Source organism: Rhinoraja longicauda, chromosome 23, assembly GCF_053455715.1.
Source record: "Rhinoraja longicauda isolate Sanriku21f chromosome 23, sRhiLon1.1, whole genome shotgun sequence".
Taxonomy (NCBI): Eukaryota; Metazoa; Chordata; class Chondrichthyes; order Rajiformes; family Arhynchobatidae; genus Rhinoraja; species Rhinoraja longicauda.
The window spans coordinates 9,123,367-9,189,368 of NC_135975.1; the positions used below are offsets into that span (position 1 = coordinate 9,123,367).

The 66,002-nt window shown below is 43.3% G+C and overlaps 2 protein-coding genes across 4 annotated transcripts; both read right to left on the minus strand.

Moving 5' to 3' along the window:
- Positions 1-1,072: 1,072 nt before the first annotated feature.
- LOC144604840 (legumain-like) lies at positions 1,073-8,669 on the minus strand. Its single transcript, XM_078419580.1, has 5 exons — positions 8,587-8,669; positions 6,709-6,854; positions 5,163-5,333; positions 3,347-3,414; positions 1,073-2,044 (listed from the first exon to the last, which is right to left on the minus strand). The coding sequence occupies exons 2-5, from the start codon at positions 6,832-6,834 to the stop codon at positions 1,999-2,001; spliced, it is 411 nt and encodes a 136-aa protein (XP_078275706.1). The 5' UTR covers positions 6,835-6,854; positions 8,587-8,669; the 3' UTR covers positions 1,073-1,998.
- A 3,428-nt stretch (positions 8,670-12,097) lies between these two features.
- Positions 12,098-35,100, minus strand: LOC144604839 (NACHT, LRR and PYD domains-containing protein 1 homolog). Of its 3 annotated transcripts, none has more exons than XM_078419578.1 (11): positions 34,961-35,100; positions 32,006-32,556; positions 30,669-30,793; positions 27,095-27,146; positions 26,047-26,394; positions 23,786-23,935; positions 23,584-23,613; positions 20,634-22,338; positions 17,918-18,004; positions 17,654-17,821; positions 12,098-16,022 (listed from the first exon to the last, which is right to left on the minus strand). In XM_078419578.1, exons 4-11 carry the CDS (start codon positions 27,141-27,143, stop codon positions 15,638-15,640), a joined length of 2,922 nt encoding a protein of 973 aa, XP_078275704.1. In that variant the 5' UTR covers positions 27,144-27,146; positions 30,669-30,793; positions 32,006-32,556; positions 34,961-35,100; the 3' UTR covers positions 12,098-15,637. The 3 variants fall into 3 exon arrangements, with proteins under 3 accessions (XP_078275704.1, XP_078275705.1, XP_078275703.1); XM_078419579.1 differs by having other exon boundaries at positions 30,669-30,788; positions 34,866-35,100; XM_078419577.1 differs by having other exon boundaries at positions 34,866-35,100.
- Between the last annotated feature and the right edge of the window lie 30,902 nt (positions 35,101-66,002).

A 66,002-nucleotide genomic window follows, 5' to 3' on the forward strand; every position in this document is an offset into this window, starting at 1 on the left:
CTGACCAGCTGATTTACTTGACCTTTTGCGTCTATCTTTAGCCATGAACATTGTTAGCTTTCCCTGATTACATGCAGCACCTTCAATACGAACTTCTTGTACATCATGCACCTGGTCACTCAGCTCTCTCTGCAATCTCTCACCAAGTAGAGAACATGATTTTTCTCCAAATCGGACGATCCCACATCTTCTCACGGTACACTACATTTGCCTGGTCTTTGCCCACGCAGAGCATTTTCGCCTGTTGGTGGTCCTCCTTATGTCATCCACATAACTCACTTTCCTACCCATCATCAGCCAATTTAAAAACCGTACCTTTGGGATCATCATTCAAATGACGTACAAATAGTAAAAAGATCAGGCACTTCACTCTTCACGTCAGAAGATGCCTACACTCCATTTCCTATTAGTCAGCTAATCTTCCATCCATATCTGGGAGTAGAGTTATTGAATGCAAGAATCAGTCAACAGCACAGCAACGGGCCCTAATGCCACTTTATCCATGTTTAGGCAGCACTCCACGTAGCTCCATAATCGGTGGCTTGTGGTTACAAGACCAGTTTCCAGATTAAGTTGAGGCCACGCCTTTTTGAATAGTTGGAGGGCACTGGTAGATCTGGACTATTCTACTGAGTAAGGGTGGAGATAAATTTAACAGCTGGCATACCAGGTTGCCTCCAACAATCTGGGAGATTCAAGCTTGTGTGCTCAGGTTCCTGAAGTTAGACTTAAATCCCCAATCCCTTGATTTAGAAGCAAATATGCCAACAAATGATTCTACAAATAAATAAGCAACTTCCAATCCTACTTCTTATGCACCTCTCAATTTAAGCATTAGTTGCTACAAGTCCTAGTCCTCACATGTAGGTTCAATTAGAAAGTGTTGCTGCTTTGTTGGTATTGCTGCTTTAAAGTATTGGAAAACTTTAATTTTTGAAAACATAATGTGATCAGAAGAGCAATAATTAGAAATGTTATCACGGAGAACAAATAATCAGAACAATGACTTAATCATTTCATTTACTTAAAATAAATGCAATAATTTTTTTTTAAATTAGAATTTATTTGACACCATTCATTTCTTAAGCACTGTTCTTGAGGCCTTCAATTACCTTTGAAACGTAATTGGGAATGTTTGTACACAGAATGAAATTAAACAAAGGACAGGCCAAAAGATCTGGTTTAGCAGTAAATGCTGGCCAGGAATCCACATGCATCTTCACATATATTTGGACAGGGTCTTTTACATTACATCCTGCAAAAGATTGGATGGCTTTGGTATATATCTCACCCAGAGGTCGGCATGCATGTGAATATTGCACCCTCTCAGAAATGCCCTTGTGTATCAGTCTGGATCTTGTTCTCAAGACTCAGCCACCTTAGAACTAACCGCCTGGCCTGCTGGTAAAAAGTACTAAAATCACTGCAAAATTAAGCCTCGCCATTGCCTAAAGGAGATTTAATGAAGCTCGATTGTCAACTTCTGATTAAATTGGCTCACAGTGCAGATGTAAAATGGTGAGAGAAATTAAGGTAGGCCACTCAGAAGCTGTTTAAATCTTTAAAATAAAGATTTGGAAAGAAAAAAATAATAGTAAATTGATTAGTGATAATCAAGTATATTTAACTAATCTGACTCCATACCTATTGAGAAGGAATTCTCAATATTACATATATTAATGGCATGGAAGGATTTCGACCATCTGAGGTAACATTTAACTAATGGTATCATTATGTAATGCACTTTTAAAAAAATGGTGTGATTATTTAATAAAGGCTGTCTATGATTTGCTTTTGTCGTACTTGATTTACTTTTCAGCAGAAACCTCCTCCCAGTTATTTCAAGCAAGCTTGTCTGACCAGCAGAGAGAGAGAGAGAGAGAAAAAGAGCTCTAAAAAGTTACAATTCCAGTTGGAAAGCACACGGGCCGAGGAAGGGACAGGTCCCTTCTGAGGGTCCCTCCCTCTGCGGTGCTGAAGATGAGGAGTGCCAGCTCTTCATTTCTTCAGCTTCTCACTGACTTGGTCAATCGCTTCCTTAATCCTGTTTAAAAACAAAGGAGTGATTACAATACAGCCCGTGGACAGAAGGATAGCACAGGAAAAAAGTTTTTGAAAAATGGAACACAATCTACACTTGTCAGGAAAAGTTAGAGGCAAAGATCTATTACAATTGTGATGGCTCCTTTCCAAGGCAAAGTAGCTCAAGAGACCAAGACGAACTCCAATTTCAAACAATGTTTGATTCAAGACGACAAAGCGGAGACGCTTATTTAGGACAATAAGTCAGTACATTTAATGCTTTTCAATACTTTCAGATTGAATGACAATACTTTCATGATTATATTACCAGTACTTTCCTTAATTTTCTGACTTGAATGGTCCTGAACCGATAACTAAAAGGAGGCTTTGATTGTGCTGGGTCAATGGCTGCAAACTATCACTGCCCGGGATTCCCTGCTTCAAAAAGACAAGACTGTACAAAGTTAGCTTGCTGCTAATTCAGACTCGAATGCTGATTTTGATGATTATTTCAAGTTTGACAAAGGCTATTGCTGTTTTTACTCGGGGTAACCTGACCTAACCTATGACATCCCTGCTGAATATTTGTATTGTGAAGTTTAGCCCCATTACTCTGAGTAAATAGATCTGATCAGGTTAATTACATAAAATTGCATCCATTACACTAAGTGGCACAGAAACATACTATTTGTCCCAACTAGTCCACACTGTTTAGTTTAGTTTAAAGATACTGTCACGCTGTGAAAACGGAGAGGATAAGACGGAGTTTCTTCCCACAGGCCATCAGGACTGTCAACTTTTATAACTCCAGAGACTAAATTTTGTCTACACTATAGTAACTTTATTAACTTTATTTATATGCTGTAACTGTAATTCTTTTTTGTGCACAATCCGCAGGCATTGCCACTTTCATTTCACTGCACATCGTGTATGTGTATGTGACAAATAAATTTGACTTGACTTGAGATACAGCATGGAAACAAGCCCTTCGCCCCACCGAGTCCAAACCAACAATCAATCACCCATTCACACTAATTCCATGCCACCCCACCTTCTCACCCATCCCTACACACTAGGGGCAATTTACAGAGGTAAATTAACCTACAAACCTGCATGAGTTTGGGATGTGGGAGGAAACTAGAGCACTTGGAGGAAGTCCAAGCGACCATGGGGAGAACATACAGAATATACACGTTGCACTGCCCAGCTGACTATTTTTCCATCAGGCTTTCTGTTAAAGGGATCAATGACGCGTTAGAGTTAATTCGAGATGTTATTTGCTTTGATTGCTTCAGCACAGAGGGAGAGTTGGGTATTACTGTACCTTGCCAGTGGGATCTGCTCCACACACAAATTGACGAAGGGACTCAACTGGTGACGAGCATATTCATACTGTAACAACAAAGCACAACATTGGACTATCCCACATTTTCTCACATTACACCCAATCTTTGGCCATTCACACCATTTTCTTGCCTCTTTGTGTCGCCCTTATGTCATCCTCACAACTCACTTTCCTCTCCATCAATATGTAACATACTGTGACAATGTACATCGGAACAATTATTTACAGTGCCCAGACCGGTACAGAGGGATTCCTCTTTTCCACACCATTCACAAGCAAGAGATATTCCAAAATTCTCAACTAAAACATCTCTCACTATACCTCCTACTCCTCACCTCAACCACTTTCTTATGTTCTCCATGCTGGGAATGGGCACTGGAACAACACAAAGCAACACCCAGGTGCCTACTCTTCCCCTGTGCTTTTTGCAACATTTCAGACTGTTAGAGTTGTACAGCACAAAACAGGTCCTTGGGCCCACCCACCCCATTCCGATTGTCAATCCCACACTGATCCCATTTTATTTTCCCCACAGAGTAGAGTTGCTGTCTTACAGCGCCAAGATCCTGACTATGGGCGCTGTCTGTATAGAGCTTGTATGTTCTCCCTGTGACCACGTGGGTTTCTCTGGGTGCTCCAGTTTCCTCCGACATTCCAAAGATATGCAGGTTTGTTGGTTAATTGGCGTCTGTAAATTGTCCCTACTGTGTAGGATGGAACTAGTGTACAGGGGATTGTTGGCTGGCACGAACTCGGTGGGCCGTAGGGCCTGTTTCCCGACTCTATCTCTAAGCGAAACTAAATTTGCCCTCCCAGTTTCTATCACTCACCTGCACACGAGGAGCAATTTTTACAGTGACTACCAACCAGCATGTCTTTGGGAGGGAAGAGAAATCCTGAATATTCAGGGAGAGGAAACCCAGGCAGTGACAGGGAGAAAGTGCAAGCTCCAAACGCACAGCCCCAGAGATCAGGATTGAAACCAAATCGCTGGAACTGTGAGGCAGCAACCCAGCTAACTGCACCAATGCACTGCCCCTGTTAAATCTGGCTATTCCTGTGGTCGGTGGTTTCAGTTAAGAAGCTGCTCGATGCTGCTTTATCAGCTGTTTTATCAGTGCTGTGTAAAAGCAGCAGTGTTCTCACCCAGTAGAAACAAGGAAATGCAGACATGCTGATTTACACAAAGTGCTGGAGTAACTCAGCGGGTCAGGAGGCAGCATCTGTGAAGAACATGGATAGGTGACGTTTTGGGGTTGAGACCCTTCGTCACACCCTAGTCTCCATTCCTGCTCACCCAGGATATTACCCCCTCTACTCTTGATTTAACGATTGATCTCCTGGTTGCAGCCAAGTCTCTCAGCAGTTGTACCTCAAGCTCATCCAAACCTCTGCCATCCACGTCATGACCTACCATCACAACACCCGCCGTGCCCAATGACCGACCCTTGTTTGCAATGGTGTAAACCCCTCCTTGGCCATGTCTCCCCAACTCGACAACTCCGTGGCCCTGCCACCCCCCCAGTGCTCCCACACCCCCTCAGCTGCCCGTGACAGTATGTGCTTTGGTGTCTTCATCCACACCATGATCGGTGGCCACACGTTCTGCTTTCTCGCCCACATGCTCCAGAATTCACTCCCGAACCACCCTGCCTCTTCCTCTCCTTAAAGTTAATACTTTGACCCAGCTTTTGATCGCCTGCCCGGTATATTTTCTCTTGGCCTCTTGATAATATTGATTTGGCAATGGTCGCTTGAACTCACCCTGGCAGCTATCTCTGTCCTACAGACGTACCTCTGGATTATGCCAGTCAAAACATCGCTTTTGAAAGTACTCCACCGCAGCGCGGTAGTTTTCCCGCTCCGTCAGGTGCTTCTTGGCGGTGAGCACTCGCTCGGCCTGTTCCTCGGAGTCCGTGGCCAGAGTAACAATCTCTCGCACTGTCTGTTGGATTAGCTCCCTCACCTGCAGCACAACAGAGCTGTTTGGTTACACCCCGACCACATGGGAAGGACCCGTATCGTGAGTCTGTACACTGTAAATGGCACGATTGTAATCATGTATTGTCTTATAGACAATAGACAATAGGTGCAGGAGTAGGCCATTTGGCCCTTCGAGCCAGCACCACCAGTCAATGTGATCATGGCTGATCATTCTCAATCAGTACCCCGTTCCTGCCTTCTCCCCATACCCCCTGACTCCGCTATCCTTAAGAGCTCTATCTAGTTCTCTCTTGAATGCATTCAGAGACTTGGCCTCCACTGCCTTCTGAGGTAGTGAATTCCACAGATTTAAAACTCTGACTGAAAATGTTTTTTCTCATCTCCGTTCTAAATGGCCTACCCCTTATTCTTAAACAGTGGCCCCTGGTTCTGGACTCTCCCAACATTGGGAACATGTTTCCTGCCTCTAACGTGTCCAACCCCTTAATAATCTTATATGTTTCGATAAGATCCCCTCTCATCCTTCTAAATTCCAGTGGACAAGCCTAGCCGCTCCAGTCTTTCAACATATGACAGTCCCGACATTCCGGGAATTAACCTAGTAAACCTATGCTGCACGCCCTCAATAGCAAGAATATCCTTCCTCAAATTTGGAGACCAAAACTGCACACAGTGCATCCGCCCACTCACACAACCTGTCCAAGTCACCCTGCAACCTCATAGCATCTTCCTCACAGGTCACACTACCACCCAGCTTTGTATCATCTGCAAATTTGCTAATGTTACTTTAATCCCTTCATCCAAGTCATTAATGTATATTGTAAATAGCTGCGGTCCCAGCACCGAGCCTTGCGGTGCCCCACTAGTCACTGCCTGCCATTCTGAAAGGGATCCATTTATCCCCACTCTTTGCTTTCTGTCTGTCAACCAATTTTCTATCCATGTCAATACCCTACCCCAATACCATGTGCTCTAATTTTGCCCACTAATCTCCTGTGTGGGACCTTGTCGAAGGCTTTCTGAAAGTCGAGGTACACCAGATCCCCTGTCAATTTTCCTAGTTACATCCTCAAAAAGTCCGCTGACTAGATGGCATGCCACAAATGCTTTTCACTGTACCTCGGTTCACGTGACAATAAACTAAGCTGTAAACTGTAAACAAAGACTGGGAATCCATCATTTTACTGCCCGTCCTGGGAACAATGAGGAATTCCCTGGAGCAGGAGCCCCGTTTGACAGCAGCAATACCAGTGTGTGTCTCCCTGCACTGTTGGCAGGTTAGCGAGGCTGTCTGCCCCACACTGACTAGAACCATCCAACAGACTCCTTGCTGGTTCCCGATGAGCGAGGATGCCTCGTATGGGGCCCAGGGTAGAGGAACAAGTTTGCACCATTACCTCAAGGAGATGATCCAGGTCTTTCTGCAGCTTTTCCTTCTCTTCTGGATCCTTGGCAGCTTTGATCCTATTCTCAAGAAGAGTAACAGGCACGTCGCACTGTGCCACAGTCTCCATTGCCGCCATCACCGTGGGGTCACCCGTGCCTGTAGCAGGAAACAACAAGGGAACACTGTACTTCTCACGACGAAACAACGCTCTCCAATCCTAAGGGAGTAGCTCAGAGAGTCTGAACATCTCAAGGAATCAACATAAACATCAGGATTCTCCTAATCAGCGACTTAAACATAAAAACATTCAGGATAGTAAATCAGGGGCTTTTACAGTTCATTCTCATGCTTATCATTTCATGAGCTCAGGAAGACCCCGAGAACTGAAGAAGGGTCTCGACCCGAAACGTCACCAATTCCTTCTCTCCAGAGATGCTGCCGGTCCCGCTGAGTTACTCCAGCATTTCGTGTCTTGATCTACACGGCTGTTGAAACACTTGTACGATGCAGAATGGTTGTTGTATTGTAGGGACTGTGGCAGTCGGTGTATTTGCTTCCTGGTAACCACCAGATAACTGAGCCGCGAATCAAATAAACAAAAAGGTTTAGAGCTTGCAGATTGGCACCGTCTCGGCAAAAGGCACGTTGGGCATTTTGCATCGCCACCGCATGGATCTTGTGACCTGACAGATCTCGCAAGGCGGGGAGGAGGGAGCGGAGCCGCATTTCTGCCAGATAGACACAAAATGCTGGAGTAACTCAGCGGGTCAGGCAGCATCTCAGGAGAGAAGGAATGGGTGGCGTTTCGGGTCAAGACCATTCTTCAGACTGAGAGTCAGGGGGAGAGGGAGATACTTAGATAAGGAAGTGCACGATGTGAAAAGGGGGATGTAGTTCAAGGCATTGTGTCAGAGTTCCCGCTGCCGGCAGGCTTTCCCCAAACTGAACACGAGGGGGCAAAGCCTGACCAGAGGCTGAAGGAAGGTCTCGACTGGGAACATCGTGTGTCTGTGCCCTCCACTGGGGGGAGGCTGCCTGACCCACTGAGTCCTCCAGCACTTTGTGATTTCCTCCTGGACTCCACGCCCCCCTCGCCCTACACTGTACGATCCCCTAATCCCACCAACCCTCCCAGATGATAACATCCCAGCTATTTATTCACAAAATGCTGGAGTAACTCAGCAGGTCAGGCAGCATCTCAGGAGAGAAGGAATGGGTGACGTTTCGGGACCCGAAACGTCAACCAGTCCTTCTCTCCTGAGATGCTGCCCGACCTGCTGAGTTACTCCAGCATTTTGTGAATAAATACATTCGATTTGTACCAGCGTCTGCAGTTATTTTCTAACATCCCAGCTATTATATTTTACCAATTTAATCATTTCCTACACAGGAGAAAACATCTATTTGATGTAGGAACTGCAGATGCTGGTTTATACCGAAAATAGACACAAAATGCTGGAGTAACTCAGCGGGACAGGCAGCGTCTCTGGAGAGAAGGAACGGGTGACGTTTCGGGACGAAACCCTTCTTCAAACATCTTTTAATTGGTTATTAAAGACGTCACTCCAAAGACGTACAGGTATGCAGGTTGACTGACTGGGTAAATGTTTAAAAAATTGCCCCTTGTGTGTGTAGGGTAGTGTTAATGTGCGGGGATCGCTGGGCGGCCGGACTCGGTGGGCCGAAGGGCCTGTTTCCGCGCTGTATCTCTAAAAAAAAAGATGTATATAACTTTAAAATTGTTGCATTGGTGGTATTTCTTTCCACTTTCAACTTTAAAAAGTGATTTAAAGACTAATGAACGGTCAATTTAAAAATAAATAAATCTTACCTATTCAGATACAGAGGATGGGGGAAGGATACTCCCCTAAATGTGAACTGAACTCACCGGGTGCAAGCCTTTCCTGCAAGCTTCCACTGGGCCCTTCCTTGTTCGCGTTAGTGGAAGCTCCGCCCGGTTCACGCAGCGCCTCGTCTATAGGACAGGCTGGTGATTCACACCAGGAAGTGACCAGGAGGGGAGGCTGGAGTCTCCAGGATGAGAGGAGATCTTATCGAAAAAGGATGAGAGGAGATCTTATCGAAACGTATAAGATTATTAAAGGGTTGGACATGTTAGAGGCAGGAAACATGTTCCCAATGTTGGGGGAGTCCAGAACAAGGGGCCACAGTTTAAGAATAAGGGGTAGGCCATTTAGAACTGAGATGAGGAAAAACTTTTTCAGTCAGAGAGTTGTGAATCTGTGGAATTCTCTGCCTCAGAGGGCAGTGGAGGCCAATTCTCTGAATGCATTCAAGAGAGAGCTGGATAGAGCTCTTAAGGATAGCGGAGTCAGAGGGTATGGGGAGAAGGCAGGAACGGGGTACTGATTGAGAATGATCAGCCACGATCACATTGAATGGCGGTGCTGGCTCGAAGGACCGAATGGCCTCCTCCTGCACCTATTGTCTATTGAGTCTTCTCACCAGCCTCCCCTCGGTCAACTGACCGGCAATGGAGACGCTCCACGTCCAACACGGTTGGTGCATTCTAAGCGTGTAGGAAGGAACTGCAGATGCTGTTTTAAACCGAAGAACGACACAAAAAGCCGGAGTAACTCAGAGGGGGACAGGCAGCTTCTCTGGAGATAGACACAAAATGCTGGAGTAACTCAGCGGGGCAGACAGCATCGTCCGAAGAAGGGTTTCGATCCGAAACATCACCCATCCCTTCCCTCCACAGATGCTGCCTGTCCCGCTGAGTTACTCCAGCTTTTTGTGTCTGTCTTTGGTGCATTCCAAGCAACAGGTTCAAGATTAGTGACAGCCCAATTGACCACAGACTTTAATTCACCTTCTGTGATCAACATAACGTCCGAAAGAAGGATCCCAAACCAAAACGTTGCCTGTCGGTTGCCTCCACAGATGCTGGCTGGCTCGCTGACTTATTCCAGTACTTTCGTTTTGCTCCATATTCCAGCATTTGCAGTCTTTTGACTCTCCCTCTGATAGATTTTATAGCTGAGACTCCACATTAAATGAAAACAGAAAATGCTGTAAACACTCACCAGACCGGGGCAGTATCTGCGGTTCTAAGGGTCATAGCACGGTGACAGGCCCTTCGGCCCAACTTGTCCATGGCGACGAAGGTGCCCCATTAATCACACCTGCCTGCAATGGCCCAGATCCCTCTAAACATTTCCTATCCATTATACACGTCCAGATGTCTTCTAAATGGTGCTTGCCTCAAACTACCCCATCTGGCGGTTCTTTTCCACCATCCTGTGTGAAAAAGATGCCTCACAGGTTCCTATTAAATGTTTCCCGTCTTACCTTAAACATCATTCCCCCATTCTAGGTAAAAAAAACTGTGCATTCACCCCATCTATCCCTCCGTGATTTTATGCACCTCTATAAGATCACCATTCAACTTCCTGTGCTCCAAGGAATAAAATCCTAGTCTACCCAGCCTCTCCTTATTGCTCATGCCTTTGAGTCCTGGTGACATCCTCATAAATCATCTCTGCAGTCTTTCAAGCTTAACAGCATCTTTCCTATAGCAGGGAGACTAAAACTGAACACAATGCTCCAAATGTGGCCCAACCAATGTCTTGTCCAACCGTAACATAACATCCCAACCTCTATACTCAATACCCTGACTGATAATGGCCAATATACTGAAAGCATTCTTGACCACTATATCTACCCATGACACCGTTTTGAGAGAACTATGTACCTATACTAGATCCTTCTGCCTTCTGACCAACACACCCCAGGACCCTACCATTTATTGTGAAGGTCCTGCCCTGGTTTGACTTCCCAAAATGAAATACCTCACACTTATCTGCATTAAAGTCCATTAGCCATTCCTCAGTTCACTTGTCCAACTGATCAAGGTCCTGCTGTAATTTTTGACAACCATCTTCACTATCTTTGATACCTCCCACTTTAGTGTCATCTGCAAACTTGCTAATCATGCTTTGTACATTCTCATCCAAATTGTTGATGTAAACCACGAACAGCAACAGGCCCAGCACTGATCATGAGACATACCACCCGTATTCTGTATCAAACCAATTCTGTATCCAGTTGGCTAGCTCTCCCTGGCTCCCATATGACCTAGCCTTCCGGAGCCGCCCACCATGCAAAACCTCATCAAATGCCTTGCTGAGGGATCTCAAACCTACAACGTATACTCTGTTTCACTTTCCATAGATGATACCTGACCTGTGACAAAAATAAATTGCAAATGTTTCAAAAAGACAGCAGGAGATGAGGACAGGTAGAGTGCCTAAAAATGCTCAAAGTCCTCTTCATTAGTTTAGTTTAGGTTAGAGATACAGCGTGGAAACAGGCCCTTTGGCCCACCGGGTCTGCGCCGACCAGCAATCCCCTCACATTAACACTAGTCTACACACACTGGGGCCAATTTTTAAAAACATTTACCGCCAATTAACCTACAAACCTGTATGTGTTTGGAGTGTGGGAGGAAATCCTAGATCTCGGCTAAAACCCCCACATGTCACGGGGAGAACGTACAAACTCCGAACAGTACACCGTAGTCGGAATCGAACCTGGGTCTCCAGCGCTGCAATTGCTGTAAGGCAGCATCTTTACCGCTGCACCTCCGCGCTGCCATGTGTCATAATAATTCTGTGCTTTAAAGAAGGTTGAAACTGAGCATGTGTACCTGGCACTTAGTGCAGTCCACTTTGGTCAGATTCTGTTCTCTGTTGTTAAAGAACAAATGGCAATCTCAAAAACAATAAAAATAGGTCAAAAGGGTAACAGGACATCTGCTTATCTTTAGTGGGGTGGAATTGGGTTGTGTTAAACTGATTTGTATTTTTTGGAGGTGCATGATTTATAATTGTTATAAGATCATCCAGCAGAAGGAAATATGCATAAGTGCCTGCTACAGTAAACAACATTTCAAAGCAAAATTCTGTATATAAGGAGTAGATAAATCTTTGTTCGGGGAGCAACTCCTAGATTGCTCCCAGTGATCACTGTATTTGACACTCTTAATAAAGTCTTGATTGCCTTGCCTGATCTTGGTGGTGTGTTTTAAAATGTTTTCACCTTAATTTCAACTAATATTTTCCTTTTTACGTACTTTTAGAAACTTTTACAGGATATTTATCTCTCAGCTATTCTTACAGTCTACCCTCCTTTTCGTTGTCAATACCTTGGTCTTACCTTGCTGTACTTTGAAGTACATAAAACATTTATTTCCCGACTTGCAGTTTTAGAACGTAGAACTAAAATCGGTGATTCCAAATTAAACTATGTCTATATGTGATCCATATCACTCCATTCCCTACATGTCCACTGCCTAATGACGTTCCCAAATCTCATGCTTACTGCTTTATTTAGTAACATAAACCTTTTCCTTTAACATATTATTATCTTTCTCATGATGGTCATAATTGGCAATATTTTATTTCACAGAGATATATAAATATCACAAGTAAACAGTGTGGTAATTTTTAATTGTTTTTTTTTTGCTTGTTTACAGTTATACTTATTAATATTGTTTCCCAATCTAGCAGGCCATCCCATCCCTAACGCTGGTGATTTTTGTATTATTCCTGATAGACAATAGACAATAGGCGCAGGAGGAGGCCATTCGGCCCTTCGAGCCAGCACCGCCATTCAATGTGATCATGGCTGATCATTCTCAATCAGTACCCCGTTCCTGCCTTCTCCCCATACCCCCTGACTCCGCTATTCTTAAGAGCTCTATCCAGCTCTCTCTTGAATGCATTCAGACAATTGGCCTCCACTGCCCTCTGAGGCAGAGAATTCCAGATTCACAACTCTCTGACTGAAAAAGGTTTTCCTCATCTCAGTTCTAAATGGCCTACCCCTTATTCTTAAACTGTGGCCCCTTGTTCTGGACTCCCCCAACATTGGGAACATGTTTCCTGCCTCTAACGTGTCCAACCCCTTAATAATTTTATACGTTTCGATAATATTGGATGCTAGCTTCAGATTTAACTAAACCACTTTCAACTTTAAACAAAATTCTATCTTATTATGATCACTCTTCCCTAATGGTCACTTAGGTCATTTAACCCATTCTCATTGCAGTATCCTAAATCTAAAATAGCCTGTTCATTGTTGCTTCCTCCACAAAATGATTCAGAAAACCATCTCTTATGCACCCCATGAATTGATCCTCCCTCCTACTCCTGCTAATTTGATTTAGATTTAGATTAAAATACATGATGATTTGATTATCTAAATGCCATTAAATTTCTGACTTCCATTATGATCTGCATTACTGTTGTAATTTGTGGAGCTATATAAAATCAGTTAAAATCTGTATAGTAGCTAGGAAATGAAGTCTTGGTTAATATTGACGTTTACTTTAGGTTTGCCAGTGGTTAAACACATTTAATGCAACAGGTCCAGCTACCGGCTTTGAACTCCAAATTACAACTATCCTGATAATTCATGTCCTCAATACCTCTCATTCTTGCTGAACTAAAATCTTACACGTTAACTTTTGCTGCTTTTCTACTTAAGGTGTTGTTTCTCAATCACTACTAGTCATTGCAAACAAAGTGCAATGACTAACCAATCCTTCACCAGTGCATGGCACACGCATCATATCCATGATTTTATCTCAACTGTTGTCAGTGGAAAGTTCTGGTATTTGATATGTTGTATATGTTTGTATTTTGTATTTCTAACAGATACATTCCTATCATTTGAAGGCTAGCTTCATCCTTACCTGCATTGTGTCCTGTGTAGGAAGGAACTGCAGATGCTGGTTTAAACCAAAGATAGACACAAAAAGCTGGAGTAACTCAGCGGGTCAGACAGCATCTCTGGAGAAAAGGAATAGGCGATGTTTCGAGTCGAGACTCTTCTTCAGACTGAGAGTCAGGGGAAAGGGAAATGAGATATATAGACGGTGATGTAGAAAGATATAGAATAAATGAATGAAAGATATGCATATACTTCACCATTGATATCCCTCGTTTCCTTTTCCTGACTCTCAGTCTAAAAAAGGGTTGACCCAAAATGACACCTATTCCTTTTCTTCAGAGATGCTGTTTGGTCCGCTGAGTTACTCCAGCATTTTGTGTCTATCAGCACTGTGTCCTGTTAGGTTGCCTCCAAACCATCTACGGCCATAATAATATGCATTCATATCGTGCAGTCAGATCTTGTCAATTTGATTACAGTGATAGATTGAACTCTATCATCAATTGCAACAGTTACCTTTATGAAATCTCACACATATTGGGCAGAGAAACATTCTTCACATTCACTTACTCTACCTTGGAACACTTGTTGATTTTAACCCCAACCTTTTTGCACGTTTTCCCCCTAGCTGGTGTTGACAGCGCCATCTGTGGCAGTAGCTGCTCCACTACACTTAATGCATATTTGCACTTAAGTCTTGATCTCTAAAACCTCAAACAAAATGCTGCTGTATATTATTTTAGACCGGCAACATTTATCTCCTGGTTGCAATGGATACTTTCCCATCCGGGAAGTGTTCCACAGTAGACTAAGTGAATGTGAAGACACGCTTGGCAACTGGAAGAAGTACTGAAGGCCACACTGGTGGTCAGTGTTGCCACTGCAAAGGCTCTCTGAGAAAAGGCATCATTACATGGAATTACTGTCACTGGGCCCTGCATAATTAGCTCCCAAATAGTTGGGAAATTAAGAAAAGATACATTGATAAAATACAACCACCGTAAAAAAATATTAAAATATGTTGGATACACATCCTATATCTCATGTTATGTTCATTGTGGCTGCGGCTCTCTGGCAGTCTGTTTCTCTTTTTTTCCTTTTTGTTGTTGTTTGTGTCGGTGTTGGGATGGTTTTTGTGTCTGTTTTTGGCTCTGTATGTGTGGGGCGTGGGGTGGGACGGGGGGTGGGGGAACCTTCTTTTATTAGGTCTCTTCCCCGGGGCGCAGCTCGGCCGCGGGGCCTTCCATCGCCCGCGGGGCCTTCCATCGCCCGGCGCGGCTCGGCCGCTGGACTTAACATCGCTGGCACGGCTCGGCCACGGGACCTAACAGTGCCCGGTACGGCTGTGGGACGGTTCAGCGCTGGGTGCGGCTCGGCCGCGGGGCCTTCCATCGCCCGGTGCGGCTCGGCCGCAGAACGGTTCAGCGGCCGCGGGGCCTTTCATCGCCCGGCGCGGCTCGGCTGCGGGACTTAACATCGCCGGCGCGGCTCGGCCACGGGACGTTTCAGTGCCCGGTGCGGCTCAGCCGCTGGACTTAACATCGCCGGCGCGGCTCAGCCGCGGGAAGTTTCGGTGCCCGGCGCGGCTCGGCTGCGGGACTTAACATCGCCGGCGCGGCTCGGCCGCGGGACGTTTCAGTGCCCGGTGCGGCTCGACCGCGGGACTTAGCAGCGGCCGCGGGGCTTTTCATCGCCCGGTGCGGCTCAGCCGCTGGACTTAACATCGCCGGCGCGGCTCAGCCGCGGGAAGTTTCGGTGCCCGGTGTGGCTCGGCCGCGGGGCCTTCCATCCCCTTGCGGGGGCTGTGCGTGTCGGTCACCTCGGTAGGGGTCGAGCTGCCTGTCCGTGGGCGCGGGGGGAAGAGAGTGGAAGTTTTGTTGCCTTCCATCACAGTGAGGGGGTGTTTGGAGTCACTGTGATGGATGTTTGTGTTGGGGTCGTGTGTCCTGTGTTCTTTTCTTTTTTGGTGTGTCTTGTGACTGCTGAAACTTCGTTCGGTATTTATACCGAATGACAATAAAGATCTGTTGTTATATTTTACAAATTAATCACAAGGTCAGTAAAAAAGCTCAGGCTAATCACACAGTAAAAATACCCACCTTATTGCCCACTTTATGCAAACTCCTTATTTGCAAAATACAAGCAGAAATAATCCTGCCAGTATTTTAATTTTTCCTTCGACACCACTGCTGAGTTTGTTACCATTGAGAACATATTCTCATGATGGTGTAGAAAAGAAACGATCAAGGAAGTTGTTCCAGAGGAAGTGGTGCAGGTTTATGGAGCTGCAACCCATTCTCCTTGTCTGGGACATCAATCTTTGCGACTTTGGTCTTCTGAAGATACTTGTTAATATTTGCTTTTATCGTTCCTATCCTTATCCGGGTGACTGGGTCAGGTATGGTACTCTCATCTCCCAGGTCTTTCAGAATGGATTTCAATAGTTTGCACAGCCACTCTGTGCCGTAACTCTGCTCATGGACAGGAAGCATTTCAACCTGACTTTCCACTCGGAGTAAGAGCTCTTCATCGTCTCTGATTTTAGAGATGATCTTTAGCCCGTGACACAGCTTTTCGACTTCTTGAATGTTTCTCTGTCCAGGGTCATCAAGTTTGTTTACACATAAACTGAAAGCAACAAGGCAATGATCTTTAGCAAATACTTCAATCTTATTTAAGTCAGGAATCAGAAATGTCATTTCCAACCATCTCATTCACGTTATCATAATAATCATCAAATTCCACAGTGAGGCAGTAGCTTTGTATTTGTTCACTCTTTCTACTCTTTCTCGTATCCGTGCAAATGTTTCTTCTTCAAATATAATTACTCCCTTTTGAAAATGTGAACAAAGGTTTCCTTATATCTTAATTTTCTTTGACCTTTGTACTCATCTAAACTATTTCCAAACTCACATCTCGTTTCTTTTTTTTATTACTCAATTAAGGATGTGCCCAGTTCCTTCCAAAATGCGTAATCTTTGCCAGCTAATCTTAGTGCAATGCTAATGGTGATTCAGCCACAGTCTTGAGTTAGAATGCACTCTCAATCAGTGCTCCGTTCCTGCCCCTCCTTCACACTGAAACAAAAACATATGGACATGTCTGGAACAGCAGTGTTCCTTGTGTGGTAGATGGTCCCATGGAGACTGGGAAAGAGAAAAAAAAGCCATATTTATACAAGGAAATACACAAAATGTTGGAGTAACTCAGCGGGTCAGTCAGCATCCCTGGAGAACATGGATAGATGATGTTCCTGGTCCAAGCAGGTTCCTGGTTTAGGAGCAGGGAGGTTCTGCTGCAGTTGTACAGGGCCTTGGTGAGACCGCACCTGGAGTATTGTGTGCAGTTTTGGTCTCCTAACCTGAGGAAAGACGTTCTTGCCTTAGAGGGAGTACAGAGAAGGTTCACCAGATTAATCCCTGGGATGGCGGGACTTGCATATGAGGAAAGACTGGATAGACTGGGCTTGTACTCGCTGGAATTTAGAAGACTGAGGGGGGATCTTATAGAAACATATAAAATTCTTAAGGGGTTGGAGAGGCTAGATGCGGGAAGATTGTTCCCGATGTTGGGGGAGTCCAGAACCAGGGGTCACAGCTTAAGGATAAGGGGGAAGTCTTTTAGGACCGAGATGAGAAAACATTTCTTCACACAGAGAGTGGTGAGTCTGTGGAATTCTCTGCCACAGAAGGTAGTTGAGGCCAGTTCATTGGCTATATTTAAGAGGGAGTTAGATGTGGCCCTTTTTGCTAAAGGGATCAGTGGGTATGGAGAGAAGGCAGGTACAGGCTACTGAGCTGGATGATCAGCCATGATCATATTGAATGGCGGTGCAGGCTCGAAGGGCCGAATGGCCTACTCCTGCACCTATTTTCTATGTTTCTATGTTTCTATGAACCCTTCTTCAGTTTAATCAGTTTGAATTGATCAATCAGATCTAACTGATCAATCAGATTAATCAAGCTTGCAGGTCGGGACGCTTCTTCAGACTGATCAGTCTGACCCAAAGGGTCTTGTCCCAAAACGTCACCTATCCATGTTCTCCAGGAATGCTGCCTGACCCGCTGCATTACTCCAGCTTTTTGTGTCTTTCCCTGGTAAACCAGCATCTGCTGTTCCTTGTTTCTTCATTTTCACATTTACATAACATGACTCAAACTCACCAACACAATTGCACACAAACCAATCCATGAGAGTATTTATCAAATAAACTGCTTACGCGACAGCACTTATACACGGGTGCGCCACCAGCTACTTACAAGAGCTTCTGGAGAGTTTTGTTGTTGGTCAGGTACTGAGTCATGTTCTCTGTGCCTTCATCTGTGATCCCATTGTCATACAGGCGAAGTATTTTGAGACTTCTGTTTTTAGCCAGAGCTTTCCAAAGAATCTGAGCTCCCGCTGAACCAAGAGAGTTTGTACCATTCCTGAAAACGGAAACCAAACGACAAATGTCAGGGGTTAGAATCTCTACAGAAACTTGGAGAATTTTACAAGAGGATTTATGTGATGAAAAATCTCACGATAATGTCTCAATCCTGCACTTTGGGTCTTCAAGCACGGCACTCAAATAATTCGCTGACTTTGCAGTCAGTTTGTTGGCGCTTACCCTGGGAACACAAGACGTTGAAAACAATTAGAGACCTGAGTGCTTGGGGCCAGGACACAAGCCTCACAAACTGCTGCCTGAAAAGACAGCTGCAAAATAAACAGTTGTGGCACTGCCGGGAGGGCAGAGTGCCCAAGCTTGATCTAACATGTGTGTCTGTGCAATGATTTTTGAACGATAGTGCAAATGGGGCTAACAACTACTTTGGATAATTACATTGTTTAAGAGATCCTGTGTTTCTGCTTGAGCACTTTCTAATGCAAAAAATCAATTCAACCTTGTTCACAATAATTAATGTTTGGATCTTTGTATATACATACAAGAGACAGCAAACGCTGGGATCTGGAGCAAAAACAAACCGGTGGAGGAACTCAGTGGTTCAAGCAGCATCGGTGGAGGCAAGCAGGCAGTCGATGTTTGTGGTCGAGGATTGAGAGCATAAAGGGGACCTGGCCAGGACAGGTGAATGGGAGGCCGAGAAGCAGGATCTGGCGAATGACAGGTACAAACAAGGAACTGCAGATGCCAATTTACACTAAAGAACACAGAGTGCTGTAGTAACTCAGCAGGTCAGGCAGCATCTCTAGAGAATATAATAGGTGATGATTCTTGTCAGCATTCTCCTTCAAAATGATGATCAGTCTGTAGTGGGGTCCCGACTTGAAACGTCAGCGATTCGTGTTCTCCAGAGATGCTGCCTGACCCGCTGAGTTGCCCCAGCACTTTGTGTCCTTAAGTAATAGGTGAATCCAGATGAGGAGTGCCGAGAGGGAGGGGTGGAGATGAAACTGAAGCTGAGGAGGTCATAATGGGTACAAAGGACAGCAGATTATGGAATCTGAAAAGATCGGAAAATGGTGAGTGGAACCACATTAAGGTGGGATGGTGGGCAAAAGGGGAACAGTGGAGGGAATAGGGAATTCATTGCATACAAATCATGCAAGTGATACACTGATGGAATCATTTGCGAAGGGGTAGGGTGATTACAGAAACTGAGACGGAGTAAGAGGGGTCGGGTTTGAAAAGAAGGGGCATGTGAGACAACCTAGGTGTATCAGGAGACAACAAATAGACAGAGGGGTTACGTGAATTCGATGTTCAACAATTAGGTTGTAGACCACCCAGGTGAGATTGGAGAAGCTGTTCCTCTAGATTCATAAATACCTGTCCATTGACTGTTGTGTTGGAAATGGGGTGGGGGAAGATTTACAGAAAGATCAAACCCCAACAAGTGTATTTGCAGGTAAAGCAAACCAAGTCCCCAAGTCTTTTTATAGTGATCAATAAAAGTGTATTCATAAGAGCAGCAATTAGATGAATGCATAGAATTAAATCCCTGCCCTCGTGATTATTACTATGCAGCTCTGTGCCTCATTGCAGCTCAATGGCTCGACACAGCAACATTGGAGGTGGGTAGGGTTATGATAGAACAGTGTAGGTGAGGGAGATGATTATACAAATTGTTGTGGCGCGTCGGCAGAGGCCCGAAATAAAGACAAGGAGCCAGGTATTTTGGGGGCGTTATGGTTTATTAGACGGGTCGAGTCTGCCGGAATGGCTTCGCGCCCAAAACCTTGTCCTTATATCTGTAGTACCGGACCTGGACTGGTCCATTCTCGTACCGAGGGGTCGGTAGTGGTATGGCCCGACCTTTGGGAGCCGCCACAGGACCCCCCCCCCCAGAACCGGAGGCACAAAGCGCACTGTGAGCTGCAGGCGAATGTCGGCCGGCAGCAGGTGCAGGTACGTGTACTCGAACATCAGGCACGGTCTGTGCACGTCGAGCAGTGGGACCACCTCCTTCAGGAGGCTAGATGGGCGCCGGTCACCGAGGCCTGGCATGTGGAGGAGCCTTTCGGCCCGCTCCATTCGGGTTAGCCCGTAAGTTTGGAGCAGCAGCTCCTTCAGGGCTGTATACTTATCGTGGGCCGGTGGGTCCTGGAGAAACTCCGTGACCTCTTCGGCCGTGTCCTGGTCAAGGGCTCCCACCAGGTGGAAAAAACGGGTGTCATCCGATGTGATGCCCCGCAGCTGGAACTGGGCCTCGGCTTGGTAAAACCAAACGCGAGCCCAGGTGGTCCAGAAAGTCGGGAGCCTGGTGCCTACCGCGTCGACAGCTGCGGCCTGGTCGGCCTGCGAGCTGGACGGACGGTCGGCTTTTGATCTTGTGCCCATCATAATGTGAATGGACCGTCGAGGTCACCAATGTGGCGCGTCGGCAGAGGCCCGAAATAAAGGCAAGGAGCAGGTATTTTGGGGGCGTTATGGTTTATTAGACGGGTCGAGTCTGCCGGAATGGCTTTGCGCCCAAAACCTTGTCCTTATATCTGTAGTACCGGACCGCCCCCCTGGACTGGTCCATTCCCGTGCCGAGGGGTCGGTAGTGGTATGGCCCGACCCTTGGGAGCCGCCACATTGTTTCCATTCTAGTCTTGAAGAGTAGAATATCAATTTGCATATATTTCAATACAACTTTCAGGCACCAATATTAGCTGGGATAGAATAAATCAGGACATGCAGGGCATAAAATGTGACAAAAGAAAGTATAAAACATGTTGACAAACATTGAGCATGCAACAAGGTAGATTAGTGCAACTTGGCCTAATGTTCTTATGAAAGTCATTACTCACATAAGAGTTCTGCACTTGACTAGTATCTCTCGGAGCTGCTTTATTCCTTTATCACCAATGCCACAGCGACTCAAATCCATCTCCTCCACTGTGGAATGATTGAGACAGTAGCACAAAGCACGCAGATCGAGTGAGCTCAGAGAAACGTTGTGAAAATCCACATGTCGGATGCAAGGAGAGACTTCAGCCGTTACAGTGGCATCATTCAGTTCAAAGAGACAATGCATCAAATTCAGCAATTCTGCCTTCTTAATGTCTCGCTGAAGGCTGTTTTTGAACCACGTTGTGAGAGCTCTGGATGTCGAAGGGGGGAGAGGAGTGGTATAGTTCCACAACTTGCCATCTCTTCCTGCGGTTAAGAAGCCAGTGAGAAACCTCGGCAAATTGTACAGATTCTCTCTGTGATCAGGTTGAAAAGAAAGCAAATAAAATTGGCTCATTTGATTTAGTGGCCTTTTCCCAAAGCACCACAGATCCAGACATTTGACCAACTCTTCAGCTTCATCATTGAGTAGAGTAGCACAATATAAAGCTGCAAATTGTTCCTTCAGCACTGCATGGTGGAACTCAAAGACTCCTTGGTCTTTACACTTCATCTCCAGGACACGATTTGAGAGATACTTTAAAAGTACACATGGGTCTATTTTATAGGCCTTCAGATCAGCCGCATTAATTTCAAGTTTCCCTGATAGCAGAGAGTTGAAGGATAGTTCCCCCAGTTTGAGGATGGTGTCTTTAAACAATTTATCCTCCGCTTCACTCTTGTCTGTTTCTTTACTGCAATTAAACAGACTGTACAGCAACAATGTAAAGACTTTGCTATTTGTCACTGGTTCATTTGCAGCCACTTGTTTAGAGCTAGTGCAGTTGTCCAAAATATTGCACAGATTGAAGCTGTTGAGGGGATTGGAAGCCAGACATTTGATGGTCGCATTCTCTGTAATGCGTTGAAATATTTCTTCCGCCTTTTGCTTCTCTACACAAAACATCTCACAATATCTTCTCAGCTGATTATTGGTAAAGCCAGAGATAACAAAAAGACGATCAAAATACTTCTTGTTAAATTCTATCTGCTTGGAATTCCACCGGGAGGTAACCAACACCTGGGCTTCTCGAAGGAGTTTCTTGGATATTAGTTTGGAGACAAGAACACCTACTTCAGCCTCACTATCCAGGTTGAAATCGCAGCCTGATGGATTCCATTGCAGCTGATGGGTGCATTCATCAAGCCCATCCAAAATGATCAACACATCTTGAGGGGTCAAGAAGAGTTGTGTTAGGACTGATGACAAAGCTGTGCAATGCTTCTTGAGCAGATCCCGGAGAGATGTCTTTCCTTTAACCTCATTCAAGTCACGGAATCTGAGAACAAAGACACACCTCAAGGCGTGGGTTGATTGAGATGCCCATTCCTGCTCCAGGCTGACAACAGTCCAACTTTTGCCTACTCCTGCATCACCGACCAGCAGGAATCGCTTTGATAACTTTTCTTTCTGAAGCAAAGACAGCAGTTGTGAAATGTATACCTCTTGTGCAACATTTGAGTCATTGCTCCTGATAAGATCACCGTCTGGGTCTTCTTCCTTCGGGTTGGTAACATTGATGGTTCTGTCAAGCAACTCCTTTGTGAATTGCCATTGTGTTAATGAACAACACAAATGCATTTGACCTTTCAAGATGTACTCTCTATAGTTCTGAATGGCATCTGAAGAAAAAGATACATTTCTCAGAACGAGTAAGTATTTTATTATCATGGATTAACAAAATGTGAGAATTGCGCATTTCGGAAATGAGCACCAGATATCCATCAAGTTGCTGATCCCCTTTAAGAATTCCCACATCGCTTTAGGTTTAAGTTGTCAGAGTTATGCAGCACAGAAACAGCCCCTTCAGCCCAACTTGTCCATGCCAATCATCAAGTAACCATCTATACTATTCCATTTGCTAACTGTTGGTCAGCATGCACTGCTGACACAAGTATTAAAATCTTGCAGATTTTCCATTCATCTACACCAGCTTTTGGTTGGCACTTTGTTGCATAATTCAAAATATTCATATTATGAAAATATTTCACATAACAAAATCTAATGCAATTTGAAGGTGAACCTGGGATTCCTGGACGGGTGGGGATGCTGCAGAATGATGATCCTCTGGCCAGATCATACTCAATGGCTGGACTATGGTCTTCCAGCATGCTGTTCCATTGTAGAATGGATCCATGAATTGGAGGGCAGAAAAACGAAGTGAGAAGGAAGTATCCTTGCACCAAACACAAGGGTACCATTAAGGACATATTGATGGGACTCTAGGTTGGTCACCATATGATTACACCAAGCCAAGGGGTAAGGGACATTGATCAAACCATTTACAATGGTATCAAGGTTAATTATGAGGCTGTACAAGGGAGGAGTGGAGTATGCAAGCAGTGGTATATGCTGGCATGGTGATTAACATCTAAAGGCTTGGACCATTGATTAAGTGACAGCAGCCCAAATGCCACCACAGCAACTGTGGAATTGAAGATTCAAACAATCTCAGTAATGGTGATAAGGAAGTGACATGACTGCCATAAAAATCCATCTGCATCATAGTTTCAGATTCTGCCATTCTAGCCTGACGTGGCTTAAAAAGTCAAATAGCTGCTGAATGAGTTGTGAGACTGGATAGTCTTCCTGAAAAGAATAAAACTAATTTCTTGTCAAGATGCTTTGCTCAAACATGTCTGGATTTTATTTATATTTTGTATGTTCTTTCTTTCAACATTCATAATTTTTATTTTTTTTAATTCATTCATCGATCAGATTCTAAAAACAATTATTTGACACCCTTCTGATGATTGATTCCATGGCAGATACCAGTGGTGGGACAAGGAGACCACTTCTACTATTGTGGGCAGAAACTACTGCTAGAGCATAACGTAAGAAAATCTCAATGGAGGTTGGTCCTTTACCTTTCATATCGTCTTCCAGTAAGTGAATTTCTGGAAAAAGAAATAGAATAAACCACGTTAGAGTATGTTCCTCTCAAAGGATGTCATATACACTGTGGCTGAAAGTGCCTAGAAATCCTTTCCCAGTGGAGTGTTCCGAACACGTTCTCGAATAGGTATTCAGTTTGTGTGACGAATGACCAAAATCAAAAATTTTACTCACTCTCTTCACTAACTGTTTTTTTCTTGTTTTTCGTTAGCCAAAGGAAATTTGCAACTGCATATCCAATTAAAGCAAGCAGTGCTGCAGGTATGAGTAGAAGCCTTCGCCTTTCTGAAATAGTGTCCCCGAATGCATTATTCCCCAGTATTTCTACAATGTTTAGAACACAAAAAAGCAAATAGTTAGTGTTCAATTATGAATTGAGCTAAAACGCACTTTCAGATAAAGATGTATTATAATATCATTAATTTTATAATTAGCATTTGGGAACAGGATTGCTACAATCTGATTGACCCTTTTCTATTGCAAGTGTAATACCAGTGTAAGTCTTCTATTATGAATATAACTTTTGATAAGCAACAGCGCTCACACGGTACAAAACTGTCAGAAATGGACTATGGCCATAATCTCCAGATCAACAGAGCAGCTATGTGTGCTCACATGGGCTAAGCTATGCCTGTCTTTTTGTGGGATACAGGGAGCTGTCGCTGCTTTGGAGGCAACTCTGGCACATCGTTCAACTCTTCTGGTACATCGGCAATTATATCAGTGCTGCTTCCTGCACTCAGGCACAACTCAAATGCCTTCCTTTTTGCTTCCAATTTCCAGCATCCGACTCTCCCCTTCTCCTTCTGGATCTCTGTCTTAAGTTCAGGGAATAGGCGTGTGACAAACTGACATTAGTCAGAAGAGAATGGTCTCGACCCGAAACTTCACCTATGCCTTTTCTCCAGAGAAACTGCCTGACCCACTGAGTTACTCTAGCTTTTTGCATCTATCATTGGTTTCAACAAGCATCTGCAGATCCTTCCTACACAACAGAGTTCCCTTGATCTTTCCTTCGACCCAGTTGCCTTTCCGTTCAATGGATCATCTTTGCAAATTCCAGCAGCTCCAACAAGACTCGACCACCAAACATATATTTTCCTCTGTGTCAGAAAGAACTGCAGATGCTGGTTTAAATCGAAGGTAGGCTCAAAATGCTGGAGTAACTCAGCACGACAGGCAGCATCTCTGGAGAGAAGGAATGGGTGACGTGTCGGGTTGAGACCCTTCATCAGACTGATTTCCTTACTTCCCTTTACAGCATTTTAAAGGAATCACTGTTTGAGTGCAGGCACAGGGCAGTTATGTTAACCTGACATCATGTTTGGCATGGACATTGCGGGCCGAATGTCCTGCTCTGTGCTGCACTGTTTTACATTCTATGTATTTCCCTGATCTGGTCTTCTGTATTGATCAATCGCTCCCAAGCTTGGGGCACTCTCTCATGCACCCATGTAATTATAATGAGGAATTGGAATGGCTGGTTTTGCACTTGCTGGAATGTCAGATGACAAGGGGTACTCTGCCTCTACCAGTTTAGAGGGAATATCACTGGGATATAGTCAGAGTCTTTCTCCACAGGGAACCAGAACTAGAGGGCACAGGTTTAAACGAGACGCAAGTTGTGACAGATGCTGGAACCTTGATCAAAATACAAAATGCCGGAGAAACTTAACATCCACGGAGGGAAATGGACAGATAAGATTGCAGATTGAGACAAAGCCCAGGTTCAAGGTGAGAAGGGAGGCTTTTAATAGAGAGTAGACCAAGTGGACCCGTTGGGCCCAAACCTCTCCTGCATTGGTGCAGCACCCTGTCCTCCTCTCTCTCCTCAACACCCTCCTCCCCTCCCCTCTCTCCCCCCACCCCCCATCCTCACCCTCTCCTCCCTCCCCCTCCTCCCCCACCCCTCCCCCTCCCTCCACCCTCCCCCTCTTCCCCTCCCCCCACTCCATCCCCCTTATCCTCCCTCCTTCCCCCTCCCTCCACCCCTCTCCCTCCCGAGGAGATAGATTTAAACTTTAAAACTTTTAAAATATAACAGCAATTTCATTAAAACTACCTGCATTATCACTAAAGTGATGGTGAGTAAGGTGGGCCTAAAATTGTCGCGCTATCGTGTACCATTTGGCTGAAGTTCGATCACAAACAAACAAAAGTTTTAGTATATAGATGTGATGAGAAAGTTTTCACACAGGATGATAAAATCTGGGATGTGCTTCCCAAGGAGGTAGTAGAGAATGATACTATTACAATGTTTGACTTTGGGAAAGGTACATGGATGGGAAAGACACACAATGGTACTGGTCTAGTGCAGACAAATGGGATTGGCATTGATTGGCATGAGATGGCCAAAAGATTCCCTTTCTGTGCTTTACGATTCTGTGAAATTGACACAGCAAAACATTGAGCAATCTGTCGCAAGATGCACTCACCATTTAATTTTAGTTCCACCATGTTTTCAATGTGTGGCATCCCATCGTCCACAGTTACAAAGCAAGTGTAGTTACCCACATCAGATGACAACATTCTTTTCAATTTCAGGCTCGCATTTCCTTTGCAGAATTCCGAGTGAAACAGTTGAGCGCGGCCCAGGAATGCTGCGTCGTGATGCTCCGGATGATCTGATCCAGAATAGAAACTGTAAACCACGGCGAGAGAGTCTGTCCGCTGCCATGTGATGATGAGTTTGTTCAGATTGAAGTTGGCTGCAGCATGGAAGGTGCAGGGCAGCAGGATGTCTCTGTTCAACATCCCATAGGATTGAGGGAAATACCCTTCAGCTGGGAAAATACAGGAAACAAAAACGCACGTGTTAACTTGCAGACAAAGTCGGAGTCATCTACCTCCAAACTTCCTGTGCTCCAACCGAGTATCACTCAGATCAGTTTAATTTATTGTCACGTGTACCGAGGTACAGTGAAAAGCTTTTGTTGCATGCTATCCAGTCAGTAGAAAGACAATACATGATTGCAATTGAGCCAGTGTACAGTTTATTTACAGTGTATTACAGTGCAGTACAAGGGAATAATGTTTAAGGTAAAGGCAGCAAAGTTCGAACAAGGAAAGCCTGAAGTTCACCAGAGGTAGATAGTAGTTCAGCACTGCTCTCTGGCTGTGGTACACTATAGCCTCCAGCATGCCACAAATCCAATCCACTGACATGTTTCCACATCTACTGACTCTCCATCACACTTTACACCATATTACTTTAGTTACAAAATTAAATGAAGGGAGAAAGGAATTAGGATTGAAATTTAGGTAAAAGCAGGAGAATAATGTCACTGCAATAGGCAAATAAGCAATGAAAGAAAAATCGTGTGAGAGTCTTTATTATATCGTTGAGCAAAGGGATTACTCTTCAATCTTAAATTAGGCAATGAATAAAACAGGAAACTGAAAGATCAGATTCATAACTTGTGAGAAGCAGCCAGAGAGTGGATGACAAATGTACCCAATCTCCCCATTGAGATGAACACTCACCCAATCTAGGGATTAGCAGCAATAGCATCGTTTCCAAAGTACACTCCATTGCCTTGAAGATTAAAAATAGAACAAGTTATTTGTTTGAGCATCTTCTCCAAACCTTCAGGAACAGTGCATTGGGACCGATGGATAACAAACCAAGTTGATGTCAAATTTCATCATCGATGTCTGCCTTCATCAGAAGACGGCTCCGAAGAAATAATAAATGGTCCACATTCTCCAGGGTCACAAGGTGGACCTTTACTGTCAGAGTGCAGTGCTGTTGACACGGTTGGGCTAACACTGGACCCTTGACCTGTGGATTATGATCATAAGATCAATGATCTCATGTACTTCAGTGCATGTCAATGCTCAATGACTTGCATGAGTCGATACCACACGGTAGGCTCTCTGGAAGGTTAGATCACATGGGATCCAAGGAGAGATAGTTGAATGGATAGAAAACTAGCTTCTTGGAAGGAACTGAGGGTGATGGTGGGTGGTTGCTTCTCGGACTAGAAGTCTGTGACTAGCAGTGTGCCTCAGGGTTTGGTGCTGGACCCATTACTGCTTGGTATCTATATCTATGATTTGGATGAGTATGTACGTGGCAAGATTAACAAATTTGCAGATGATACAAAAGTGGGTGGTATTGCAGATAGTGAAGATGGTTGTCAAAATTTGCAGCAGGTTCTTGATCAGTTGGCCTGGTGAGCTCAAGAATGGTTGATGGAATTTAATACAGAGAAATACGAGTTGTTGCATTTTGGAAAGTCTAGCATAGGTAAGACCTACTCAGCGAATAGTCGGGATCTGGGAATTGTTGTGGAGCAGAGGGATCTAGGAGTGCAGGTACATCATTTTTTGAAAGTGGCATCAAGGTAGATGGTGGTCAAAAAGGCTTTTGGCACATTGGCCTTCATCAGTCAGATTATTGAGTATAGAACTTGGGAGGTCATGTTGCAATTATATAAGATGTCGGTGAGACCACATTTAGAGTATTGCATTCAGTCCTGGGCACCGTGTTATAGAAAAGATGTTTAGTTGAAAAGGGTGCAGAGAGGAATTACATGAATGGTGCCAGGACTTGAGAAACTGAGCAACGGGGAGAGATTGAGCAGTCTGGGACTCTATTCTGTGGAGAGCAGAACGATGAGGAGTGACCTTATAGCGGTGTATAAAATCATGAGGTGATCATACATCAGGTGGACACAGAGTTTCTGCCCCAGGGTGGGGCCATCGAGAATCAAAGGGCATAGTTTTAAGGTGAAGGGGGAAACAATTTTATAGGAATCGGAGGGATAACATTTACAGACAAAGGTTGGTGGGTGTATGCAACAAGCTGCTGGAGGAGATAGTATAGGCAGGGATTATTGCAACATTTAAGAAACAATTGGACTGGTACATGGATGGGACCAGTTTAGAGGGATATGGGCCAAACGCAGGCAAGTTGGACTATTCTAGATGGGACATGTTGGGACATGGGCAGGTTGGGTCCATTTGCACACCATATGACTCTATAACTCTGGTGTGTTGGAGTAACTCAGTGGGTCAGGCAGCATTGGTGGTATTTCAGGTTGGGATACTTCTTCAGACTATCCAGTTATCCATGTTCTCCAGAGATGCGCTCAATCTGCTAAATTACTCCATCATGTGATAGGAGCAGAACTAGGCCATTCTGCCTATCAAGTCCACTCCACCATTCAATCATGGCTGATCTATCTCTCCCTCCTCACCTCAATCTCCTGCCTTCTCCCCATAACCTTTGACACCCGCACTGATCAAGTATCTATCTTTGTGTCAAGATCCCGAATGCAAGAGCACTCTGTGTCTTTTTTTTGTAAACCAGTATCGGCAGTTCCTTGCGTCTCAACGACTTGGTCTTGAAACCCAAGCACACAGAGGCGTCACAAGCACACTGCTGCTCAGAGTGGAGGGGAGGGAGGTGGTTGGTATCCTGTTGGTCCCGCCCATTAGCTCCAACTCTTGCCAATTGCATAACTCTGCCAAGAAATGTGTTCTGGTAAACAACACGCCTCATTGAATGTGCAGCAAGGAACTGCAGGTGGTGGTTGCTTTGATTTGTTGTTTTCACACTTTACCCAACCATGTCTCTAGTCTCAAAATGCTGGAGTAACTCAGCAGGTCAGGCAGCATCTCGGGAGAGAAGGAATGGGCGATGTTTAGGGTCGAGACCCTTCTTCAGACTGATGTCAGGGGGCGGGACAAAGGAAGGATATAGGTGGAGACAGGAAGATAGAGGGAGATCTGGGAAGGGGAAGAGAGGGACAGAGGAACTATCTAAAGTTGGAGAAGTCGATGTTCATACCACTGGGCTGCAAGCTGCCCAGGCGAAATATGAGGTGCTGTTCCTCCAATTTCTGGTGGGCCTCACTATGGCACTGGAAGACGCCCATAACAGAAAGGTCAGACTGGGAGTGGGAGTTGAAGTGCTCGGCCACCGGGAGATCAGTTTGTTTAACGTGGACCGAGCGCAGGTGTTGCGCCTGCGTTTGGTCTCGCCGATGTAAATAAATTGACATCTAGAGCAGCGGATGCAATAGATGAGGTTGGAGGAGGTGCAGGTGAACCTCTGTCTCACCTGGAAAGACTGTTTGGGTCCTTGGATGGAGGTGAGGGGGGGGGGGAGGTAAAGGGACAGGTGTTGCATCTCGTACGGTTGCAGGGGAAAGTGCCCGGGGTTCGGGTGGTTTGGGTAGGAAGGGACGAGTGGACCAGGGAGTTACGGAGGGAACGGTCTCTGCGGAACGCAGAGAGGGGAGGGGGTGGGAAGATGTGGCCAGTGGTGGGTTCCCGTTGTAGGTGACGGAAATGTTGGCGGATGATTTGTTGGATCCGCTGGCTGGTGGGGTGGAAGGTGAGAACGAGGGGGATTCTGTCCTTGTTGCGAGTGGGGGGAGTGGGAGCAAGAGCGGAGCTGCGGGATGTAGAAGAGACCCTAGTGAGAGCCTCATCTATAACGGAAGAGGGGAAGCCCCGTTTCCTGAAGAATGAGGACATCTCTGATGCCCTAGTGTGAAACACCTCATCCCTGGCGCAGATGTAGAAGAGACCCTAGTGAGAGCCTCGTCTATAATGGAAGAGGGGAAGCCCAACCCCAAACGTCACCCTTTCTTTCTCCCCAGAGATGCTGAGTTACCCCAGCATTTTGTGTCACACCTCACTCACTGAACACCAGGTTGGTCCGCGGTGGGATCCATTGCAGTTCGATTTATTTCTTAGTTCATTAGGATCGAAGCCGGGAGGGTCTCTGACGCTGTGAGGCAGCAACTCTATCGCTGTGTCGACCAGATTGTTTAATTTCATTGCGAAACTTCTTCACTTCCCTTTCGCCCCCTTCCCCCTCCCTGTCCCGCTCCCCGCCCCTCTCTGCCCGTTTTCCCTCTCCCTTCCCCACCGCTCTCCTTTACCCCTGCTTCTCCTCCTTTACCTCCCCCTCCCCTCCTTGCCCCACTCCGCCCTCTTGCCCAGCGCCAACCCTCCTCGCCCTTCAACCTGAAACGCGAATGTGAAGGCGAAACCACCAGTGAACTATCGGCGTGACAGCACCATGATCCAAGCACAAACTCACAAAGTATTTTGATCGTATTTATCCTCCCCCTTTGGGTTGTCCGGACCCTGGGACCCTCTTATTAAATCAGCTCGACCACCTCTCCAACGTTAAACATTTTTTTCCATTTGCAACCGGGAGCTGTGCTGAGAGACGAAACCAAAAGCCAATTTAGTGATTCCACCTCTTTGTGTTAAAAATAACGTGCTGGGACGTAACTCAACGGGTCAGGCAGGTTCTCTGGAGAACATGGACAGGTGACCTTTCAGTTCGGGGCCCTTCTGAAGAAGATTCGACCAGTCAGTCGTTTATCCATGTTCTCCAGAGATGCTGCCTGACCCGCTGAGATCCAGAACCCACCGAGTTACTCCAAAACACTGTGGCTCTTTTTGTAAACTAGCATCTGCAGTTCCTTGTCTTTGAACTACTTGCTGTTCTTGCCTGGCGAGTTTCAAACAGCCTAACAACACTCGAACTTTTATAAAATGCGACTCGATAGACAAATGTGTGCAGCGCTTGGCCGATCATTGTGCTGGGTACTTTGGTTACACGCTGCACCAATCCCTGAACACAGTCGTTAACTCGGTAGTTTATTGTGTCCGGGCAGTTGAAAACAACATTGTTTGCACTGTCAGACATTTTGTTGCTGCGCCTATGGAAAGCAGAGGGGAAGGGCAGGGCTTAACAGTGTATCCGCCATTTCAGTTGATATGTTTTGTGAGGACGGATAAGACTTTGCCCGATGCTGTAAATGGCAGTACTCCCAATACTGAGGGACAAAGGGACTTCAAGCTCAAATCCCAGAATCACCAACGGCAGCAGCACACACAGGCAGATACATTGCTGACACAAGGAACTGCAGATGCTGGTTTACAAAAGCAGAATACACAAACTTCTGGAGCGACTCAGCGGGTGGCGCAGTTATAAAGTGTTCTGGTAAACAACACGGCCTCGTTCAACACCAGTCTGTGAAATCTGCTGCATACTACTATTTAGTTTCATTGTATCCCTCTTTCCCCACTCGTTCCTTATCTCCTCTCCCCTCCCTCTGCCCTTGTCCCCCCCGCTGCCCCCCTCCCCTTGCCCTCTCCCCTTATCCCCTCCACTTGCCCCACCCTCTTGCCCCGCCCCATTCTCCTTTCCGCCCCCTTGCCCCGTTCTCCTTTCCTCCCTGCCCATTGCCGCCCGTCCCGCGCAACTCTTCCTCCCCAAACCCTTGCCCCGCGTCTCCCCTTTGCCCCGTGCCCCCCTTTCTCCCGCTCACCACCCTTGAACCTGAAAAGTTCGGGGCATGAATGTGAGGGTGAAACCAACAGCGAGCTATCATTTTTATGCCATGTCGATCGAAACACACTCACTAATCATTTAGATCGTGTTTGTCCTCTCCATTTGGGTTGTCCGGGCACTAAAACCCCCTCATATTAAAAGATCGCGGCCAACCTCTGCAGCTCGAGACAAGTTTTCGTTAACAACAGGAAACAAAGTAAACCAACGAAACCAATAGCAATAGTTATATACGCAACGGCAACAGCAAACCCCACCCACATTCTCCGACGCACTCCTGACTGCCACATTTCATAAAATGCGTCCGATGGGCAATTTCTGCAACGGTCGAGGCAGCCTTTTGCCAGGCACTCGGATCACCCGCTGCACCACCAAGCCCTGACAATGTTAAACTAAGTTGTTAAACTCGTTCTCATTGCGGTAGTTGACTGTTCGGGCAGTTTCTGTGGAGCCCAATCGAGTCCAGCGTGCAGCCATAAGCGAGGACTTGGCCGTTTCTCATCTGTATTCACCATGTTAGGGGATGTGTTTTGAGAGACGGAGAGGACCATACACGGTAAAAGGCAGAACTCCGCAAGTTCAGAGGGACAGATGGACTTCAGTGCGCATATAGAAGGATCCCCAACTGTAACAACACAAGTAGATACATATCATACATTATAGACACAAGGAACTGCAAATGCTGCTTTACAAAAAGTGACACAAAGTGCTGGAGTAACTCGGCGGCTCAGGCAGCATCTCTCTGGAGAACGTGGGAAGACCACACTTTTTGGTCAGAACCCTTCTTCAAGTCGAATAACTAGAACAATTGTCAAACAAGCACATTGGATACTAGTTTTCATTCGCTTTGCAAGAATAGAAAGGTTAACGTACAACTATTTAGAAGTTCATAAGTTTATAAGTTATAGAGGCAGAAATATCTGTAGGAGCAGCTCATCGAGTCTACTTCGCCATTCAATCCTGGCTGATCTATCACTTTCTCCATCCTTCTCCCTTTAACCTTTGATACCCTTAGTAAACATGAACGAACATGTCAATTTCTACTTTAAAATACCCAATGACTTAGCCTCCACAGCCGTCTGTAACAATAAATTCCAGATTCACCACCCTCTGATTAAAGATATTTCTTTTTATTCTAAGGCTCTGCCCCCTGGTCCCAGACTCCCCCACTAGTGGAAATATCCTGGCCACATCCATTCTATGCAGGCCTTTCACTATTCAGTAAGTTTCAAATAGGCCCCTCCCTCATCCTTATAAACTCCAGCAAGTACAGGCCCACTGTCGTCAAATGCTCATCATGTTAACCCACTCATCCCCAAGAACATTCTTGTAAACCTCCTTTGGACCCTCGCCAATGCCAGCACATCCCTCCTCCAATCCGAAGCCCAAAACTGCTCACAATATTTCAAATGCGATATGAGCAGTGTCTTATAAAGCCTCAGCAATACATCCTTGTTTTTGTATTCTAGTCCTTGCCAAATAAATGCTACCATTGTATTTGCCTTCCTTACCAACAATTTAACTTGCACATTAACCTTTTGGGAATTGTGCACCAACACTTCCAAGTCACTTTAAACATCCAATTTCTGAACCCGCTCCCCATTTAGAAAATAGTCTACACCTTAATTCCTACTATCAAAGTCATGTCCACACACTTTGCTGCACTGTATTCCATCTTCCACTTCTTTGCCCGCTCTCCCAACCTGTCTAATTCCCTCTGCAAACTCCCTGCTTCCTCGATACTATCTTCCCCTCCGCCTATCATTGTATCATCCACAAACTTGGCCACTGCCAACAAATCCATCACCCAAATTATTTGATTGATTCGTTGAAAGAAACTGCATGGAATCAGGTCCTTTGGCCCAAGTCCATGCTGACAATCAATCGCCCATTCACACCAGTTCTATCTCATCCCACTTCCTCTCCCATTCCCTATGCAAGAGGGGCAATATACGGAGGCCAATTAACCTAATTGTAATAAATGTCAATCAACAGTCTGTCCCCTGTTATGAAGACAGAGAGATCAAGAAAGGGGAGAGGTTTCAGAGATAGAATTTGGGGGCAGAGAGGCATCAGAGACTATTTTCAGATCCATCTGCCTCAAAGCTCTTGCACATTCAACACAAGGATAGAGTTCCCCTGATCTTCACCGCCACCCCACCTGTCTCTGCATCCAACACATCGTTCTCCAACATTTCCCATCACCTCCATCATGATGCCACCACCAGTCACACCTTCCCATCTCCACTTCTTTTTGCCTTCCACAGATCCGCTTCCTTTGCATCTCCTTGGTTCACTCATCCCTTCCCTCCCAATCCACTCTCTTCCCAGGTATTTTCACCGACATTCACAGGAGATCCCTATACCACCTCCCTCATCTCAACCCAGGCACCCGGCAGTGCTTGCAAGTAAGACAGTGGTTCACGTGCGCCTTCTCTCATCTCATCCTCTGCCCCTGGTATTCCAGTGGCCTCCTGCATATTGCCAAGAGCAAGCGCAGACTCGACCACCATTTTGCCGAGCACTTGCGCTTGGACAGCCAAGGCCTACTGGATATCCCGGTTGATAACCATTTTAACCCCCCCACCCTCCACCCCCCCACCCTCCACCCCCCACCCCCAACACCATCCACCCTCAACACCCCTCCCCCACCCTCCACTCCCCCTCCCACCCTCCACCCCCCCCCCCTCCCTCCACCCCCCTCCCCTTCCCATTCCCATACTGAACTTTCTGTCCTGGGCCTCCACCATTGCCAGAGCGAGGCCACATACAAACTGAAGGGACAGCACCTCATATTCCGCTTGGATAACTTACAACCCAATGGTATGCGCATGTAAATCTCCAATTGTAGGTAACCCCTATAAACCTCCAACCTCATACCCCTCCTTTTCTACCCCGCATCTAAACCCCCCACCGCCCGAGTCTACCCATCACCTGCCACGCTGCGACCAGCGCCTCCTCTCTCCCCGTTTTCTTTTATCCCCCATGTCAATCCGTCTGAAGAAGAGCCCCTGACTGAAAAGTCACACCTCCACATTCTCCAGAGTGATCGCCCGAATCGCCGAGTTACTCCGGCACTTTGATTCCGTTTTGTCAACCACAATGTGCAGTTCTTTGCGTTTCAATGGCTTGGTTTTGAAACACCAGCGCGCACACAGAGCCATCATGATCAGCATCACCATCACACTGTAACTCAGCCACCCATGCGCGGAGAGGGAGGAGATGGTTCGTGTCCTATTGGTCCCGCCCGTGGGCTCCACCTCTTGCGAATTGCATCATTCTGCTGGAAATATATGCTCTGGTGAACAACACACTTTACTGAACGCCAAGCTGCGCAATCAAATCTGTGGCGTCCTTCCCTTCCCCCCCCCCCCCCCTTCCTCTTCTCTCGCTGCTCCGTCATCTCTTTCTCGTCAACCCTTGTTGACTTGCCCCACTTACACCATCTCCCTTGCCCCACTTACACTATCTTCCTTGCCCCACTCCTTTCTCTCGCCATCCCTCCTCGCCCTTGAACTTGAAACGTTGGGGCGGTAAATGTGAAGGCGTGACAAACATTGAGACACAAAATGCCGGATTAACTCAGCGGGACAGGCAGCATCTCTGGAGAGAAGGAATGGGCGACGTTTCGGGTCGAGACACTTCTTCAGACTTTCAGGTCACCCATTCTTTCTCTCCAGAGATGCTGCCTGTCCCCCTGAGTTACTCCGGCATTTTGTGTCTCACTGTTTGTCCCGCCTTCACATTTACCGCCCCAACGTTTCAGGTTCAAGGGCGAGGAGGGATGGCGAGAGAAAGGAGCGGGGCAAGGAAGATAGTGTAAGTGGGGCAAGGGAGATGGTGTAAGTGGGGCAAGGGAGATAGTGTAAGTGGGGCAAGGGCTGGGGCAAGGGCTGGGGCAGGGGCAAGGGCTGGGGCAGGGGCAAGGGCTGAGGCAGGGGCTGGGGCAGGGGCTGGGGCAGGGGCTGGGGCAGGGGCAAGGGCTGGGGCAGGGGCTGGGGCTGGGGCAGGGGCTGGGGCAGGGGCTGGGGCAAGGGCTGGGGCTGGGGCAGGGGCTGGGGCAAGGGCAAGGGCTGGGGCAAGGGCTGGGGCAGGGGCTGGGGCAGGGGCAAGGCTTCGATTTAGACCAGCATCTGCAGTTCCTTCCTGCACAGTGAACGATCAGCTTTTATCCACGACGATCTATACACACACGTCATTTTGATCGCATTTAGCCTCTCCCCTTGGTTTGCCCTTGCCCCAGCCCCTGCCCCTGAAACTTCCTGAAACAGAAATAGCTCGGCCACCTCTACAAAGTTAAACATTTTTTTCGTTTACAGCAGAACGCTGTGCAAAATAAAGAAAGGGAACCAATAGCCAATTTTAGGTGCGCAATGACAACACGGAAGCAGTTCTGCGGGTCCACCCTCTTTCACATTTAATAAAGTACGACTCATGGACAATTTCTGCAACGGCTGAGGTCGCCTTTTACCCGGTACTTGGGCCACACGCCGCACCATGCCCTGAAAACGGTGTATTTAGTTGTTAACTCAGTCACGTTTAGAACGGAGACGAGGAAAAACGTTTTCAGTCAGAGAGTTGTGAATCTGTGGAATTCTCTGCCTCAGAAGGCAGTGGAGGCCAGTTCTCTGGATGCTTTCAAGAGAGAGCTAGATAGAGCTCTTAAGGATAGCGGAGTCAGGGGGTATGGGGAGAAGGCAGGAACGGGGTACTGATTGTGAATGATCAGCCATGATCACATTGACAATAGACAATAGGTGCAGGAGTAGGCCCTTCGGCCCTTCGAGCCAGCACCACCATTCAATGTGATCATGGCTGATCATTCTCAATCAGTACCCCGTTCCTGCCTTCTCCCCATACCGCCTGACTCCGCTATCCTTAACAGCTCTAACTAGGGCCCTATACAACTGCAGAAGGACCTATTTGCTCCTATACTCAACTCCTCTTGCTATGAAGGCCAACATTCCAATGGCTTTCTTCACTGGAATGGCGGTGCTGGCTCAAAGGGCCAAATGGCCTACTCCTGCACCTATTGTCTATAGTCTATTGAAACGTCTTCAGCCAAATAGAAGAATTAAATAAATTGTCAAACAAGAACATTGGATACGTGTTTTCATTAGGTCTGCAAGTGCAGAAAGTTTATGGTACAACTATTTGATTGATTGAAAGAAACAGCATTGAATCAGGGCCTTAGACCCATCAAGCCGTTGCCACCATTGATCGCCAGTTCTATGTTATTCCACTTCCTCATCAACCCCCTAAGGGTGATTTACAGAGGCCAATTAACCTAACTGTTGTAGACGCCAGTCCATAGTCTGTCCCCTGTGATGGAGACAGAGTGATCAAAAAAGGGAGAGAGGTATCAGAGATGGTCTCTGATACCTCTCTGCCTCTGATCACCGACACAAGGATGGACTTCCCCTGATCCTCACCAACCCCCCCTCCCCACCAGCCTCTGCATCCAACACATCATCCTCCGATATTTCCATCATCTCTAACATGATCCTACCTCCAGTCACATCCACCCAGTCTTTCTTTCGGCATCTTTATTCACTCTGTAGAATCTTCTGTATTAATCAGCTCTTCATTTAAACTTGGTTTGAAAGTAAAGGAATAAACACTGAAGCCATGGTTTGGAAAAGCAGAAGTTCTCCATGGGAAATTGCTTCTCTTGATCTTTGCTGTAAAAACTGATCAAAGGCTGAAGGCTTATTTGCAACTCCTGACTTCCATGCTTGTGGATTGCAATGCAGAAATTCAGAATTTTACTGCAGATCAGATGCTGACACATTTAATCGCTTCTGACCACAGTACTAATTTTAAAATGGAATTTGGAGTGGGGTTTGGGGTAGGCTGGTGTTACGATTATGCTCAATTTGTGAATAGAGTGATCACTGAATGTCAGTAAGCCTTGGCAATCTTTAAAAACATGGCTCAAATTAGAAGTAAAATTTTATAGAGGGTGATGCAGTTCAATTTTGTTATAATTTGTAACCTATATAGTGGCGATCGGCCGGGTCTTGAGTTTGGCTGTGGGGGACTAGCTCAGCGGGCTCCCACTGAAGCCGCGATCCATAGGGTCTTGGCCACACAAGAACCACAGACTCATGGGGACTTAAGCTGTGCACGGCCAATTGCCTATCAAAATTATTTTGTAGGTGGAGTTGCCCGTACAAACAGAAAGGTCTTTTTAGCTGTTTTGGGCTTTGCTGTGTTCACCTGATATTAGCTGACCTGAAGAGGTTCACATCTGGGATTTACTCCAAGAGTATGCTTTACTGGGCAGGGAAATAGTCACAGCAAGTTGGTCCTTGATAGAATTTATATTAAATTTCTAGCTGAAGCATTTTGATACTTTGTTTTAAAGATTCTTCCAATAAATAGATTTACACAGTGGCCAAAATAATCATTTTTTAATGTTACATGCACATGATTGTATGCTTGCACATAATAATACATGCCACTGGGGCAACACTGATGACAGAACAAGAACTTCCAGCACATAACTGATCCACAAAGGTGAATGGAGCACAAACCCTGCTCATATAAAACAGGCAAAATATTCATCCAAGCACAGCATAAAGAGGCATGTGGAACAACTTACAAACACAACTTACATCTAATCAACTTGAAGTGAACAGAAATAAGAGAAATACATTGAGAATGATCACATAGGAAGATTTGGATGCAAAAGTTTGATCCAAGGTTTATTCAAGAATGTTGATTTGTATTGAACTGCTTCATTATTTGCAGCTGTCCTCTCCATTAGTCTTTCAGTGAAGAACTGGGCTGTACACAGTATCCTCCTCCTTTCTTGCTCCCCGTGTCGTTCCCCATTGCAGTTTGGCATAGCAGATTTCCTCATTGGTTTCATTCTACAAAATAGGCAAAACACAGTATATTAACTTTTGTCATTGTCTATGGTTCAATGTGCCAACCACTCAGCATAATCTCAGTCACCTCAGTCTCAGTCATCAACAAAGTGTTGGGAAGTGCTAGTGAAGATGCACGGACTCTCTAATAAATGGTTCACTGATGTCCAGTTTACGTTTTGCCAGATTTTCACAGCCCCCGTTCTCATTACCTTTCAGAGGTGAAAAGATTGACTTTGCAGATGGCCAGGTACAATATTCTAGATCCTTAGCAAGTCTAAAATCAATGAGCATCAAGGAGAAAGCACTCCAATATGGAATCATACCTCAAGGAAAGCAAAGTGGTTCTTTGCTGGCGTTCACTAAACCAGTCATCAGATATCTCATCAGGGGTTCCTACAGGCCAAACTATCTTTTGCCACTTCAAGTGAAAATAACCATTTGCACTGACGATATCCAACAAGTGCAAAAGTAACCACCTACCCTTGACATTTAATGGCATTACCATTGATGAGTCCTCTAGTTTGATCCAACGTCAGGGGGTATGAGGAGAAGGCAGGAACGGGGTACTGATTGTGAATGATCAGCCATGATCATATTGAATGGGGGTGCTGACTCGAAGGGCTGAATGGCCTACTCCTGCACCTATTGTCTATTGTCTATAGTTTTGTTTAGTTTATTATTGTTACACTATTGACCAAAAATTCAATAGGACGAACCATTTAATTAGTTTCCTCACCATGTGATACATAGTAGCATCATTATTTCTAATGAGTTGTTTTCTTGGTTTTGTAATCTATATACTATAACTCTCGTTTGTTTATTTGTTTGTTCCTGAACTACAGCCAAAACAGTACACGATAGAGCAACAAAGGGAAGGGGGAGTGGGGGAAGATGGGGAGGGGAGGGGGATGGGGGTGGAGGGATGGGGGAAGGGAGGGGGGAGGGCGGAGCGAGGGGGAGTGGGGAGAGGAGGGGGAGAGGGGAGCGGGACGGGGGGAGGAGAGGGTGCTGCACCAATGCAGGAGAGGTTTGGGCCCAACGGGTCCATTTGGTCTAGTTGTAATTAAATCTTTGCAGGAGTATCCAAGGTCCACTTTTGGCTATTAAACTTTGCCATACATAAATTCAAACTCACGAGCCTGCTTCACCTGGTCTGGCTATGTGGAAATCCCAGAGAATTCTGAGAGGGGACAAACCAACATTCGATTTGAATAAGTAACTGGAGAGGATTATATAATAATAATAATAATAATGCATTACATTTATATAGCGCTTTTCAAACACTCCAAGACGCTTTATAGGGATTTCTAGAACATCTATACATTCTCCTTTTAAAAAATGATTAAATATTTACCATGTTATTCCATCCAAGGTTCAAAGCTTGATTACTATCTTGAATTCTTGTTTGCTCTTGAATTCTTTTCCTCTCTATGTGAAATAATAATGTAGGTGAATAATTGTTGTTAAAGAATAGTCTCTACTTTGTAGTAAAGTGAACTATAGCATAATAAATACTAATAATCCTTTATTCGTCCCACAACGGGGACATTTGCAGGGTTACAGCAGCAAAGTGGATAGCACAAATAAATAAGCATTCATTAAAAAATAAAATAACGGTAATTATCTTTATTTACTGGTCTGCTGGGAGCAGTGCTGATTGTGCAGTCTGAGGGCAGCAGGAAGGAATGACCTTCGATATCTCTCCTTCACACACTTGGGGTCACTCACTGAAGGAGCTGCTCAGTGCAGTGACAGTGTTCTCCATGGGGTGGGAGTCATTGTCCAGCAGTGATGTTAGCTTTGCCATCATCCTCCTCTCTCCCACCACCTGCGCTGAGTAGAGGGGGCATCCCAGGACAGAGCTGGCCTTCTTGATCAGTTTATCCAGTCTCTTCCTGTCAGCAGTTGAGATGCAGCTGCTCCAACAGACCACTCCATAGAAAATGGCTGAAGTGCCCCCTGCACTCCAAAAGACCTGAGTCTGCTCAGCTGGTACAGTCTGCTCTGACCTTTCTTATACAGTGCATTAATATTATCAGTCCAGTCCAGTTTATTGTTCAGATAAACACTTATAAGAGTCTTATAAGAGTCCACTCTTATAAGAGTCTTATAAGAGTCCACTTAAAAGTAGTCCACTCTCTTAATGTCCATTCCCTGGATGTCATATTAGAAATATATTATATAGCTTCAAAAGTAGACATATCTAATAATTTACTTTATATTTTAATGACAATTTTAAAAAGTGGGACAATAGATGCAAGCACGGGATTAATGAAGTGAGAATTATGGTGCAGAATCAGGATAGCACCTAAAAGTAGATTGCTTGCTTTAGGGAAAGATCAATTAAGTTGGCTGAGAAGTCACTTACTGCATGCACATTTTATAAGGAAGAGCACAAGGGGGAAAAGGCAAGCTGTTCCTCCACTTATGGAAAGTAAAATGGAAATCCAGGTACTCCATTTATGATCTGTGGAAAATTGGAATTGTTAAATTACATTTAGCAAGGTTCATTTAAACAACTCAGAACAATTTCAAGTTCAATACGTTTAATCATTTTATCTACAGAAACTTTTTGAAACTATTAATTTTCCTATACTTTACAATTTCTTATCTCTATCAATTAATCATTACCAAAGTACAGTTGCAGAATTAATAATAATTTATAGTTTGAGTTTTCCCAAAGCCGTTTTCATTTTGTGTAAATGTACAAAGTTCTGTACAAATATAATTTAAGTTACCAATCAGAATATTTTGGCTTGGCCAGTTTATAATGCCATTTCACCCCGTTTGAACTTGGTAAAAACTGCAGTTTGATTCCAACTGGTAAAAACCCATTGGCCTGAAAAGCCAATGACAATCCGGGGAAAAGTTCTCAAAGGGTGAGGCTTCATCAACGTGATGCATTTGTCGTTGTTCAAAGTAATGAAAATACAGATTCAGATTAGTTTATTGTTATATACTGCAGTAGGACACTGCCATTTTTAGTTTGCATGTAGCTCATATATTAAACAATAAATACATGAACAATAAATGCAGTGGCGAATGCAAAACATGAGAATGGTATAAAGATAATAGTGCAATCCGAAGTAGTGCCAAAAAAACCTAAAAGTGTAAAAGTGGAAAACTGAGTTTAGAAGGATGAGGGGGGATCTTATTGAAACATATAAGATAATTAGGGGATTGGACACATTAGAGGCAGGAAACATGTTCCCAATGTTGGGGGAGTCCAGAACAAGGGGCCACAGTTTAAGAATAAGGGGTAGGCCATTTAGAACGGAGATGAGGAAGAACTTTTTCAGTCAGAGAGTGGTGAAGGTGTGGAATTCTCTGCCTCAGAAGGCAGTGGAGGCCAGTTCGTTGGTTGCTTTCAAGAGAGAGCTGGATAGAGCTCTTAAGGATAGCGGAGTGAGGGGGTATGGGGAGAAGGCAGGAACGGGGTACTGATTGAGAGTGATCAGCCATGATCGCATTGAATGGCAGTGCTGGCTCGAAGGGCTGAATGGCCTACTCCTGCACCTATTGTCTATTGTCTATTGAGTGAGATAGAGTTAACATGGCAGCACCTCTGGGAAAGGGGTGTGAAATGAGATGATTAGTTCAGGAGTTGGATAGCCTTGGGAAAGTTGTTGTTCTTAAGTCTGGATGTCCGAGCTTTCAAGGTCCAACTGGGAATGACCAGGATGGCATGTTAATGATTGATCTTTTCTGCTACTATAATATCATCAACATTAACAGGAGTGGGTTTGCGGATTACCTCAATCAGCAAAACAAGGATGTACATTTTTGCAAAAAGCAAAGTCCACCTGACAAAGACATGGAGCTGAATGGTTCTCTGAAAGATAAGGGGAATCATCTTTCTGAAAACAGCTCTCTCAAAATATACCTATCGCTGATGACGTTACAGTTTCAGGGTAAGTCTATTTATGGTTGAGGTTGTGCAGTGCAGATGAGCACCACTTACACATAACTTTCACAGAGGTGCTGACTCATACCCTTAACTCTTCCTCATTTGGCGATTCCATTACCTAGTCCCAGGATTGCTACCAAAGTTGATTGTTGACCTAAGGAAGTAGGGCTGGTGAGAGAGATGAACTTAACCCTGTCCTCATTAACTGAGCGGCTGTGAAGTTGGTCGACAGCTTAATGTTTCTTGGCATCTGTATCAGCAGCAACCTAACCAGCTCCCTTGACACTAATGCAGTGATCAATAAAGCTCATCAGTAAATATACTCTCTTATGTGCCTGAGAAGATTCAACATGTCCACGAAGATTTTCTTAAACTTCTATAGATGCGCTACCGGATGCATTGTGAAGGATGCATCTCAGAATGGTAAGGGATCTGCTCTGTTCTTGACCATCTGAACCTGCAGAGAGCAGTGAACACAAACCAGTCCATCACAGAAGGACACAAAATGCTGGAGTAACTCAGCAGGTCAGGCAGCATCCTTGGAGAAGATGGATAGGTGCCGTTTCAGGTCGGGACCCTTCTTCAGCCTAATTCACCATGACCTGCAATGGTTATTTTGTTTACCTGCATCTCCAGTCCACTACAGGCTTGTCTCTTCCTTCCATACAGTCCACCTTCATGGTGCATTGCACCAGGAAGGCTGGAATTATTGTCAAATGTGCCTGCTGCCCCGGCCATTCCTTTTTCTCCCTTCTACCTTTTGGGAGAGGATATAGGAGCTCGAAAGCCCACATGTCCAGAATTAAGAACCACTTTCCCCATTGCTAACAGACTCCTGAAGCAATCACCTCTTTTACACTCCATTTCCAGAGATGCTGCTATGTATTCTATCTCATTGATTATTCTGTTATTGTATTTTAAATATTCTTTTACACTACATGGATTTTGCATGACAATTGAGCACAATTCTGATGTTTTGCACTCGTCATCATATTGTTGTATTTATCATTAGTGTATGTATACTGTTACACTGTGAGCTTCGTGTGAACAAGGAATTTCATTGCACCCTCTTGAAAATGATAATAAACTAATCTGATCTGAACTTGGGACCAGACTTCTTATTTTGAAGGCTTTTTATTTATAATTTTCACATTTAAAAATCAATCCACCTCTCCCTTCAAACGTGGTGCTCAGGCTTTCCATTTTCTATAACTATTTTCAATTGTTTTGTTTATTTAAGTCCTTTTATTTCTTGTTGTTAGTTTATGAAATTATTTTATAGTGAGATCTTTAATTTTGATTACATAAAGTTATTTGATTTCACTAATTCCTAGTTGTTAATTTAATTTAAATTGCTTTAACATATTTGAATTCAGTAAATTCACCTTCCAGATCGGGTTGAGTGCTTTTCATTTTCTTTAAAAATAACAAGTACACAAAGTTATCTGACTGGATTAGACCTGGTCATATATAAACTGAACTAAAAGGCAAATTTGTTGACCTTTAGAAATAGCACAACATCAAAAACCACAAAACATGTTTTTCATGAATAGAGGAAATGGCACGGAAACTGTTTGCATAATTTTAGGTCATGTAAAGTGACATTATTTTGTAATTTCTCAATTTAGTTTAGAATCAAATCCAACTTTTGGATCCTTATTCTCATGATATGTTTTACCTTTTAATTATATATATTCATTTTTTTTAAATTTTTTTTTTACATTTTTTTTTGTTTATTTATTTTATTTTTGAAAAGCATATGTACAAATCGAAATAAAAAATAAAAAAACACATTTGTTACAAAGTTCTTACATAGCTTCAATTTTTAAATTTTTGAAAAGAGAAAGTAAAAATAAAAATATAAAACTATAAACTTGGGAAGAGAGAGTAAGAGGGTTAAAAAAAAAAAAAAAAGGATCTAACAATAAAAATTAACGGGAGTAGATCCGGGAGACAAAAACCACAGCTGTACATCCAACCCCCAACTCAAGTTTCAACTTTTTATTTAAATTTTTTTTATTTTTTATTTTAGTCCTGTGCCAAACCCATTTACTTTTCTAAAAATTCAATAAATGGAGACCATATTTTTAAAAATAACTCAGGTTTGTCGATTAAGGCAAACCTTATTTTTTCCAAATGCAGGGTCTCTGTCATTTCCATAGTCCACATTTTAATTGTGGGGGCTATTGGTTTTTTCCAAAATTTAAGTATTAGTTTTTTCGCAGTTATTAGACTGTAATCAAGAAAATGTACCTGACTTAATGTAAAATTTGTAGTATGTTCTGATAATCCTAATATAATTAATTTTGGGTCCATATCTAATTTTTTATTAATAACTTTAGAAACTATTTTAAAAATCTCCAACCAGAAGTTTTGCATTTTTATACAAGTTACAAAAATATGAGTTAAATTAGCTTCTTGAAATTGACATTTATCACACATAGGAGAGATACTAGGAAAAATCCTATTTAAGTTCGTCTTCGAATAATGTAATCTATGTATTATTTTAAATTGTATTAAGGAATGTCTAGTATTCAATGAACATTGATGTATATGTTGTAAACTTTCATCCCATATATCTTGCATTATAAATTGATTCAATTCGTCCTCCCATGCTCGTCTATAAGATTCTGATGACGGAATGTCAATGTCAAGGAGAATATTGTAAATAAAAGATATTAATTTATTTGAGTTATAATGTCGATTCAGGCATACATCAAGTGTTTCTGGACCTCTAAACTTATATTCTTGCATGTGTGATTTTACATAATCTCCAAGTTGTAAATATCTAAAATAATTATTAACATGTAATCCGTACTTCTGCTGTAACTCCTGAAACGAAAGAAAAGTTCCCTTATGATAAAGATCTCCCACCCTTTTGATTCCATAACTTTTCCATTGAGCAAAGCCTCTATCTAAGACAGACGGTTTAAAAGAAGGATTATTCGCAATAGGAAGGAAAACAGATAATTTACTCAATTTTAACGTAAGCTTTAATTGTTTCCAGGTACGGATAACACTATGTATAATGGGATTACCTCCATATGTTTTTTTATTTAAATTTATTGGAGCTAAGAGGATCGCACCAATATCGAATGGTAAACAATCCTCTTTCTCCATCTTTAACCAATCCGATTGTTGATCAGAATCATCCAACCAGCAGGTTATATTTTTAATATTAACCGCCCAATAATAAAATAAAAAGTTAGGTAAAGCAATTCCTCCATTAATTTTAGACTTACATAAGTGTCTTTTATTTATTCTATATATTCATAACGAGAAGATTTCAGTATAGGAGTAAAGAGGTTCTTCTGCAGTTGTATAGGGCCTTGGTAAGACCACATCTGGAGTATTGTGTACAGTTTTAGTCTCCTAATTTGAAGAAGGACATCCTTGTAATTGAGGCAGTGTAACGTAGGTTCACGAGATTGATTCCTGGGATGGTGGGACTGTCATATGAGGAAAGATTGAAAAGACTAGGCTTGTATTCACTGGAGTTTAGAAGGACAAGAGGGGATCTTATAGTGACATATAAAATTATAAAAGGACTGGACAAGCTAGATGAAGGAAAAATGTTCCCAATGTTGGGGGAGTCCAGAACCAGGGGCCACAGTCTTAGAATAAGGGAGAGGCCATTTAGAACTGAGGTGAGAAGGAACTTTTTCACGCAGAGAGTTGTGAGTTTGTGAAATTCTCTGCCACAGAGGGCAGTGGAGGCCAAATCACTGGATGTATTTAAGAGAGAGTTAGATAGAGCTCTGGGGGCTAGTGGAATCAAGGGATATGGGGAGAGGTTGGGCACAGGTTACTGATTGTGGATGATCAGCCATGATCACAATAAATGGCGGTGCTGGCTCGAAGGGCCGAATGGCCTCCTCCTGCACCTATTTTCTTTGTTTCTACTTATATATATATAATTTTTTTCTAATAAAAAAGTAAAACATGCCATTAGAATAAGGATCCACAATGAACATAAAGTTGACAAGTGGAAACAAGGACTTTAAGCTGAACATATACCTCAACACATGGATAGCATGCACATTATGAATATTATGCCAGCATATACAGTCTGATGGAACAGACGGTCACAGCGTCCTTATTCTAATATATATATTACCTCTTTGATGACCCTCAGACTATCCTTGATCGGATATTGATGGCTTTACCTTGCACTAAACATAATTCCCTTATCATTTCTCTATCTATACACTGTAAATTGGCTCGATTGTAATAATGTATTGTCTTTCTGCTGACTGGCTAGCACGCAACAAATGCTTTTCACTGTACTTCAGTACATGTGACAATAAACTAAACTACACTGAAATAAAAGTTTTGAATGAAGTGGCTGATTCATACCCTCCAATATATGGAAAACAACAACATGATGTATACCAGATCACGTATGGAAGGAATGTTTTCCTGGATAAGGTTTACTTGCCATTAAGGGAGTTTAAACTTCAGACTTGAATTAGAATGTTGCGAAGTGAATAAAGCTGAAAGTTGAAAGGAAATTTCCTGAGTTCTCCCAGAGTGGTGTGTCACATTGCTTCTATCTAAGTAACACAGTCTATCCTGTAAATGTATCACTAGAATTGTGCTAATATGATATGATTGAGCCATTTGAGAAGGTTCTGGTGAGGAGCTACCTACTCTATAAGGCAGAAATGAATGGCCTTGTCCTCCCCAAATCCATTGGTGGCCATGTGACGCTGTGACCGTCTGTTCCATCGGACTGTATATGCTGGCATAATATTCATAATGTGCACGCTATCTATGTGTTGAGGTATCATATGTTCAGCTTAAAGTCCTTGTTTCCACTTGTCAACTTCATGTTCATTGTGGATGCTCAAGCACTGAAGACACGGTGGATCACCAAAGAATAAAGGTGTTAATACTGGGTATGCTTGTGAATGCACTGGCCATTAAGGGAATTAATTTTATATCAGTTGTGGTACATCTCTGTGTTGATATGTGAAGCCAGCAATGCAGCATGGGTGCAGTCAATGATATTTGGCAGCATTGAGAAGACAACAACCATTCCAAATGTGTGTGCTCAATCCACTTGCTTGTCTCTAGCAAGAACAAATATGTGATCTGCTGGAAGTCAACGGTGACGTCCCTTAAACAAAAGTGGATGGCAAACCATGAAATAACATGAATATTTCCAGCTCTGGCCTGAAAGGAAGCAACATGTATAAATTTGTTAGCTTAGAGCCCTTAACAGCCGCAGGCAAAGCAGCTCACACAGGGCATCAGATCCTACCTAAACAAAGGACTCTCATGGCAGTATTTTGCAGCCACAGAGTTTACATGTGGTTTATCATAATGAAGGTTTTTGGGTTAAGAATTCTACATTCAGATAGAGAGCATTGATAAGCTTCCTCTTAATTCTTCAGCTTACAGCAGCCGGAATGTTAACCTGTTAATTTCCAGAACTGAATGTTAAACTCCAGAAGTGTGGTGACTTTGCTATATACATTTCTTTCCCCGGTATGTATGGTTCATCACCAGGAATCCAGCGTGTGAACTCTGATTCTGATTACAATCACATAATTATAAATTCTTGTTCATTTCCACAAAGGAGGCACAACTTTATTTCTTGATATAATTTTGTTGATATCAGGAAATAAAGCTGTGCCTCCCTTGAGGGTGTCACAAATCAGGAAGAGCGGAGATTGTGTGACAAGGAAGTAATTCAAGTGGAAAGCAACAATTCAAGTGGAATGCAACAATTAGCTAGCCAGAAAAATAAGGTGTGCCTGTTAATAGGGTAACATTATAAAGTGAGTTGATTTGATTTTAAAAAAAGAGTAAATTTGGCCTTCCTTACCTCTAACACACTTTGTTGATATCTAGTAAAGCATTTCTTTTTCAACACATTTCTAGCAGGGGCTTCGTTGACCTTCCTGCTGATTTGATTCTATGATTCCATCTTACCTTGAGCAACTGTATGAACATCAATGATGATAGTACCATTTATCTCGGTCTGTGATGCTGGATGTTGAAATATACATGTGAATTCAGTGGAGCTGGAGCAATTTTCTGTGGAGGTGCTAAAAGTTACAGTGTAGTTATAGGTTCCATTGGGATTGGTTGAGTTGCTTGTACTGACGAGCCTGTTAGTGAGACAAGTTGGTTGTATCCAAAATTTAATAATATTTGGATAAAACCCATATGCTAAGCACGTAATGATAATTGATGGTGAAGATAAAATCTTGTCGGAAGATTCCAGGAGACATAAAGAAGGACGAGCTGGTTATAAAAAGAAGAGATAGATTAGTAATGGTATCATTCTAAAGTGGCATATCATTCTTCAAAGGTATCCAAATTACAAAGGTACTGAAACATGTTCATATTTTATTACATGAAGAGTACTAATTATAAATATACACTTCTTGAAATCAATTATGATCTTTATATGCAGACTGAACACCTGAATAGTTTCTGTTTGCTTAATTTACAAATACATTTGGATCTTTCTTGCAGTATAAAATTATACATAATGTTTAGCTCTTATTTCCTCATTCATTCTCATCTCAGCCATCCTATTCCCACTAATGTTCCAATCCTGTATACCACTTGGCGTGTCAAAAATGTAATGCTACGGTGGTTATGGGAGATTTCAACATGCAGGTAGACTGGGAAAATCAGGTTGGAAATGGACCCCAGGAAAGAGAGTTTGTAGAGTGCCTTCGAGATGGATTCTTAGAACAGCTTGTACTGGAGCCTACCAGGGAGAAGGCAATTCTGGATTTAGTGTTGTGTAATGATCCTGATCTGATAAGGGGACTAGAGGTAAAAGAGCCATTAGGAGGCAGTGATCACAACATGATAAGTTTTACTCTGCAAATGGAAAGGCAGAAGGGAAAATCGGAAGTGTCGGTATTACAGTATAGCAAAGGGGATTACAGAGGCATGAGGCGGGAGCTGGCCAAAATTGATTGGAAGGAGGCCCTAGCAGGGAAGACGGTAGAACAGCAATGGCAGGTATTCCTGGGAATAATGCAGAGGTTGCAGGATCAATTTATTCCAAAGATGTGGAAAGACTCTAAGGGGAGTAAGAGACACCTGTGGCTGACAAGGGAAGTCAGGGACAGCATAAAAATTAAGGAGAGGAAGTATAACATAGCAAAGAAGAGTGGGAAGACAGAGGATTGGGACTCTTTTAAAGAGCAACAAAAGTTAACTAAAAAGGCAATACGAGGAGAAAAGATGAGGTACGAGGGTAAACTAGCCAATAATATAAAGGAGGATAGCAAAAGTTTTTTTAGGTACGTGAAGAGGAAAAAAATAGTCAAGGCAAATGTGGGTCCCTTGAAGACAGAAGCAGGGGAATTTATTATGGGGAACAAAGAAATGGCAGACGAGTTAAACCGTTACTTTGGATCTGTCTTCACTGAGGAAGATACACACAATCTCCCAAATGTTCTAGGGGCTGGAGAACCTAGGGTGATGGAGGAACTGAAGGAAATCCACGTTAGGCAGGAAATGGTTTTGGGTAGACTGATGGGACTGAAGGCTGATAAATCCCCAGGGCCTGATGGTCTGCATCCCAGAGTACTTAAGGAGGTGGCTCTAGAAATAGTGGAAGCATTGGAGATCATTTTTCAATGTTCTATAGATTCAGGATCAGTTCCTGTGGATTGGAGAATAGCAAATGTTATCCCACTTTTTAAGAAAGGAGGGAGAGAGAAAACGGGTAATTATAGACCAGTTAGTCTGACATCAGTGGTGGGGAAAATGCTGGAGTCAATTATAAAAGACGAAATTGCTGAGCATTTGGATAGCAGTAACGGGATCGTTCCGAGTCAGCATGGATTTACGAAGGGGAAATCATGCTTGACAAATCTACTGGAATTTTTTGAGGATGTAACTAGGAAAATTGACAAGGGAGAGTCAGTGGATGTGGTGTACCTCGACTTTCAGAAAGCCTTCGACAAGGTCCCACATAGGAGATTAGTGGGCAAAATTAGGGCACATGGTATTGGGGGTAGGGTACTGACATGGATAGAAAATTGGTTAACAGACAGAAAGCAAAGAGTGGGGATAAATGGGTCCCTTTCGGAATGGCAGGCAGTGACCAGTGGGGTACCGCAAGGTTCGGTGCTGGGACCCCAGCTATTTACGATATACATTAATGACTTAGACGAAGGGATTAAAAGTACCATTAGCAAATTTGCAGATGATACTAAGTTGGGGGGTAGTGTGAATTGTGAGGAAGATGCAATAAGGCTGCAGGGTGACCTGGACAGGTTGTGTGAGTGGGCGGATACATGGCAGATGCAGTTTAATGTAGATAAGTGTGAGGTTATTCACTTTGGAAGTAAGAATAGAAAGGCAGATTATTATCTGAATGGTGTCAAGTTAGGAGGAGGGGGAGTTCAACGAGATCTGGGTGTCCTAGTGCATCAGTCAATGAAAGGAAGCATGCAGGTTCAGCAGGCAGTGAAGAAAGCCAATGGAATGTTGGCCTTCGTAACAAGAGGAGTTGAGTATAGGAGCAAAGAGGTCCTTCTACAGTTGTACCGGGCCCTGGTGAGACCGCACCTGGAGTACTGTGTGCAGTTTTGGTCTCCAAATTTGAGGAAGGATATTCTTGCTATGGAGGGCGTGCAGCGTAGGTTCACTAGATTAATTCCCGGAATGGCGGGACTGTCGTATGTTGAAAGGCTGGAGCGATTGGGCTTGTATACACTGGAATTTAGAAGGATGAGGGGGGATCTTATTGAAACATATAAGATAATTAGGGGATTGGACACATTAGAGGCAGATAACATGTTCCCAATGTTGGGGGAGTCCAGAACAAGGGGCCACAGTTTAAGAATAAGGGGTAGGCCATTTAGAACGGAGATGAGGAAGAACTTTTTCAGTCAGAGGGTGGTGAAGGTGTGGAATTCTCTGCCTCAGAAGGCAGTGGAGGCCAGTTCGTTGGATGCTTTCAAGAGAGAGCTGGATAGAGCTCTTAAGGATAGCGGAGTGAGGGGGTATGGGGAGAAGGCAGGAACGGGGTACTGATTGATAGTGATCAGCCATGATCGCATTGAATGGCGGTGCTGGCTCGAAGGGCTGAATGGCCTACTCCTGCACCTATTGTCTATTGTCTATTGTCATACATTTCCTGCCTAACTTGAATACTATGTCGACACAAAATGCTGGAGTAACTCAGCGGGACAGGCAGCATCTCTGGAGAGAAGGAATGGTTGATGTTTCGGGTCGAGACCCTTCAGACCTATGTATACAGCCATGTGCTTATTTTTTGTTTTACTCATTCACTTTTATTTTAATTGGCCTCTCTGTCTGTGGGTCTTGATCATGTTGACTCTATGCTGTTCCACGATCATTCTTGGCCTCTTGCTTTGGTTGTATCAGCCTTTTCAAATTTCCTCTTCCATCGATGTCAATTGAATGAGTAGGTTAAACATTATGTTCTCAAACAATACTACAACCAACAACTGAATCCTAAATGCTACCTCACTCCCCATAAGAGGTGTCATTTAATACAACAATCTGGTTATCATTTTCAATGTATTCTGAATTACCTTTATTGTCATTCAAAATGAATTGAACGAAAATCATTTGCCACGCAGCCACAACAGTACAGAGTAAAAGACACAAGACACACAATTTTAACACAAACATCCATCACAGTGACTCCTCCAGACACCCCTTCACTAATGGTTAATTAGGATGAACTGAATTAAAATTGCTTATTTGTTTATCTTCAAGGTAGATGTGTTTGCTGCAGCCTTCAGTAGATGCAAATCCACTTTCATTTTCTTTTGTCATAATTGAGCCAGCGGGATTTTTGTAGATCTTCATCAGGAAAATTAAGTTTTGATCATAAAGATTCTCTTTTCTCTACTGTTATCTTCAAATCTGATCCGTATGCAGTAGAGAATTGACCATTAAGCACATACCATAATTGAGACAATAAAGTACCAATTAAATAATGACACAATTTGTACATTCGGCAGCAAAATGCAAAAAAATCCGATGCTTGTCAATCATGATGGTATGTGCAAAATGTACAGCATAAATAAAACATAGCTTTTATACAAAGGACAAAAGGCCTCAGCTTTGCTGTAAATTCAAAGCAAAATATTTTGTAACCTTGTGTAAGAAAAAACTGCAGATGCTGGTTTAAACCAAAGATAACCACAAAAAGCTGGAGTAACAGCAGGACAGGCAGCATCTCTGGAGAGAAGGAAAGGGTGATGTTTCGGGTCGAGAAGTAGGGTCTCGATCCGAAACATCACCCATTCCTTCGCTCCAGAGATGCCACCTGTCCCACTGAGTTACTCCAGCTTTTTGTGTCTATTTTGTAACCGTGATGTGTTTGTTGTGTCATTACAATACAATATATCTTTATTGTCATTGTACAGGGGTACAACAAGATTGGCAATTAAATTCCTTTCTCTTATATAAATAACACCATCATAAATTAGGATTCTGGTCTGATTTGGCTATAAGCCTTAACTATGCCCAATTCTGCTGTGCTTCCTCTCTTAGCTGATAAATTAACTTGAAAGGATCTCACTGTCAATCTAGATCAAGCACAACTACACTGTTCATTTGAAACACATTTGGCCTCATGTTTAATTCAGACCACTCTACTGCTGTAAGAACAAGCATGACTTATATACGTCCTATATTTGTGCCTTTTGATTAAGATTAAGTTAAACTTCCTTTATTTCTCACAACAGTGACAGCTATGAATAAAATAAAGTCCTTAATAAGAGAACTATCATTTGGAAGTATAGATAGTTATCATTGAAATCGATAATCATGCTACCTTCCATTTTCACATAAACAGACATATAAAAGTAATTTACATATAAAATATTTTTATTGCAGCCACTTACTCAAAATATCAAAACATTTGTTGCAATAACTTTAATGCTATGCAAAATTAAATGCAACAGCCAATTAAAAAGGGCATTTTATTGCAAACACTGTTTTAATTTGTGGTACTTAATTTCACATACATGGACAACCAAGTTTCAGTAGCATAAATTGAGAAATGTGAACTGCACTTAGGTAAAAAGAAACCTTTAAGAATTCAAGCAATATTTTGGTCCAATTCCCAATTTTAAGTAAGGGATTCAAATATTGGGCATGAATTAGTAATAGTGATTGGTTTCTTAGCTGGAGCTTTCCTCACAGTTTGTTTTCATATGTTGTACTCCTTCCCATATTGCAACTTACAACATTATTACTTTCAAAATGTTCCTTGTTCTGACAAAAGGACAAAGATATGAAATACTCATTCTGTTTCCTTTTCTACAGACTCTGCTTGTCCTGCTATATCCAGTGTTTCCTGTTTTTATTACAGTTATCGCAAAAGTAGGTCCAACATGCCAAAAATGTCTGTATGCAGATTCTAAACCTTCCTCTTCTCGACCACTAAGGACAAATGAAGAACTCCAGACAGCATGCTGATTTAGATCAGCTAATTCACCGCAGTGCGATGATCATGTCTGACACATCTCTCATATAACTGACACAACTGTATGAAGTTAATTGCTGCAAAAGTTTGCGTCAATTTTCCAAGTAAAATTGCCAAAAAACTTTTTAAAGAATTAAAAAAATAATTACCAGTTACATTCAGCAGGATGCCATTTCCCTGGGTTGTGAAAGATGGTGGTGGTGCCAACTGAGTCACCTTACAGCAGTAGATTCCATTGTCACTGACTTGAATATCCATAATTGTTAAGATGAATGCCTTCAATGTAGAATTATGCCTTACACAATATCGAGAATGAGAAACCCAAGGTTTATCGATGGATAGGTTTGCAATTATCGTTGAAGAATATGGGCCATCATTGCGAAAAAACCACTTTACTGAAAATCTTGATAGATTAGGCATGGGATAGGGACATCGTAATGAGATCGAGTGTCCTTTTATGATGGTGAGAGTATCAGGTTGTTGTAAATCATTATTTATCTTGTGTACAGCTGAGGAAAGAGATTTAGAAAATGTAATTAAAATGCTGTATTTCAAAGTTAATCTTCCCCACGGTAATAATTGTAACAAATGTAACTGTGTTTGTTTGAACCTCCTCTGCAATTTCCATTTGAGTTGTTAACACATTAAATTTCTTTGGTCAAGTAGAAAAACTTCATTTGTTAAAACTTCATATTAGTACATTTTCAGCTGTAATTGGAGCACATTTTCAACACTGCTCCTGCATGTTTTTAAAATGTAAACAAAGGAATTTTAAACATTCAAATACCATAGAACAGAATTGCTTTCAAGATATATTCTATCTACGCTGCAAGAACAGTTCTTCACAAAACAAATCCATTAGGTGCCATGTAATAAGGCATGGAATGGAAAATAATGTCTGCTGCAGCCATTTTATGAACTGAGACTATTATGGTATTTTAACAAAATGTCACCAGATTGAAACAAATGAACAAAGCAAGCAGCATAAGAACTATGAGGTATACAAAGGATAAATGCACAGATGGTCTCAACACCAGGGGATCATAGGTTTATATGGATTACCACATTTCTGAATTACAATGAAAGTTTTAGAAAGTTTAAATGAATGCTCCTTAAGTTTAAAGATCAAGTGGCCGTGGCATGCAACATAATGAAATTTAAAAGTGTTAATATATATTCGTTATTTCAACTCAGGAAAACAAAAACACAATTGCGAATATTCAAGATGGTTTGAAAGGAAAGTAATGGCAAACATTCAGTTTTGGTAACTCATTTCAATTTCATCATGTAAATTCAACACAAAATGCACTAACAAAAGTAGAATCACATCAATTTTGCTATCATTCACTTTAACTGTTCCATTTCATGCAATTCACAACACATAGTATAAACTTAATGCCTATTCAAATTTGATAAAATCAAAGAACACAACGTTGAAAGAACTCAGTGGATCAAGCAGCATTTGTGGAGACAAAAAAAATAGTAATGTACCAGTAGGTACTATTACAATGTTAAAAAAAACATTTAGACAGGTACATGAATAGGATTGGTTTAGAAGGAAATGGGCCAAATGCAGGCAGTTGTCAGCGTGAGCAAATTGGGCCAAAGAGCCTGTTTCCACGCCATATGACTATGAAAAAGTGTAAGTCAATATTTCGCCCCGATCAGGACTGATTTAGAATTTCAACATGAAATATTGACACACTTTTTACCTTCAGAGATGCTGCTTGATCACCAAGCACTTTCAGCACTCTTTTTTAAATTCTAGATTCCAACATCAGCAGCTTCCTTTCGTTTGGTGAAATCAAATTTTGTATAAAGTATTACACGGGTCTCCTACCTGCCAAAGGTATTAACAGCTGTAGGATAATGTAAAACGATGTCTCCATGTTACCGTAATCACCAGCTGGACCGTGAAACTCTCAGCAACCACAGCGCAGCTCACCCTGTTATTTCTTGTAAATCATCAGATGATCTGTTTCTTTACATACAAAGGATACAGAGTAATGTGTGAAAGCATACGAGTATAATGGTTGCAAGTTTTGCTAGACCACTGAATTCCTCTTGGTTTTTATGCAAAGGGATGGGCACATGTGATTGGTACAATTTTTGTACGTCACTGTCTTTGACTGATCTTTAACACAAAATATAGATTGAGAATGCTAAAGAAACTTTTAGAGTGGCTAAACTGGTAACTTTTTAAGCAAAGTTGCATGAAAAATATTTGCATTTTTCAATGCAGCATAATTGAAAATGTAATATTTAAACATACCAATTAAAGCTGGGGATTCAGGATTTCACATGTACAAGTTTGTGGATTGATCTTTACATGCAGAATTGTTTTATTCGGATAAGCTCATACGATTTGAACAGGTGCCATGCCAAATTGTCCCCCAGAAAAGACAACCAGACTGTGATAAGTTTACATAAGACCAAAATAACTTGTACGCCAGTAGGTATTGATTCAATCACACTTCCACAGAAAAGCTGTGAGGTACAATGGAAGAAATTTGAAGAAAGATCTCACCAAAGATTTAGAGTAGCACTTTGCATGAACCTACTCCTTATTAGTTTTATTTCACTTTCGTTTTTTTCCCCTTGTTCCTAGTGTTCAGTTTTAATTTAGTTTAGATATACAGTGTGGAACCAGGCCATTCGACCCACCGAATCCGAGCCGGCTAGCAATCACTCATACACTAGTTTAATCCTACACACTATGGACAATTTACAGAAGCCTGCAATTCTATCGCGGCACCACTGTGCCGACTTCACCTAATGAACTGATGAACAATTGTTGTGATAATTCTTTGCATAAGAGTGACAGAATTCATTTTGTAATATAAATCCCATTGTGCTTTCTGAAGGAAAAAGGAGAATTGAAGTATAATCAGGTATGAAATAGCTCAAAAGAACAGTCGAGTGTCTCACTGATTGCATTCAAATTACATCAAAGAGAGTTTTATCGCATTGCATTCCAATTACTACAGAGAGTGGTGAAGACGGCACAGCACCTCACTGGCAACTGTCTCTCGGCCATTCAGGACATTTTCTACCGGCGGTGCCTGCGGAAGGCACGCAGCATCATCAAGGACCACAGCCACCCAGCATTCAGGCTGTTCTCCTTGTTACCGTCAGTCAGACGATACAGGAGTATGGCTGTGCGTACCACCAGACTTAAGAACAGTTTCTACCATCAGGCCATCAGGCTTCTGAACTTATAAACACATTTCAAATCATATATGTTGATTATTTTTAATATTGTCTTTTTACCTATTTTTAATATTGTCTTTTTACCTTACTAATGTCATTTTAAAAATCTTATTTATCCTTGGAATATTACTGCTGAGGTGACCCGTTGTCTTGTCAAATACATTTCATTGTACCATTGACCCTGTGCCAACCTACATATGACAAATAAAAAAATTATTATTACCTCTGATGTGGATGATAATGCTGAAAGAATTCAATCAGTCAAAACACCATCGTCCTCATAAGAGTTCCTGCCCCAAACCATTTACTGGTTTCTCTTTTCACAGTTGTTGCTGGACTTTCAGAGTTTTGTTTTCTGAAGCAGGTCAGTTCAGTCTAATTCCAATGTGATGCTTTATTATTCTTTCCAAAGGATACATATAAAGGAAATGCAATTTTTCACATATCTAACTCATGCATTATAACATTCACTTTGTAATGGGAATGAGCTGTTAGCTGCTCCATTGTCTGCTTACAACTCCAATCTAGGTTTCTTATGATTTTTGACCAGTTGTTATTTCCTGCCTCAATGTTGTATTTATATCCTAATTCTAAATTTGAACTGTGTGCCTTGATTCATAGACAATGACGATACGCTAACGGACAGGGAGGCAGGTGATGAAGCTGATAAGATGTATTTGGTGATCTTAACCACAAGTGTGTGGCCACTGAATATTTTGCAACACAGAATATTTTCCAACCCTGCCTGCCAATGAAAATGTATCTCCACTTTAAGAGATGCAGTCAGATATTAGGTAGCAGTAAAATCAGCCCACAAAACGATAGGCATAAAGCCCTGAATCCCCAGCTTCACCTGAGAAATTTACATCTGTTTATGCGGGCAATTGAATTTGGCCTTTAAAATCTCAGCTTTATTTATTTTTATGGCAGTTTATTGGGCTCAAATGATTGGAAAATCAGGCCTCGTCTTCAAAATTAATTTACCCCTTTAGTGAATCCTGGAAATTTCAATATTATAGAGATTCTACATGCATCTGTGATGGAACATGGTACAACCTTTAACTTTGTAGAAAGAGAAGCTGATTGGGGAAAGTTTACATGTGGTTCAGATCCTGCTTTTAAAGTTGTAAAAATGGCCAGCATTCTTTAAACAAAACCAAAATGATCACTGTCCACAATAATACATAATTGTGGACAGTATGGCCGCCCATTATGCATACATAATGGGTGGCCACAGTGGCGCAGCGGTAGAGTTGCAGCCTTACAGCACTTGCAGCCGGGGACCCGGGTTCAATCCTGACCACGGGTGCTGTCTGTTTCGAAGTTTGTACGTTCTCCCTGTGACTGCGTGGGTTTTCTCTGAGATCTTCGGTTTCCTCTCACACTCTAAAGACGTACAGGTTTGTAGGTTAATTGGCTTGGTGTAAATGTAAAATTGTCCCTAATGTGTGTAGGATAGGGTTAATATGTGGGGATCGCTGGTCGGTGTGGACTCATTGGGCCGAAGGGCCTGTTTCCGCGCAGTATCTTTAAACTAAAAACTAAACTAAAAACATAGTTTCCCACCATGATATTCCACCATGTTGTTTTTTTGTGAGAAGGAGTCAAGGCAAGCAGATTTTGTATCTATATATGTAAACTGGAATTTAAAATGTAACCAGGTAGGTCCAATAGTAGCATTTATGGGGCTTTTAGATTGGCATGTGGATATGCAGGGAATAGAAGGATATAGAACACAATTTATGAAATAATGCTCAAAAGCAAGAGCAGAAAAAGCTTGAAACTGCCATTTAAAAGCTCCAGAATTGCCAAAACAAGACAAGCCCAATTCAAATGCTGGCTGTTGGTTCTGTGAAGTACCAAGCACTATCGGCTGCACAGAAGCACGATAAACCAAAACAATAAAACCATGCAATTTGAAAGTTAAATTCAGCACCATACAAAAACAGATATAACAAAGTAGTCTGCCCTCACAATCAGTTTCTACACTATTATGGTAAACTAAATAGCAGGATAATTTGTCCAAATTGGAATGGCAACACTTGGATTGGAAAACTGAAAGTGCCTCTGGAGTTCTTCAATATGCAACAGGAATGATGGTTGTCTGTTGTGCACTCCACATGTTGCAGAGTAAAGAGTTCAGCTGTCATGCCAAAGAAGACATAGCTTCTGAAGAGGATCAGGAAGGGAAGAAGGAAGAAAATTCAGGCAATGCTTCCCCCAAAGGATATGCTCACTGTTGTGAGGTTCATTTAGGGTCTAGCCATGTCGCCAGATGAGATGCAGATGGTAATGTCTCTGCCTCACCATCTAACAAATTTCCATGACCCCTTAGCTAATTTCTAATGCTTGGCACACGTTCATGTTTCCCCAGTCAATACCAGTTGAGAGTCAACATGTTTTCAGCAAATTTAACTTTGGATGCTGAATGGCTAAAGCCAGAAATATCCTCTTACTAAACATAATCTCCCACTGTGCAAGACCTTGACGAGGACCTGTTTGCACTTGTATTGTTGCATTTGATGTTCCAGATGGCTACTCTTTTCATGTAATTACATAGACCTCATGTGTTCAAGGCCAATCTCCAGTCTCGCTGCAAGTATACAGTTGGGTGTAAGACCTCCCAGCCCCTCACCACTTCTTTGCTGCTGCTTTGAGCTGTCTCATCACTGGATGAACACTGTGCTGTTGCATCAGTTTCCAACTCAGTGGGTTCCTGTACTTTTCAAAGCAGAATTATCTAATGCTGACTTTGTTTGCCTCTACTCCAGCACACTTTAATGTGAAAACCTAATTAACTGTCTTAAACCCAATGAAGTACATATTTATCCTGATGGATGCTATCCATGTCAGATGATAATGCATCCTCACTTTGAAGAATTATCATCGTGCTGGTGGATGTGGACCAGCGGCTTACAGTTCCACCAGAGATAGCCATCACCAACTTGAGGCCTGATCTTGTCCACTGGTCCAACTCTCAGCGCATGGTGTATTTTGTGGAGCTCACAGTCCTTTGGGAGGATGCTGTGCAGGAAGCCTTTGAAAGAAAGAAACTGCGCTACACAGACCTTGCAGCGGAGGCAGAACAGCGGGGCTGGAGAGCAAAGATCTGCCCGGTAGAAGTTGCATGTCGAGGATTTGTGGCAACATCTACCGTAAGACTGATGAAGGACCTGGGGATCAGCGGACAAGCCCTACGCCAGGCTATCAAGGAAACATCACAGGTGGCAGAGCGGAGTAGCCAGTGGCTCTGGCTAAAGAGGAAAGACCCAATCTGGTCTCCCAAATAAGCCGGCTAGGCAGATGTAGAGGGGGGTGGTTCTGGGACGCCAGAATGCACTGCTGAGCCTACTAGAGACGTCGTGGGTCCAATCAGCGAAACGTCGATGAAAGTAGGTGCCCACTTGATAACCCCAATGACGTGTCTGCCTAGCCTTTCTCAACATCGGAGGAGCATAGGTGAGTGCATAAGCCTCCCATCACCCACCGGGAGCAAATTGACATTTGGCACTTTGGATTTCTAACATCTTGTCCTGTGTATTTGGAAACTTCTGCTGCATACCTCCTGTGGGAGATTAAAGATATCATTTAGGACACGGATAATTTTGATTCAACACGTATTCACTTTTTACTTTTGCTTCACATTTGATCCAGATAAGTGAAGTTTTATGCAGTACAGCTGACTGAGATATCTTCTGCTCTTAGTTACCCGCAAGAGCACTATTTCTGATTACATTGAAGAGCACCACCTCAGTAATCTTTTTCTGGTCTTCTCTCCTCTCTTCTATTGTAAGAGGTTTGAATTAAAGTAATTATATCTTTGGAGTGGATGGACACATGGATTGAAGACATTTATGATTGATGACTGAGAATGAGACAGGGTGTTACATAAAGGCAATGCTAAGCATCGTTGATGGCCATACCAATAGGATATGTGGATGTCTATGGCAACATCTGTGAGTATATCTGAGTATATACTGGGGTAGACTTAACAGGGTGTGGAGTGAATATAATATTCACATTGCGTCAATATCCAGGTTATATCCTACTATACTCACTTTTAGATTAATGGAGTCATGCAGCACATAAATAGACTCTTCGGTCCACCATATGCAAGCTCATTGTAACGATAAACGCTAATCCCATTTACCCACCTAATGCGTAGCCTTCTATGCCTTCGCAGTTTAAACACTTGTCCAGATGCTTTTTAAATGTTGTGAGACTGTCTGCCTTCACCAACCACCACCACCCCCCACCACCCCCCCTCCAGGTGGCACATTCCAGGCTCTGGCCACTCTCTGTTTGAAATAAATGCTCACTTGCTTTTGATATCCACACCCTGGGAAATATAATTTTACTATCTACTCTATCTATACCCCTATCGTTTCCAATTAAGTGTGTCTACAGATGTTACTAAACTATTCATAGCACTAAATCCAGGAACAAGAGCTTGGTGGGAGATAGGGTGTGAGTGAAAGCTCCTTCTACTCTCTTTAGTAGATACATCTAGCCATGCAATATTTTGATGTTGGCGTCAGGCAAAATCCACCAGGAAAACGATATGTTCTTATATGCCCCTGCTTCCCCCAACTGGACATACAAGGAGATAGCAGTGAATCTGGGACATCCCTCTTGTGTTATCTGTTCATTTTATTCTTACATCAATGAAACCAAACATAGAACAGGTAACTGTTTGGCAGACATCTCCTTTTACTCTGTCAGGGTGACCATGGTTGCTTGGCACTTAATAATTCTCCACCTCATTCCCATCGTGTTGGCATTGCTGGCATACTCTCGCACATATCTCAACAAAATCCAATGTATGCTCGAGGTACAGCATCTCATTTTCCGCTGGGGCAGTTTGCAGCCCTCACGTCTCCAAACCAAATTCAGCAATTTCAGATAAGTAATTTCTCCTGCTTGTGTCAGAATTTGCCAGTTTGGATGTAGTATCAACCACCTCTAACTTCAAATCAATTTTTCTCTGCTGAGTATTTTCAATTGCTTTCCATTTTGATTTTCCATTTTGTTCTTTCTTTGCAGAACAATGGACTCCAGAGTCCATCAAGTATAATGCTTATAATGTTGCTTTTAAGTATTCCTATTAAATCTTTTCCCCTTCACCTTGAACCTCTGGTCCTCGATTCCCCTAATCTGGGCAAGAGAATCTGTATCTACCCGATCTATTCCTCTTATGATTTTGTACACCTCTATAAGATCCCCCCTCATCCTCCTGCACTCCATGTCAATAGAGACCCAGTCTACTCAACTTCTCCCTATAGCTCACACCCTCTAGTCCTGGCAACATCCTCGTAAATCTTTTCTGAATCCTTTCAAGCTTGACAGTATCTTTCCTATAACATGGTGCCCAGAACTGAACACAATATTCTAAATGCGGTCTCACCAATGTCTTATACAACTGCAACATGACCTCCCAACTTCTATATTCAATACTCTGGCTGATGAAGGTCAAAATGCCAAAAACCTTTATGACTACCTTATATACCTGTGGCTCGACCTTCAAGGAAACATGCACCTGTACTCCTAGATCCCTCTGCTCTACAACACTACCCAGAGGCCTACCATTTGTTGTGTAGGTCCTGCCCTTGTTCGACATCCCAAAATGCAACACCTCACACTTCTCCGTATTAAATTCCATCAACCATTCCACCGCCCACCTGGCCAATAGATCCAGATCCTGCTGCAATATTTCACAACCATCTTCACTATCTGCAAAACCACTCACTTTTGTATCATCAGCAAACTTGCTAATCTTGCCCTGTATGTTCTCATTCAAATCATTGATGTAGAAGACAAATAGTAACAGGCCCAGCACCGAACCCTGAGGCACACCACTCGTCACAGGCCTCTAGTCCGAGAAGCAACCTTCCACCATCAGCCTGTGCTTCCTTTCATGGAGCCAATTTGCTATTCATTCAGCTATCTTTCCTTGGATCCCATGCAATCTAACCTTACTGAAATCCATGTACACAACATCTGCAGCTCTGCCCCCATCGGCATTTTTGGTCACGTCTTCAAAAAAATCAATCAGATTTGTGAGACACGACCTCTCACGTACAAAACCATGCTGACTATCCCTAATCTGACCTTGCCCATCCAAATGCCTGTATAACCTATCCCTCAGAATATTCTCTAGTAACTTTCCAACTACAGATGTTAAGCTCACTGGCCTATAGTTCCCAGCATTTTCCCTGTAGCCTTTCTTGAAAAGAAGCACAACATTTGTCACCCTCGAGTCTTCTGGCACCTCTCCTGCATTTAAGGACAACTCGTAAATTTCAACCAGGGCTCCCTCAATTTCCTCTAGTTTCCCACAATGTCCTCGGATATATCTGATCAGGCCCTGGTGATTTGTCTACCTTCATACATGACAGTACCTTCAGTACTTCTTCGACGATAACACTGACTGCTCTCAAGGCACTTCCACTGACTGCCCCAAGTTCCTCCGTCCTACTGTCTTTCTCCTCAGTAAATACAACTTATTTATACAACTGCAGAAGGACCTCTTTGCTCCCATACTCAAATCCTCTCGTTATGAAGGCCAACATGCCAATAGTTTTCTTCGCTGCCTGCTGTACCTGCACACTTACTTTCAGTGACTGGTGTACAAAGACACCCGGGTCTCGTTGCACTTCCCCTTTACCTAATCTGACACCATTGAGATAATAATCTGCTTCCTTATTTTTGCCGCCAAAGTGGATAGATAACCTCACATTTATCTACATTATACTGCATCTGCCTTGCATCAGCCCACTCACTCAACCTGTCTGTCACCCTGCAACCTCCTAACATCCTCTTCGCAGTTCACACTGCCACCCAGCTTTGTGTCATCTGCAAAGTTGCTAGTTCTTGCAAGCCCTCTTGCAAACACTCTCCTTGCAAACTTGCAAACCCTCTCCTTCGACAAACACATTAAACACATCACCAAGACAGCCTTCTTCCACCTCAAAAACATCGCCCGTCTCCGTCCGTCCCTCTCCTTCACAGCTGCAGAAACCCTCATCCACGCCTTCATCACCTCCCGTCTGGACTACTGTAACAGCCTCCTCTATGGTTCACCCTCAAAAATCATCAATAAACTCCAATACATCCAGAACTCTGCTGCCCGTCTACTCACCCACTCCCCGACCCGTGACCATATCACCCCTGTCCTTTACAAGCTCCATTGGCTCCCCATCCCCCAGAGAATCCAGTACAAAATCCTCCTCATGATCTACAAAGCCCTCCATAACCTGGCCCCATCCTACCTGACTGGCCTCCTCCACAGACACACTCCCGCCCGTACCCTCCGCTCTGCTGCTGCTAACCTCCTGTCCCCCCCCCAACCGGACCAAACTCAGATCCTGGGGGACAGGGCTTTCTCCATCGCTGCTCCCACCGTCTGGAACTCACTGCCTCAAACCATCAGAGACTCCTCCTCACTCACCACATTCAAAACATCACTGAAGTCTCACCTGTTCAACACTGCCTTCAACCACTGACCGTCACCTCACCTTATTTTTCCTTTTCTGTTCGTTTACTTATTTATCTATTTTTTTCTATGTTTTAGTAAACCCTGTAAAGCGTCTTTGAGTTTTTAGAAAAGCGCTATACAAATGTAATGCATTATTATTATTATTAGTGTTACTTCTAATTCCATCATCCAAATCATTTATATTGTAAATAATTGCAGCCCCAGCACCGAGCCTTGCAGCACTCCACTCGCCACTGCCTGCATTCTGAAAAGGCCCTGTTTATTCCTACTCTTTGCTTCCTGTCTGCTAACCAATTCTCTATCAATGTCAATACCCTGCCCCCAATACCATGTGCTCTAATTTTGCTCACCAATCTCCCATGTGGGACCATGTCAAAGGCTTTCTGAGTCCAGATACACTACATCCACTGGCTCTCCTTCATCCATTTTACTTGTCACATCCTCAAAAAATTCCAGATTAGTCAAGCAGGATTTCCCCTTCATAAATCTATGCTGACTTGGACCAATCCTTTTACTGCTATCCAAATGCGCCATTATTACCTCTTTAATAATTGACTCCAGCATCTTCCCCACCACCGATGTCAGGTTAACTGTTCTATAATTCCCCGTTTTCTCTCTTTCGCTCCTTTCTTGAAAAGTGGGATAACATTAGCTACCCTCCAATCCACAGGAACTGAACCTGAATCTATTGAACATTGGAAAATGATCACCAATGCGTGCACGATTTCTCGAGGCACCTCCTAGAATACCCTGGGATTCAGACCATCAGGCTCTGGGGATTTATCAGCCTTCAGTCTACCCAATACTATTTCTCGCCTAATGCAAATTTCTTTCAGTTCCTCTGTCTCACTAGATCCTCTGTCCTCTAGTACATCTGGGAGATTGTTTGTGTCACCCGTAGTGAAGACAGATCCGAAGTACTTATTCAACTCTTCTGCCATTTCCTTGTTACCCATAATAATTTCCCTCATTTCTGCCTTCAAGGGACCCACATTTGCCTTTACTAATCGTTTTCTCTTAACATACGTAAAGAAGCTTTTACTGTCCTTCTTTATACTCTTGGCCAGCTTCCCCTCGTACTTCATCTTTTCAGCCCGTATTGCCCTTTTTGTTACCTTCTGTTGTCCTTTGAATGTTT

Coding starts and splice junctions, on each gene's coding strand:
- LOC144604840 (XM_078419580.1), bottom strand. CDS start 6,834: ATGGCGGCAATGGAGACTGTGGCACAGTGCGACGTGCCTGTTACTCTT. Junction 5,334..6,708: donor ACCTGGATCATCTCCTTGAG/GTAATGGTGCAA, acceptor GTTGTGCTGCAG/GTGAGGGAGCTAATCCAACA. Junction 3,415..5,162: donor TTGACTGGCATAATCCAGAG/GTACGTCTGTAG, acceptor TTGTTGTTACAG/TATGAATATGCTCGTCACCA.
- LOC144604839 (XM_078419578.1), bottom strand. CDS start 27,143: ATGGAGTGTACTTTGGAAACGATGCTATTGCTGCTAATCCCTAGATTG. Junction 22,339..23,583: donor ACTGGAAGACGATATGAAAG/GTAAAGGACCAA, acceptor CTTTTTCTTCAG/ATGCCATTCAGAACTATAGA. Junction 16,023..17,653: donor AAAACTCTCCAGAAGCTCTT/GTAAGTAGCTGG, acceptor TGTTGCTTTCAG/TTTATGTGTAAACAAACTTG.